This window comes from Adiantum capillus-veneris, chromosome 16 (assembly GCF_014529385.1).
Source record: "Adiantum capillus-veneris isolate H3 chromosome 16, ASM1452938v2, whole genome shotgun sequence".
NCBI classification, from domain to species: Eukaryota; Viridiplantae; Streptophyta; class Polypodiopsida; order Polypodiales; family Pteridaceae; genus Adiantum; species Adiantum capillus-veneris.
Genome location: NC_140946.1, coordinates 57460538 through 57532626, shown reverse-complemented (window position 1 = coordinate 57532626; position 72089 = coordinate 57460538). Strand labels below are relative to the sequence as shown.

The 72089-nt window shown below is 39.0% G+C and overlaps 1 non-coding gene and 2 pseudogenes across 1 annotated transcript; 2 read left to right on the top strand and 1 right to left on the bottom strand.

Moving 5' to 3' along the window:
* Positions 1-28026: 28026 nt before the first annotated feature.
* On the bottom strand, positions 28027-28336 carry LOC147439100 (signal recognition particle RNA). Its single transcript, XR_015184683.1, has one exon.
* A 3793-nt stretch (positions 28337-32129) lies between these two features.
* Positions 32130-33000, top strand: LOC147439099 (uncharacterized; annotated as a pseudogene).
* Positions 33001-45085: 12085 nt separating this feature from the next.
* On the top strand, positions 45086-45856 carry LOC147439098 (uncharacterized; annotated as a pseudogene).
* Positions 45857-72089: the final 26233 nt, after the last annotated feature.

The window sequence follows — 72089 nt, the reverse complement described above, 5'->3', positions numbered from 1 at the left end:
TCCCTCTATTCCCCGCATAAGGAGGAGCATGAGATTCATACACTACTTTCTCACGTAGTGAGTTAATAACACATAGCCTGTTGCCATAGAGAAGATAACCATCTTGTAGGGTAAATGGTTCTTCCTTCTTCCCTAGTGCAAGGGCTGAAATCACATCTTTAAAATTGGGATTGATAGCGTACTCATCTATCATAGAAGATAGATCATTGTGAGTTGCTATGGATACCGCATTCACTCTCCGTCGCCTTGAGAGTGTATTGGCTCCTTGATTATGCTTTCCAGCAATGTGGGCAATATGAAAAGGAATTACGGAATTTTTCCACCTCATTTGTTTTTTGGAGAGCTTGGTCTGCATCATGAAGTATTTAAGGCTTTGGTGATCCGTTCGCAGAATGAAAGGAGTCCCTAATAAATAGTGCTTCCACAAGTCTAGAGCATGTAGAATTGCTAAGATTTCCTTCTCATATGTACCTAGAGCTTGCTCAACAGGGTCGATCCTTCAACTTTCATAGGCTATGGCATGCCCTTCTTGGAGCAAAATAGCTCCAAGGAAATCACCACATGCGTCGCATTGGACATTGAATGGCTTTGAGAGATTCGATAGTGTAAGCACAAGTTGAGAAATAAGCTTCTCTTCAATCTTTTCAAAAGCATTGTTCTCCTTGGTGGACCATATATACCTAACATTTTTCTTTGTTAGGTCATGTAATGGTCCCATGATTTGTGAGAACTCTTCTATGAATCATCTATAGTATGCACACATACCTATAAAGCTTCTTAGTTCATGCAAATTTCTTGGATTATGCCATCCTTTTATTACCTCTAACTTTGATGGATCCATTTGGATACCAATGTGACCTAAATACTGAATCTCTTGTAAGAAAAATTTGTTTTTCTTTTGAATAATATAAAGTTTATTCTCTCGTAAAAATTCAAATATTACCTGGAGGTGTTTCTTGTATTCGTCTAACTGGCCATAGCTCTCAACGGTATCCCCATTAATGGCATAAAACAGGCATGCTTCAAGGATGAAAAATACCTATTCTACTTACTCTTTTGCAATTAATAACACCAACCATTTGTAGCAAGCTTGAGGACCTCTCTTCTTGAGCAAGAAAAGAGAAACCAATAGCTCTGATACCAATGTAACATTTAATGCACTAGTAACTTGTGTGTAGCAAAAAATGATAACATAGTGAGCATTTCATTAAGAACAAGTTCCTAATGAGCATAGAGAGAGTATTTAGTTGAAAAATCAACATAGCAATTACATCTAGCTAGTTTTGCATAGACAATACTTGAAAAGAGAGAGAAATAGAACAATTGACAACAACTGAGGACCGGATTTACATGGAGCCGGTTCCCCTCTCTTATTAGATCAAAGACTTTGTATACGCCTACTTGCATAAGCTTCATGAATCATCTACACATACAGCAGTAAGACCTCACACTTAAAGATAGTGAGCTATAGGGAAGAGGATGATATGTATCATGCTCACATAATCACCCTAGCTTCGCTTAGTAATTAGCATGGCAGAGGATATGAGCATGCCATTAAATCTTGGCTCTTGGTTGGATTTGCATTCCATAGCCAAGAGTTTTGGTGTAGACCACTACTTCTCAATGCTTAGAGAAGAGATGGAGTTCTTGCTCAACAAATAATTTGTTTGTGTGTGTGTGTGTGTGTGTGTGTGTAGCAAAATTGGTTAGTGTAAAATGTCAACCTCTCTCTCTTCTTGGTCGACCCCTCTTCCCAAATGCTCTTGTTGGATTCACATTGGCTCCTGTAGAGCTTATCCAATAACAATTAAGAAGCATATTTGATAGCCTTGTGAAAAGTGTCCCCCTTTCCCCTTTTGCGAGAGATTTAGGTAGTTAAAATAATTTATATAAACTCTCATTGGACCTTTTAGTCTTCTAGCCAATAGGAATCAAGCAAGCCATTGGGCTGCGTTGGATGCTCATTGGACCCCTTGGTAGACTGTTGAATAGTCTTCTAGGGAGCTTACATTCTACTGGTTCTTTTATCAAGCATTTTGAAATTGACTAGATTAATTTTATTCTCATTGGTCCACCTCTAAGGGCATCCAATAGGATTTGAGGGGAGATTGGGGGCATCTGGGTCAGGAGACTGCCATGTGTCCATTATTCCCTTTGTGTAAAGGGGGAGCTTGAGTGAGTGAGTGTGTGTGTGTGTGTGTGTTTCTCTCTCTTCCCCTACCTTTAGGGCTCCCCCCTCCTTCCTAGGGATGTGGGAAGACTTTTTAGTCTTCGCATAACCATCCAATTTTCCCACTTTTGGCCAATAGACTTTTTAATTAATTTTTGGAACCTTAGCCTATGGAAGTCTTAATGGAGCTGAACCTTAGGTCTTTTAAGTTCCATTGATGCACAATGCTCTTTTATAGACTGTCCCCCTTTGGATCCCTACTGAGACCGATCTCGCAGCCTTACCAATATTCTAGCTTTTACTCCCCTAGTACCTCCCCATATTAAATGATTAATTTAACATGAGAAAATCATTTGGGAGAATTAGATATTAGTTTTTATGACAAAAAGAAAAAGGCAACATCCTTATTTCACAAGCATCCCGAGAGTTAGCTCAATAAAAGATGCTATCAATAGTACGTAGTCAATAGAGTGGCATAAGCCATCAAACCGAAATCAGATGCCAGATATCTAACGTCCCTTGGAGCAAGGAGTACCAACAATCGTTACATAATACTGAATCGTTGTCCCTACAGATGCCAAGGGCAAACAACACCAGCCCTCGATCTCACTCCCCTTTTATTAATTAACAAATCGTCAGCACAGTAAATTTCAAACCATTTACATGGTATTATGTCAGAGTACAAAAAAAACCAAAATGATGCAAGCTTTTACAAGAAAAAAAAAAACACCATTAACCCAAAACCTCCCATTATAATTTTCAGTTACCGATTGGTATTCATACCAAAGAGTATCAACACCTAGCAACCTTTAGGCAGTGCAAAATACTGTAAAGAATGCAATAGAAAAAAATAAATCTATTCAGGCTTAGTACCAACTTGTGAAGCCTCCTTATGTTAACCATCTCCATAGCCACACAGTAAGAAAATGTTCAGGCCCTCAAAAAACTCTCTTTCACATACACATACAAAAAACACGAGCCCAGGCTAAGTGAGGGGCATAGAGCAATCCTCGCCTGGTTTTAGATGCCCAGTTGGTAAATTTTTTAAGGAGCCACAATCTTGGCAAATCATCTTAATATGTCATCATCACGAGCTATACGCTCTCCAAAGGCATCCGCCATGGTTAATCCACTAAGGAGGGGGGGGGGGGGGGGGGGGGGGGGGGGGGGGGACTCAATATTAGTTTCATTTCTATACAATAGAGTAAGAATGAGGAATCATTCCCATAATTATATACAAAACTAATCGATTCATGAGGGTTATCTTGGTTGAAAATAGCACTTGTCTTCACGGTCAAAAAACACTACTAAGCTAAACCAATTTGAAGTAAAGATAGCATTCTCACTTGCATCCATATAAACAAGACAACATATTCATCAACCTTGAATATCTATTATAGGTGTCAACAAAACTATCAGTTATTCTTGTCCTACTTAAAATTGTTTTAACTTAAACTACCATCCCAAAAAGTTTATTGGTTCATAGATTTAGAATATATAATGTTGTAAATCATTCAGAAGGCCATCACCCCTTCTGATGCAAGTGGCCATACTTGTCTTTATGATAAATTAACTTTTGTTTACAAATTTTGAACCATTCTTAAGTTTTTTCTTAAAGTTTTGTAGAATCCTCCAAGTGAACCCATATTCTTCAAGAAGTTTCTTCAACTTTTATGCAAAAGAAAATTTCCATTGTTTGTTAAAGTGACTTGAGAATCTATATTATTTACCTAGCCATTTAGTTGTTTTTTTTCAAATTTTGAGCCATAAACTAAGGCCATCCTCTTGCCAAGCCCAAATATTGTAAGTATATAGTGAATTGATTAGGACAAGGTTCCAAAAAGTTTTAGAAATCAAATTCATTGGAATGCCTTGACACTTTTAAAACAATGTCCACCAAATTGTATGAGATAGTTTTTAGGTACCCAAGAAATGATATTACAAAGTTCTTGTTAATTTAATGGTGAAGGTGGTTTTAGATCTGATTTTTTAATCCATCTAGGTTTGTGGGATAATGATATTTTTGAGAATCCATGCATCCTAGCATTATTAAAGGCTATTTTGACAATTTATTTTTAGATGTTTATATGACCAATATCTTCGTCAAGAGGAATATTTTCATAGTATATGAGATCAAGAGTGACTTGAATGAAATTTTTGATAAACCAAAATAGATTGTAGTGAATTTTTGAAAAATCTTTACACATTTTTTTGTTTTTTGGCACACATGAGCTCAAATTCAGTGAAGATTAGATAAAGATAACTGGTTGTGTAAATACCATTGGAGACGTCAAATATCCATCTAAACTTATGCTTGTAAATTTTATAGGTTGGGAATAAGATAGGTAGTTTACTTAAATCCATAGAATAGGCAATGTTATAGTAATGGTCTAAAATATTGGAAGGACTGCATTAGGAGATAAGTTGAGGGGAATGAATTCAGCCCTAGTAAGTAGGATGTGGGTAGCATTTCAAGCTAGCTTTTTACACCTAATTGTAGTACTGTTAGAGTCTTTATCAAGTCCCACAATAAACCATTTGTGTGAAACATTTGGAAGTAGCACCAATTTTTGGGATAATCAAGGAGTTCTCATGGTGGATAACCACTTAGGTGTTAGTAGAGCTATTTTTTGTAAAAAGAAATCTTTACTAGATTGGCTAAGTCCTTTTGAACTAACATCTCCAATTGAGATTATTGACTAAGTCAATCAAATACCCAAGTAAGGTTGAAAGGGCGAGATGTGATTTTTCTCAAAAAATCAAGATGTCGTTTAAACCTCTAACAACTATTTTTTGAACTTTGAGATTTTCTAAGATTTTAAGAGCATAGGTACAAACATGATTACCAAGATTATCAAAGTTTTTATAGAAATTATCCTATTGTGATGAGGAAAAGCATTATGGAATAGTATTATTTTGGAAAAAGTAAGTGTTGTAAATAAGATTTTTGATGGGCTCATGACAGGTTCATCCAATCATAACACTGTTAAGAATACCATGGTGACAAAAAAGGACATCAAAACATTCATAAAAATTAGATTTAGGCAAGAACCAATCCAGGAGTTCATTGTGATAGAGGCAGTGTATATAAAACAAATCCTTCTTTTGCCTCTTCTTGGAAATTGTCTTTTTCCCACACGAGCCAAAACATTCATGCACATTAGTTTAAATTACAAGTCAAGTAGGTGTCAAATAGGGGCATTCCTTCCTCTCCCTCCAACAAAACTTTGAGTTGTTCCTCTAATATGGACAATTAAGGAACCAAGAGTTAGAAAACAAGTAAAGGAGCAATTTGGTGTAGTAAGAGGATTTTTCCTTTTAAGAGAGGGGGTGCTATCTTCTTCAATGCATAGATTAAGCAAAGCACTGGAAATTTTGAATTCTTTATAAGTAGCATAAGTAGTAATATAGGTATCAGGTTCATCTGATTTTAGTTCTTTGAGGATATTGAGCATCATCCCTCTAAAAGCATTAAAAGAAATCTGGGCAATCACAAGGGATTGAGCCTACCCACCAAGCCAAGGGCAAAATAGGGAAGATGAAAATCCACTGGTTTGGCGTGGAAGATATGATCAAGATGATTTAGAGTGTACCAAATGCCATGGTCAAACCACATAATACTAGATTCACAAGTTTCTTTAGGGTCAAGAAATTTGCATGCACACTTTAGGTAAATCCTATTAACATTCCAAATGGACTCAATGTAGAAGTTAGCACTGCTTTTGGCAAACTCCATGATCCCTTTTGTGCAAATGTAAAGTCTTGCATTAGAATCACATTTAGCTTGATCGATCAAAATTGAGGTTGAAGGGGGATTTAATGAGCTCCTCTTTATCCATAAATTTTCCACCCTTCAAAATTTTAAGGTGGAAGTACTCAATAGTAGATGTAGCTAGGTTAGCAAGGTAAAACCAATTATTGCTAAGTAAGGGGGTAGAAAAATCTTTATTAGGTAAATATAAGTTGGTGGTCAACACCAAATTACTTGACTTCAATTTGTTTTATTGGGATAAACGGGAACACCTTAGATACCTTGGGGACCATTTCCAAAAGAGTAAAATTACTGAGAGTGCAAAGATTGTTTTGGAATTCTTTGACAGCTTTTAAAGTGTCTATATCTCAATAGAATAGTTCTCTTAATTCAGGACCTATGGGAGTGTTAGTAGCAAGATAACACGGATACCACAGAGATACCATTTTTTGGAGTTCTCATTGTAAAAAATACTTATTATTTTGATAAAGTGAGAATATTGTAACTCCTATTTTCTCGGATAAACTCTGTAATTAATGAGCCGGGGCTACAAGCTTCCAGACTGTATCAACCTGTCATTACCCATCTTTGGTAGAACTCCGAGATTATTAGTTTCTGACCACCAAAAACCTTGGCTAAGATATAAAAGCCAATTTTTGTAAGTTATTTATAAGTTTTTGGATAATAGAAATGCAGTGTGAGCTAACGGTGCTCACTCCTCTTGTTCTCGCGCTTCCTACTCCCTCCCTGGTTGTCACATTGCAGACGCGTTTGTTGCATTGCAACCGCAGGTAAGAACTCTACGCATTGGCATTAGTAGTTCACAGAAATTCGTAGCTTTTGGCGTCGTCGACCTGCGGTCTAATCTCTTCATAACTAGGAATTTACACTTTCAAATAAAAAACTAAGCATAGGCGGGGTGTTGGGACATCATTGCTAAGCATTTAGATGCATTCTGGGTCGAAAACGACTAGGTCAAAAATCCATTGCTGTTAATAATGGCGATTTTGTAACTTGACCTAAACTGGGGTTTGAGACCATAAGCATGTGTGCTTAGGTCTTATAAACTTGTTTTAGAAGTTTTGTTACGTTTGGATGTCATTTGATGCTGTAACGGATGTGATTTGTTTGTCGATGAGCGGTTGGCTTTTAGTGATTTCAATCACTTGAGTGTAGCTTGAGTTAGATGCGAGTTGTTATTTGTTTTCCAAAAGATTGAAAACCTCTTGTAGCCTCTATGCACTAGTCGAGTTAGCTTCCTCCCATGGATTGACAATTTCATCATGGTTCTCGCTAATACTGCAATAAGATAGGATGGTGAGGTTAGACATGCATCCCACATTTGGCGCCGTTGCCGGGGATCGAAGAGACCTAAACTAGGGAAAAACACGAGCGTCTTGTGAAGTTATCCGTTAAATTCTTCTAGGATCTGCTAGAGTTCAAAACTTTCTTTTAGAAACCGCATACCTTAAGATTGTCGTCTTTTGCTGTGTAGAGGTAGCTTGGAAGTAATCGTAATTGCTGAGTACCTTTAGGATTGCAGAATTAGATAAGGATTTTGAAGATGATTGGTAGACGAGACAAGTGTTAAGATCAAAGCTCAAAAAATCATAAAAGACAAGAAAACGAGTGTTTGTGGATACTTTCCACAACCCCATTGCATGAGAATCTAAGAGTAGAGTAAGTAGGATCCGAGGTGGATTTCAAAACATTACTCTCTCTAAAAAGAATCAAGCGTGAGTTTTTATTGGAAGTTGCAGAATTTCAGGTCTACGGCTAGAAATAGCACGAAAAGACTCGAAACCACTCAATCCGACTGGAGAGTAAGCTTAAAAGTTGTCTGAATCAATTGGTAAGATCAAGGACACTTCGAGGTAAAAGTTGTCCCAAAGTCAGATTATTTACTTTTTCTTGATATTTTGGGCCAAATTAAGTCTTGACTTGATTCATAGGCTTAGCTCATGTAAAGACTGTCTTTGAAAAAATTGCAAAAAAAATGTTCATTTCAAGCCTGAAGTTAATAATCATGATTATTAGCTTTTAGCTCAGATTTGACCAAGGTTCATACCATTGACTCATTGCAGGTGTACAAACAACTTTTGTAAAGGCCCAAAAGATTTGGATCACCAAACTGGGTAAAAACTAAAGTTTGTACTGACTTTTTGAAACTTGTGTGTAAATTGGGAGAAAATTTGTCTAAACTTGATAAAGTTTGATTCATAGGCTTGTATTCATGCGATAAACATGAGTACATGCTCAATTGATGAAAAAGATGCAAAAAGTTACCAGTTGTAAATAATCGTGATTATTTACATATGCCCCATGTTTCGACTTTTTTGACCAAGTCAGCATACCACTAGTTTTACCATGTTGTAATAAGCCCACAAACCAAATTTGGTAAGATTTGGATCACTAGATTGGAAATTGTGACCAAATTTGCAAAGTTAGTTTGCAGATAGAAAGTTGATGACCAAATTTGCAAAGTTAGTTTGCGGATAGAAAGTTGATGACCATTTGACCAAAAATTGTCCAAACTTGATGAAACTTGGCTAGTGATCTTAACATGAGGTGCTTAACAGATCTGTGTCAAACTTGGGACAAAAATTTACAAAAACATAGTTGGAGTAAATAATCGCGATTATTTACATCTGCTTCAAAAATTAGAAATTTTCAAATTTGAATATACCACAAGGTCAAACGTATCAAGTAGACCCCACAAGTCAATTTTGGTGAAATTTGGACCACAAAAGTGAGACCAAAGCCAGATTCTTGGAATGAGAGTCTGCGGACACGAAACAGTTGATAAACTTGAACAGATTTTGTCCAAACTTGTTGAAACTTGCCCAGGGACTCCAACAGAGTGTATACTTGCCAAACCAAGAATTTTTTTAAAATTTTTTGACAAAACTAAATAATCGCGATTATTTACTACTGCTACACAAGGACACCAGTTTTGACTTTTGAACTTGTACAGTGTTAGACCAACATTATATAAAGCCACCGGGCAATTTTGGGTTCAATCGGATCCAAATTGGTACATGTTCACTCAGTTTCCAAGTTGCAGAGTAATCCTTTGATTTTTGCCAAATTCAAATCTGGAAGTCATTTGCTGACTCTCATAACTCAAATTGAAGTGATACACACAGACCAATCACAATAGTTAGCCAAAATTATACAGTCTTTGTGAAAGAATAGCTAACTTGATCAAAATTGTACAGGAATCGGGTTGCAGACGAGGAATAGGCAAAAGTTACAATCAAGTCAAGTGGAAATTAACGACGAGTCAATCCAAAGGTAAGTACTCTATCCAGGGCTTGACCAGTCTTTATGAACCTTAGATGTGGTCGTGTACTAGGTAATCAAGGAATATCTAGAGAAATCTCCAGTAGGGTATCCACTGAAGAAAGCATGAATGAAGGCATTTCCCTGCACACTGTCAGACACTTTCTCAGACTCAACATTTGAAATGTCTTCTTACTCGACTCACTCAGAGAATGGAACGACAGTGCGTTATAAGCATATACTTTTATTTTTATAAAACTAATCGCCATGGATCTTAGATTTACCTGGATACTAACAAAGAGTATGCTATCCGCATTGATGACTATGGTATCGAGTTCGAAGAAGACATTAGGGAAAACAAACAAGGAAAAATGTACATGGACAGAAACGGAACTCAATATTTACAAGTTGAAAACCCTGACATGATAGAAAAATGGGGGTTTGAAGTAAACTCTATAATCCCCGATATGTTAGTGAAAGAGGGACCACCAACTTTAGAATTTGAGCGATACGATCAAGTAGATTTGAAGCCTCTGAAACGGCTTATTACTGATAATCCTAGGATTGGAGTCTACTGTTAGGAGGATCGAAACATAAAAGATCTTTTGTGGACTTTGAATGCCAAATCAAGAAAACTAACGGCCATGAAGATCATTTATATCTTCAAGATCAAGGATAAGGGAGCAGCAGATCTACCAACCTACCTGTTACAACTTTTTTATGATGACTCCTGAGGAGGTAGAACAAACCAAGTACCAGGGGTATTCCATAAGGGATTGGATATTGGGCCAAGGACCAGAAACCATTCCAAGAGACGAACACCGTGAGAGATCTTCTGAGAGTAATGTTAAGAAATCATAAACCACCTCATCATGCAGAAAAATGGGTGACACTAAGGCCAGTCCAGGGCTACATGAGTCACTATTTCCAACAGATTGGTTTGAAGGACTGGGGACAAGACCAACTGCCAGGAGACAGGGAGTTGAACCAAATAGACATATCAGACCAACTGATTTTCAAAAATGGGTCAAAAAATACAGTGGATCAGGGGATTCATACGACCACTTAACAAGCTTTAAGCAAGTGCTAAGAGCAGAACGTATATTCGATTTCCATACTCAATTCAAGGGGTTTGGAATGACATTAGAAGGAAAAGCATTGACATGGTTCCAAAACATTCCACCAAGTTCCATAATGGACTTGAACAAATTAGCTCAAGGATTTGCAGCTGCTTGTTCCAAAACGGGGATCAAACATAATACGATAGCTTAAATCTACAACTTTAAATAGAAACATGGTGAGTCTGTTAGGGATTGTGCTACTCGAATAGAACAATACATTGTTAGATGCCCAAGGCTAGAGATACCTGCAGAAGAACGACTTGTTTCTCTCTTTCTAGAGGGACTGCTAAACAAAGAGCTTCATGCTATACTTTATAGCAAGAAGCATACAACCTTAGAAGAGTGTGTGTCAGATGCTATCGACTTAGGAGACATTTGTGATATTTTCAATCCAGAATATGTCCCTAAGGATAACCAAAGCGAGAAAATAGCGTCCACTAAACCTGCACAAGTAGGAATGGCTACTGCATCACCGCTTTCAACCATAGAAGACATTCTCAAAAGGATGAACAATATGATGAACAACATGCAAAAAGCATCTATGAGGGGACCGGGACAAGGGATGCCTCAACAAGGACACCCTATTAGGACACAAAAATGGTGTGTAATTGAGGGTAAGTGGACCAACCATGAGACCAACGATTGCTACTTCATACCAAAGTATGATGGGAATGTTCAATACGTGCCCATGAGGCTACAAGGACAACCCATGTACAGATATCAGCCTAATATGGCCCAAGCTCAAAGACCACCAACGGGTATGGAAAGACCTCAACCTGTGTTGGGTCAACAACTTCTTTACCCAGGACATAATGCAGTGCCTGTAAAGTATATGCACCCAGAGGGAGTTATAGTTGAACAAGCACTCGTGTATGTTACACCCTATGCTGAGCCTAGTCCATCTACAGTAATGGTAGAAGGAGAATGGTATAATTCAAATCCACCACCAATGGAGGAACATGTGATTTATGCTCCATCAGAGCTCGCACCAATGTATTACGTAGCTAATCAAAGTGTCAGACCTCCTATGGTGAGACCCATGATTTAGCCAAGAATATAAACTGTCATAACTATTCGGCAGATGATCATTGGAAGAATGAATGCCCAGAGCCTGACAAAAACCTCAAACCAAATGAAATTTATTGGATACAATGTTGCAAAAAGGGAGGATACTTCCCGAAGATTGTTCTAAAAATCCTTTAAACAAGGGAAAATGGTAGTCAATGTAGTCCAAGTGATACCTAGTAGCTCATCTGAGAGTGAACCGATTGTTCCAATCAAGGTCAAGGTAGAACACTAGAACTCAGGCTAAGAAAAAGAAACATAACTCCTTAGATGATTCAGATAATACAAAAGCTGCATCTCAAAAGACCAAAAGAAGCAGAAGCAAAAGGTATGAGATGAGAAAACAAAAACGAGCTAAAATTGAGGAGAAAGCAAAAGAGCTATTCCAGGAAAAGGCAAAAGAACCTAAAAGTGAAATCAAAGAAACGACAGTGAAATTTGGAGGATCAATTTTGGTCGATAAAATTTTGGAGCCTATCAATGCAGCCTTGGAAGCTTACCAAGAAGGACAAATGGAAGCAGCTAAGCTTGAAGCTTATCAAAATTTGGTAAGAATCACGCAAGAAATCCTGGAAAAGCAAAAACCCAAGCTTGAAAGTATCTCAAAACCTGAAGAGCTTGTGGTAAGAGACACTAAAGAAAAACCCGATGTGGTGTGGCAGAACCCCACCTTGAAACAAAAGAACCAAAACTTATAGTGCCGGACAACAAAGATGCCTTAGACGGAATTCCATTTGTAGAGGAAGACTGGCCAGGACACTTATGGGAAAAAGTTTGAGAGACCAATGATGGGAGCCTAACTCTAAAGTCAGCTCCTATAGAGCAGATCATTTGTCAAGGATTATTTCAGGAGAAAAACCTAAAGGGGTAGACCTTTAGGTCCACAAAGAACCTAAAGGAAAACCTCGATGGTCGGAAAACATGGTGTCATTGATGACAATAGCACAAGTGGATTCACAAATACCACTTCCTATTACAATCAAATTAATCGAGCAATTGGTTATGTATCAATTACTAACTGGTAGGCTATACAAAAGAAACCGAGATGGAATATTGCTCTTATGCATTAGTCTTGAAGAGAAAAACCAGTATCTAAGTCCAGCACATGTTACCATAGTCGGGACTTCACTTTGCAGAAGACCAAACTATGCAAAGAGTCTTGAGACTTGGAGTATTTTGGCAGATTATGAGGAGTGATGTTTGTTCTTTTATAAAGGATTGTCCTTAATGCCAAAAACAAACACCCATACCTCATATAACGTTTGTTTCAAATGTGATTTTGTTCCTAAGTGGAGTAACTATCTAGCTACTTACTTATCAAGCCGAACATTTCCTGAGGATATGAGTAAACACCGTCAAAGAGCAATGAAAACTGAAGCCAACACGAGTAGATAGCATGCCGTTAAGACCAATGATGGGGACAAGAGCTTTCGCAAAATGGGGTATAGATTTTGTTGGGCCAATACAACCTGCTTATAGAACCCAAGCTCAATACATTATTGTAGATACAGACTATTTGACCAAGTGGGTCGAGGCTAAAGCAACTCAAAATAATGATGTCAAAACCACTACTGCATTCTTATATGAGTATGTATTCACGAGATGTGGATTGCCAATAGAAATTGTTAGCGATCGGGGAACTCATTTCCTCAATGAGGTAATCAAGTATTTGCTTAATGAGTTTATGGTCATCCATAAAAAAATCAGCTCCCTATCACCCACAAGCAAACGGACAAGTTGAGTATACGAATAAAATTCTTAGCTCAGTCTTGAAAAAAGTGGTTAGTTTAGCAAGGACAAACTGGGAAATGAATCTCCATACAAATCTATGGGCTTATCGAGTTTCATTCAAAACAACTTTAAATGCTACACCCTTTAACCTTGTTTATGGTCTTGATGCCATACTGCCAATAGAATTTCTATCATCGACATTAAAGGTAGCTAAAAATATTGAGTGGACTGGACATGAATTGTCAGAAAGACTTGAAGATTTGGAAAAGCTAGATGAGCAAAGGCTAACTGCTGTAGCTCACATCTATGCACAAAAGGAAAACAGAAACAGTTTTTTGATTCCCATCTGATTACAAAAATCTTCAAGAAAGGGGACTTAGTTTTAGTCTATTCCCTTAAGCAACACATTTCCAAGTTTAAGAAAAAGGAAAACGGACCATTTATCATTGAAGATGTATCTCCAAGTGGAGCAGTAAAGTTTTCCACCCTAGATGGTGAACCAATGGCTAATTGGATTAGCGGATGCCGTTTAAAGAAATACAATCTACCACTAACCAATGAGCTGCTAGAAAGAATGCATGCAGCCAAGAAAAGGAGGATCAAACAACAATAGGTTATTGATGAACCCCAAGAGGAATCTCGGCTTCAGGTAATCAAACGGAAAGCTTCTCTCAAGGATCAACAAATACCAATTCCCATCAACACTCTAGAAATAGGTGACCGACAATGGGAATTGCCTAAAGATGCCATATCAACAAATGATGAATGGTTAGACGGAATAGACCTTTGCATCAAAGTACAACTCAACAATCATAGCACAAATGCTTTGGTTGACATAGGAGCTAGAGTTAATGCAGTCAGTTATTCCACGTACAAGAAAGCAACAAATCAAGCATTGACGACGGGAATAGCGACTATCAAAGGATGCAACAAGAACCCAACACCAACTTTAGGAGTAGTCAACTTGAACGTGATAGTACATGGATGTTCATGCCCTCAACAGTTTGTATGCTTACCAGGTGAACACATGAATGAGACGATGATTCTTGGAATTCCCTGGATGTGAACATACAAGGTAGTACCAGATTGGGATACGAATCAGCTCAAGCTATCACCGAAAGATGGACAACTCATTGTTCCAATTGTACCAAGCAAGAAGGAATGGAAAGGGAGTAATCAGTGGAGAAAAACTCAAAGCAATCAATCTTCTCCATTCTCTCAACAAGCACATGCTACAAGTAGCATGCAAGGAGTCAGGCAAATTTGGGTACCAAAAGCATAGCTTAAGGACAAGCCAAATCTGGGTGCCCAAAACTTCATCGACAAAACCAAAGGAGATTCCAAATATCAAAACACAGAGACGAGCATCTTTGGACAAGGAACCTAACATGAAATTGGTTTGGAAGAAAAAAGAGCACTTATCTTCTCCACAAACCCTAAAACCAATACCGCAATAGAGAATTATGTCTCAAAAGACTCCACCACACCATACAGCACCAAGAAAATGAAGCTACCAATGGTGAGAAAAATCTTAAGCAATTAGTGTGTTGAAGCATCCTGATGGCACAATTAAGCAGAGAGCACACAAGTTACAAGATTTGCTCTTTGGCAGAAAGTAACAACAAACCTCGACATCAGAAACCCTTGAGTTAAATACTCAAGACCCACCTCTTGCACAACATATTGGTTTGAACTGCATTGATCTTCAAAGGGTGGTAGAGTCAACCACGGCTATGCATAAGGCACAATTGTTCAACCCATGCAACACAGTCATCCCAGAGTATGCCATCTAAGAGGGGTGGAAGGGCACTAAGTAATTAAGTAATTAAGGGCAATGTTTGAAGAGGGAGGAAAAAGTTTGATATTAACGTGTGATTTCTTTCAAAATTATCTAATAATGCCCTTATAATTCTTCATCAAGGAAAAGTTCACTAATAATATCTTCCCGATGAGTGTAAATAGTGTATATGCTATCAGAAAACCATCAAAAAATAGTCCTTTTTTGGGTATTTTTCATCATTTTATTGATAATGAGACTTAAAAATGGAGAAATCCAACAAAAAACAATAAAATTGTGTTTTTCAATGGATTTTCTCAAGCATTTTGTTATATTCTTTGATTTATTTCAATAAACAGGTCAAAAATTAATAATAAATAGCAAGGAAGCTTATATGGAAAACCGAAAGACATGAAGGTGATAAAAAAGACAAGGAGGACAAGCAAAAAAAAATTCAATAAAATCAGAAGATGGAAGTGGGAAGCCTAAATTAAGCGGTCAGACCTACTTTTGCAAAATTCTTGCAGAATGGGCTACAGGAATCCGATCGGGGAAATTTTTGAGTTCAACATAGATTTCACAACCTAGTAGAGCTAACGAGGGAATCTGGGGAAAAATGGTTTGAGAAGTCCGGGTATAGATATCCCAAGTAGGCCAAAACTGTTAAGTATGGAGCCTGATTTACCCTTGTAATTTTCTGTGGTAAAAGTGCACATTTGTAAGGCCCCCATTATGAGGAGAAGCCATCGTGCATGAAGGAAAATCACCCACCGGAAACCAAAATTTTCACGGACAAGAATCAGGGACAACTTTAAAGGCCTTCCGCCCCCGAGACTTTTTTTCCGCCAGAATATTCTTTTTCACCGGAATATTATAGCCGGACGGCGGCCGGAAAGTGGTCGGAAAACAACCGGTCGGTTGGCCGGTGGCCGAATTCAAAAGCGGACTTGTCTTCTCAAGGACGGCCACACATGGGCGGATTGGAGGGTCCGATTTAGACTTATTCGCACAAGGGCGGCTACACATGGCTGTCTCTCATAAGAGAGAGCAACCCTTTTGGCCTATAAAAGGAGGTCATTTCTACACACATTTCATAGTGTGAAGTTGATGCAACAAGGTGAGCGTGAGGTGGTGAGAGTGAAGCAAGGCGGGAGCTCCATTAAGGGTATAATCCCTTTGTAAACTACTTCTTATTTTGAAGTACTAAAGCCATTGAGTGGCTGCTTTCCCGTGGACGTAGCCCACATTGGGTGAACCACGTATATCGTGTGTACTCTCTCTCTCTCTCTCTCTCTCTCTCTCTCTCTCTCTCTACTCTATAATCTCGTGTATATAAATCTGTCTCTCTCCATTAAGTAATCTACTCAATTATCTATTTAGCTACGTCTTATTTCCTAACAAAAACCACCTCATTTCCACTTGTGGCCTTTGCTTTTCGACCTCTGTCGCGCGTCTTTTTCGGAGTCTACAATTGCCCGCTTTCAACGTCGTCCACCCGAAACATGATGGGTAAGTTCTTTACTCATCAATGATCTATTTTGTACGGCCGGTAGCTAGTCTAAACCCCTAGAAAAAAACCTAGAAACCGAGTAGTGCACGAAGACCTACGACAAAAAACTGACTGTAGCGGCCTGTCAGCTCGACCAAATCAGATGGGATTTGAACTATAGCATTCCCTAACATAATAGAACCTTTCTATATCATCAGTTGACCATTTGGCAAGGGTCGAGGGGTACCCAATAGAAAAGCTAGGTTTTTGGCAAATGCCAGAATTCCGATCTGACTCCACAAACAGTTTGCCTACGAGGTTCATATACAATGTATATGATTGGTTTAGTGAAATCAATCAAGCAAGCCCTCAAAAAGCAGAAAACGGTTGGAAGGCTATAAAGCGTCAAATTTGACATACGGGATCAAACTAACTTCAAATGAGCCAAAGTTGAATGAGTTGCTTCACGACTATGTTGTGGACAGTCCAAAGCCTCGAAAGTGACCGACCAACTCAACCGGCAGTGTAGTCAAAGAAAGTGGTGATTTCAGAGTCGACAAAGCACAAAGTGATGCCGGCAAGACCAAACTTGACCAAATTTAGGACTTGTTTTAAGTGTATAGAATGTGTTTAGGTCAAAAATTTTAAGTTTTACAAAAAATTGTGACTGCTGTAAATAATCGCGATTATTTACTTTTACACTATTTTTGCTTGGAAATTGTATCATCACCTCACCTATCATGTGTACACACCTATTACATGCCAAAAATCAAGTATGAGCCAAAATGAGCACCTATAAGTAGGAAAATTGCCAGAAAACGCAAAGAAATCTTTACAAGCCAATTTTTGGGTTATGGACCACATTTCTTGATCCAAATCACCTTATATCTCATACACAGGCTCTATACAATGCCTAGAATCAAATTGTACCAAAAAATGTTGATTTTGGTAGAAAAGTTAATAATCGCCATTATTTACTTTCTAGCCAAAATGGGAGAATTTTGCTATTTTGCCATCATCCATCCAAAGTACATGATGTGTTAAGCCCACTAGCCAAGTTTGAACCAATTTGGAGCTCAAAATCTCAAATTTCCTTTTATATCTACTGTTTCAAAGACTTAAAGCCAAAATCTGGTACCATTTTCACCCTATGTATCCAAATGAGCCCATATTTCACTCATAGTATGTATTTGGTATATACTTCAAGCCCGTGATGCCAAGTTTGCAAAATGCTGAAAAAAATACTCAACTGTAAATAATCTTGATTATTTACTTTGGTTGCAAAATTTTATTGGGACTTTACAATTTTGTTCCTTGCATGTTTTTATGCATCTATGCTTGTTCAAAAATTCGATTTGAAGTAAATTGGAGCAAATTTGTCAGCATTTCAGACTAAAGGACATTTCAGAGAAAAATCCAACGTCTGCTAACTTTGACACTCTATTCACTGAACAGGAGCCATGCAAGCAGCAGAGAGGGCCAACAAGAAGCTCAACCAGAAAGAAAAGATACTGCCCGCATACCAACTGGATCCAGATTCAGTCAAAGCCGCCAAGGCAGCCTATCTTTCAAAAGAACAGCTAGAAGAGCATCACACCACAGTGCTCACCGACCGGTAGATTCAAGAGTGAGAAGGGACATCAAGTAGAGTTGCAACTCCTACCGAAAGAAGTATATGATGTTGCCGCAAAGCCTGAGACCAAAGAAGTAAACCACAGGCTAGGACTCAGAGATTTCTATGAACAGGAACCGTGCGGTGTGGATTTCCAAAAAGCTTACGAGCTTTTGTCCACTATCAAAGAAGATGGAACTGCACAAATTTCTGACCCTCAAGGTAGCAAAGTTGAAGTGGTGATCACCAAGGAAATAGTGGTAGAAGCACTCAGACTGCCCACAGAAGGAATGACGATGAGGACAAGGGACAAAAAAACGTCAAGTACTTTCACCAAAGACACCGCTGAATCCACCTTTGCATACCTAATTCACAAGCAAGTGGAAGAGCCAGCCAGGTTATACCACTAACACTTCCACTTCCTGGCTAAAAGGCCACCAAGGTATATCACACCAAATCATGCGGTTGCCACCACTTTCATGCAAGTCCTCAAGTCAACAACCAGGCAACCGGTAGACCACGCACAATACGTCTTGACCACCTTGAAGGACACAAAGAAAGAAGGAAAGATCACTTACCTGGGTGCACTAGAGGTATTGACAAGGATTGCATACCATGCCATCGGCATGGCCGACAACCTGCCACCTGTCCTAGACCAAAACACTTGGATACTGGCAGCTCAACCATCTCCTTGAGCTACAAGATCATCCAAGAGATCCTACAGATCTAATGAAGATTTGGCTGAAAGATCGCCAGAAAGACACAGCAGTGAAAGCTCAAATAATGAGGAAAAGAGAGCAGGAAGAGAGGAAATGAAAACAAAAGCCGTGGCAGTACACTAAGAAGAGTCCGTGCAAAAGCAAGCCCGGTTTGAAAGAGAAAAACATGCATACCAACATAGCCGACAAGCACAAGGAAAGGACCCGAAAAAATGGGTGCCTAGTGGACTTAAGGGACCAAGGACAAATCATCATACCAGGAAAGAGGCTGAAGATTCAACAGAATCCTTGGAAAAAATGTATCAAGAAGCAGAAGCCTTGAAGTTGAAAGAAGCCCAAGAAGAGGCAAGGAAAGCAAAAGAGGTGGAGGACCAGAGACAAGCCGAGGAAACGGCAAGGGAAGAGGCACAACACGACCAAGGTCACGAGTCTCTCCGATCCACTTCACCCCCTACGGAACACCAGAATAACCCTATTCCAAGCCCACCACCATCACCAGCAACGAGAGACACAGAATCTGAGCCCACCAAAGAGATAGAAGCTAAATCAAAAGAAGCAAGAGAATCTGCACAAGAGGCTACTGCTACAAAAGAGCAACAAAAAGAGAAAGAACCTGAGCCAGAAAAGGAAACAAGTACTGCACAAGAGGACACCACAAAGTTTAAGCAAACACAGGAACATGGAACAGAGGAAACACCTTCAACACCACATGAAACGGCCAAGGCATCCACAAAGTCTCGGGATAACAAAGCAAAAGAAGGAAAGACACAGTCTCAAGGGAAAGAAGAACCAGCAACCACGATGCAGAAACATCAACCCAGTTGGCACAACATGAAGACTGGCAATTAAATGATGAGGTAATCCTGCAAGTCAACGAATATGCAAAGCAAATGCAGGATATGACGGAAAGACTCCGATCAGCAGCACTTAGCTGTCGCAGCACAAAAGCTAAAGAACTAGAGATGGTGATTGATGCTCTCCAAGGAGAGTTAGAAGACAGATTAAATGTCATCACCGATCTTTAGAGACAAGTGCATGAAATGAAAGCCAAAGCTGAACAACATCAGCTAGCATAAACAACAGAAGGAAATGGAGGAGTTAGGTGACCTACTTACAAAACTGTCAGATGCATGTAAAACAAAAGATGAACAGCTGAAAGAAGTTACAAACGAACTTCTAACGACAACCCTGTCAACTCAGAAGGTTCAAGTGCAGTTGGATATCGCGAACGCTTCTCTACAATACTTAGAAAAAAGAATAAATGATCATGCAATTTTCTTACAACAAACATGAGAGAATCTAGCCGTAGCCTTGATCAAAGGGATAGATGGAGTGTACAAAGCATTATAAAAAAAGAACAAAGACCTCAAGATGGAGCTAAAGCTGGAGTAATTTCAACGCAGAGACATGTCTTTGATGCGGATGAGAGGGAAGAAATAGCCGAGCTTAAAAGAGTTAACGAGCTATGGAGAGAGGGAAAAACGGAGACTCAAGAAGAGGCAGGCACTTCGGAGCAGCCTCAAATAGAAATACCCTCAGTGTCATTTGCTCAACTGGAGACACAGTCCACAGTAGAGCTGAGTGGTGAGGAAGATTTTCAGGTAAACATTACAGAAGAAGACACAGTGCCCGTGCCCATGGTCCAGCTCTCAAAGGCTGAAGAAGATGCACTGAAGGAAAGGATTACACAAGAGGTAGATGAGAAGTGGAAGTCAACGATGGATTGGGAGTTGAGAGTTCTTCACTCCATCAACGTTACACAACTCACTCCCAATCAAATCAATGTGGAATGGCACCAACAGTCCCTGCCATACCCTATGATAAAAGTGGAGTTACTACAAGTGAAAGAAAGGCTTTACGCAGACATGCAAGTCGACGACGCAGATAAAGACCACCCAAAGTGGAGGTTTAGCTGACTGGACAAAAACCCAAGATACTTGATTTTGTTCATGAGAGCACCTGCGGCCCGGCAAAAGGATCCAACCTTCTTTCCTGTACCAAGAGTAAGGACCTGGGTAGCACATGAGGCACTACTCAAGAAGCGGTCAACTTGGCTAAACTACCCCAGATTGCTTGCTCCAGACAAGGGACCAATGACTGAAGAATACATGGTGAAAACCCTAAAGGGCTCCATGTCATTCTTTAAAAGTCTACCTGATTTGTCATGTGCTATGCTATATAAGATCTGCCGAATGCTGCTCACCTACATCGACGTGTTCAATGAGCTAGAGCAAGCAGGCGCCCCTTGGATGTCATTCCTCAAGGGTAATTAAGGTTTGTGCTATGATCTCGGTGGCCAACCTTCCGAAGAAGTCCTCTATGGCTTCTACGTCAGGTGCATGTTTCTACCTTCTCACAACATGCTGGAGTTCGAGGAAGCGTTCTACATAGGACTTTTCACTTGGCGAACGAAGATATTTGCGCCAGCGATCAGCAATTTGACCTCAAGATTTGTAGGCTACTCAACGGTGGAACTAAAGAACATAGTAACTATGCAATTTTTGCAAGTGCCAGACAAAGAAAGGAAGATCAGATACCAAAAGGCACTGAATGCGCTTAAAGACCACCTCGCCAACCGCCGCCAGCCTGAAGACTACTTCAGCCCAAAAGCTATGTCAAGGGAATGTTAGCAGCAAGCTAACACGGATACCAGAGATACCATTTTTTGGAGTTCTCATTATAAAAACACTTATTATTTTGATAAATTGGAAATATTGTAACTCCTATTTTCTTGGTTAGACTCTGTAATTAATGAGCCGAGGCTACAAGCTTCCAGACTGTATCAACCTGTCATTAACCATCATTACCCATATTCCCTTTAGAACTCCCAGATTATTAGTTTTGACCACCAAAAACCTTGGCTGAGGTATAAAAGCTAGTTTTTTTAAGTTATTTAAAAGTTTTTGGATAATAGAAACGCAGCGTGAGCTAATGACGCTCAGTCCTCTCCTTCTCGTGCTTCCTACTCCCTCCCTAGTTGTCACATTGCAGTTGCATTTGTTGCATTGCAACCACAGGTAAGAGCTCTACGCATTGATGTAAGCATCAGTAATTCATAGCTTTTAACGTCGCCAACCCGCGGCATAATTTCTTCATAACTAGGAATTTACACTTTTAAATCAAAACTAAGCATAGGCGGGGTATTGGGGCATCATTGTTAAGCATTTAGATGCATTCTGGGTCGAAAATGACTAGGTAAAAAATCCACTGTTGTTAATAATCGCAATTTTTGAACTTGACCGAAAGTGGGCTTTGAGACCATAAGCATGTGTGCTTCGGTCTTATAAACTTGTCCTAAAAGTTTCGTTACGTTTGGATGTTATTTGATGCTGTAACGGATGTGATTTGTTTGTCGATGAGCGATTGGCTTTTAGTGATTTCAGTCACCTGAGTTAGATGTGAGTTGTTAGTTGTTTTCCGAGAGATTGACAACCTCTTGTAGCCTCTATGCACTAATCGAGTTAGCTTCGTCCCATGGATTGACAATTTAATCGTGGTTCTCGCTAATACTCCAATAAGATAGGATGGTGAGGTTATACATGCGTCCCATAGGAGAGGCAAGAGTGATTACAAAACCTAGATAAACCACAATGATTTTTTAAAGGTCTTGAAAGTTCAACACTAGAAGAAGAAAAATGAGAAAATTCTTGATTATATTGTTGAGCCAAAATAGGGATAAATTTAGAGATCATGGTACATCCATCCTCAGGTTTTTTGTCTAGATTAGTAGGGATTTTCACCCACCAATCATTAAATGACAGCATGTTTAAGATTTTTATTGATAATTGATAAGGAAGAGTCATAAATAAGTTGTGAGGCTTCCAAGTTTCCAATACATCAACGTACAAGAGAGCTAGAATTATGAAGGGGTTTAGAAGGAAGTTCAAATCCTTAGGAGAGGGCTAAGGATTATATAGAAAAGATAAAAGATTATTTGCAAATAGGTGGCTAGTTAGCGTAAATGATCTTTTTGTTTTTGGCTTTTCTATCAAGATAAGGTCTGGTTCTAAGGGGAATGGTTTTATGTGCGGGGTGATCTTTCAAATATTGTAGAATATATTTTATAGTTTTTGCATGTTTCTTAGGGTCGTGGATAACCCTCATACGAATAGTCCATTTAAAGGTAGTATGTTCTTGAAAATACAAGACTTAAATAAATTTAAAAAGGGTGAGTAAGTTTGGATTAACCTACAATCTAGAAGTTCAAAAAACAAATTGATCCAGAAACTAGGCCCATCCTTTTGCCAAGCCCAAATATTGAAAGTACATAGTGAGTTAGTTAGAACAAGGTGTGAAAAAGTCTTAGAAATCAATTTTTTGGTAAAGAATCAATTAATGATCAATATTTAGTTGCTAATTGAAGGACACAAAATGACATAATGGGTAAGTAAGCAAACTTGTATCTTTTTGCCAACAAGTCCCAAGTCACTAAGAGAGAGGGCCAAGAATCCCATCTTGAATCCATACCAAACCATTATACTAAAAATTTTATCATAATTAAACTATATCTTAGTGAATTCCAAAGGACAAGTAAAACCAAAGGCTAGTAAGGATCATGTAGTTAAGTCTGGACCTTTCCATGAAAAAATAGAATGCTAAGGAGCATCTAAGTGAAGGAACATCTACACATCATTTGAGACCCATTAATTTACGTCTAGTGTTCTCAACCAAGATCTAGTAAATAAATCCATATTCTACAAACCATCACTTGCAAAGTCACTTCCTATCAAAGCATTTTATACTTATCTTCAAAAGAGGAATTTCAAACATAGAGCAATCATAAAACCAAGTAGAGCCAAACATGATTGATATAAAGGCAAATCATAAAAGGAATTTGCATAGCAAAAAACATACAATAGTTTAGCTATCCCTAAACACTTCAGTCCCCCCCTTCTCTTTCCGCCCAACCTACATCTTATTTGAAAATTGGAATATCCAACTCTATTCTAAGGTATCCCTACGTCATCATTTTAGATTGGCCACCATGGTTGTTGATTTGTTAGTCCTGAGCTTCTACACTATCGCTACCACGTGGAGATGTCACACTTTTCTCCCAATATCCCCACCTCTTTCTTAAGTTGTCAAGCCTCCCTCCCCTTTTTCCCTTCTGTGCGCCACAACCCCTCCTCACCTTTAAAACTTTGTTGCTCTTGTTGCTCTTGTTACCCATCAATGAGCTCTTTTGATGCTTTGGTAAGCAAGGAGCTCGATTCTTTTGAAGCCCAGTCAATCTTGGGGCATTATTTGAAGCCCTCTATAACTCTGTTTCTCTTGAATCACTCTTTGCATGCTTGCAACTTACCCATGTATGATCTCTTTTGATGCTTTGGAAGGAGAAGCAAGGAGCTCAATGATTTTGAAGCCTTATGGTATTGCAGTTAATTTTGGGACATCATTTGAAGCCTTCTGGTATGTAGTATACCTTTGGAGATCTTTGTACAAGATATTTGCTTCCTTGTGTCTCAAGAGCTTGACACTAATAGTGGCATCCAATTTTGTTGGGGTGGTGCTACAAGCCAGCAATAAAATACAAGGCGGTTGAATTGTCGTACAGTATGGATTGTTTGTCGTCGTTTAGATCGTTGGCAAAGCCGTGTATGGTTGCCTCCAAGAGCTTTGCTTGCTACCAATTGAGTCCTTATGTACCTATTAATTTTAGTATAGACACACCAATCTCCCTTTTTGTCTTTTAACGTAATGGCGATGATATATTTTTGTGTGTTGGTTAATTTACACAGTGCCTTTGGAAACCGCCCTAGCAGAGAGCCTTGTATATAGTTTGAGTAGGGTGTATGGGGTAGGATGAGTTGCACAAAGTCATTGGAAACCCACTAGGACGGAGACCCTGTGATGATAGTTTGAAAGGGGTGTGGGTCTTTTTTATGGAAACATTTTTCTAGTGTATACCAAGGAGATGGTCAAAACCATGGCTACCCACATATGTTTCAATTTTGATATTCCTAAGCTTGCGTCGCACACTGAGAGACATCACTCACAAAAATTGTGACATCTTACATGAGTTCAACATAAGGGGTTTTCTAGCCCCACATTTTACACTTTTCTGACATATAGAGGGGTACCAATAGATGGGGGCTTGCACCAATTGAATAGGAGAAGGGTATACTTTAGTTATGAAAAATCTACATATAAGAAATTTTAAAATTAGGCATTGAATGCACATGATATGAATAGTTTATATAGGTGACCTCTTGAGGTTGCAAACACAATGTTATCATTGAAGATGAATGTGTGATTTGTTATAGGCATGAGTGCCTTCGTGTCATGTCAAATCTTGATTTATTGGGTGCTTTCTCTTGGAAATGCTTATGTTGAAACTACTAACTTCACATGTATCTTTCTTAACAAAACCCATTTGGTTTCTTTACTCATTTTCTCGGATTTTCCTTCGCTCAAAAATTATAGCTCGCCATACGATAAGACTCTCTTTAAATAAAACCAATTATACAATCACGGTAAAATTGTAACCTCAATATGTCCTACCAAGGTATCATCCTTTTTAGCATGGGCCAAGATTCTCAAGTATTTCAAGACATAGTTGAAGTAAAAAAGTTGACTTTTAAAAAATTTAGCATTGTGAGGACCAAAACTTATCTATGGGGGTGGTTTCAAGTTTTATCATTGTGTTACATTTGTTGTAAACCAGAATGATTGAGCAGCCCTCACTCCAGGTTTTTGTTTACTATGAATCAAAACAATTTGAATAAAAAATGCCCTAGGTTTTTACTCACCCAGCTATCAATAAGTTACAAATAATTGAATGTCGCACTACGCTAGCTATCAATAAGTTACAATTATTGCAGACTAGCAAGGCCAAGAGTTAACCATAGAAGGCTTTTTCTTTGTGTTTAAAATACACCAGTATAGCAATTTACAACCAGTAATTAACCCATGATTTGCATACTTGCTCAACTAACTTAAAAAGGGAGTATAACTATTTAAACACTAGTGATGCAACAATTTCCCAAACGACGACAATCACAAAGCTATGAAAGAGCTAGAACACAACAACAAAGATGACAGTTAGTGAAAAAAGAACCTAATAAGCAGTAAGTTTTTCTATAATGTCCATGATGACAAAGTTGTTTATCAACAGAGATAAATTACTGACCCTCACTCAAACACTTTTTAAAAAAAAACAGTAATGCAAGGCTATAGATATCCATATACATATGACCATAGACAAGTTACCTTATGCGACCATATATATATATATATATATATATATATATTGCCAAATTTGTCTTGCACAATTCCGCATCCATTGCTTCATGTCCGTCAATGAAAGAAACCTAGGGCTTTCATGGCTCTCTACCTTGTCGGGGGGACATATCTTGCGACTAGAGCCCTGTGCCTATTTGGCACAAATATCGTGAGATGCCTGCCACATAGGTGATCGTGTGTAGGACAAAGCACTCACTCCGCATTTTCTAGAAGCAACCTAGACCATTACCAAGCACAACACGCCTTGCATCAATGCTCTCTGCCCCGCATCGAAGTCCCATCGTGGATTTGCATTCCTTGGCCAATTTTGCTCCAAACATAGCGCAAAGCATGAGCGTGAAAAGATCATGTTGAGTCTTGTTTTTAAAGGGGGTTGCACGAACAACATGGACGTGCAGGTAGGTTGATTTTGTCAGCCCGAGTGGATGATCGTTCTGCCTCTTGCTACTGCTATTTATGCCATTACCACCTCTCCTGGAGCCATGAGCGGGTAGACGCTAGTGCTACTGCTATTCATGCCATTACCACCTCTCTTGGAGCCATGAGCGGCCAGACAACCTCCTTGCCTAGCATGTATGTGAAATGCTTGAGATTGACTCGTGCTTCTACATTGCTTGGCCAATGTATGTGACATGTTTGCTTTGAATATGAATAGCCCCTGTCATGTGCGCATTGCCTCTCTCTTTCTCTACCCATCTGGAGTTTTGCCATGCGACAAATACGAATGTCAGGGCTTTTTTGCCTTTGCCCATTTGGTGGTTGCCTTACACTGGTGTGCCACCACATGCAGGCACGTCCGATCGCTGCTTCCAACAGAGGTAGTGATGGCATGAGTAGCAGTAGCAATGGCAGAGGCAAGCTTTTCATCGCTCCTCCTCTGTTGTCTCATAGCTGGAGACGAGCTTGAGCCTTGTGACGTTCATGTTTAGCTAGCTAACTGGCAGTTTTCAAGCGTGGCATCGGGTCTTCAAACCTTTCCCAATTTGGATTCTCTAGTAAGCGTGCTTTATATATATTTTCTCTAGTAAGCATGTAGTGTCGTGGCACAGGACTGGTATCCTAGATAAGAGAAGGCCCAACAAATGTAGTTGATATTGATAGATAAAGCTGATCAAAGCATCGGTGACCCGCTTTCTCCTCAGTGTAAGTTTCGCATGAACTGAGCAAAGAAGTCCACATATCTATCGAGGGCTGACACGGGGAACTATTGAGAAACTCGCCTGCCTCTCGTACATGTCCGGATCGAGCATACAGATCATTAAATGCCCAAGTTTCTCTCATCATTTGAAAATTGAAAATGCTCTTGACCCTTGTGTACAAGACTGGCACGGCTGCAAGCCGCAAGCAAACACAAGAATCTGGCTTTACACCCTCTTTTTGCATTTCTTCAAAAGCTTCTACAGGAGAGTTGGTGGTGGTCCATGCCTGGCCTACATACATGTCCACTAAAACATTTCCAGCAAAAGAATTTTCCCTGCTTAATTAGATTTGGGTGCATTTCTCGATTGTACCTGTGTTCGCACAGAAACGAATGTGATGACCTCCGGATGTACGCCATCTACCCACATCTGCTCCAAACACTGCAATGCTTCCATAGTCAGCATGCACCACATTCCTCGCAGGTATCCGCTTCTGGCTTCATGGCTACATAGACACGTTGATGACCTGTTTTTGAAAGCTCAATATGCATATCTTGGGCGGTTTCTGCATCTTTTGAGTAAAGCAAGGATGGTGAAGCTGCAAGGGTTCGAACACCCTTTCCGCCTGTAAATTCGGCCACAAAGCCTTAAGTTAAAGGCATCAGGAAGGCTTCCGCTGCAATCTACAAATGTGCAAATGTGCATGTGTGCCAATGCCTTCATCCGCCAGGTCCCTTCATCTCTGCATTTGCTAAGGAGGCCAGGTTCCCTGCATCTCTGCATTTGCAATAGAGAGGAAGCTCTGCCATGGCCCCTTCCTTGCATCTGCGATTGCTGCGCTCAAGGTATGTAGTTTGAAGAAGAAGAAAGGAAAAGGTGTAGGGGGGCGACGAATACGCGCTTTGTAAAGGAAGGAAAAGGTTGTTTGGAGGGCTGAGGTCTGTAGGAGCGGGGGCGGGAGGTTGATCGGGGGCTACACGAGGGCTGCGTTATCCCTCCACTGCCGGGAGAGGGGAGTCTTCGTCGCTCCGTTGCCGGCCTACACGCGGTCCCCCCCACTTCAAGGAAGGCAGACACCTCCCCCTACGAGGAGAAGCCGTGCCTCCACTCCAAGCTTGGAGACGGGCGCGCCACAGAATGTGCGGAATCCCCGGACCTGTCCGCCGCAGGCTCCTCCATCCGAGGACCCAGCCCAAACCCCTCCACTTCCGTGGATTACAGGCGACATTTCACCCGGGATGATTAGAATGACTGGCCCCTTGCACCCTATGAACCTTAGAGCTATGCAAAGTCGCCTCATATGTGGGATAATCATATGCTCCCAGTTCATCCCGCGTAAATGTGAATATGGTCCCCCCACGAATAAAGAAACCCTCAAGCATGAAGAACATAAAAAAGCATTTGCATTATCTACTCTTCGAAAAACTGGTATGCAAACCCTCGTGACATGCACATGGGGAGCCCCAAGAATTTCACACGCCTTTTGTTGCTCCTTTTGGGTCCTGGCAAGAGTTATCCATTACAAGTTTTCATCACACCATGATATGATATAGACTATTGCTCATCGATTTAGCAAAATCGCATATTTGAAGAAAGCGCCGATTGTACCACAAGATACCATCAAAATTGTGTTTGTTCATCATGGTTTCTTTATAAATGACCACTTTTAAAAGAGAGATTCACGCTTTTGTAATCGACTTTTGGCTAGTTGTTGTCCAACTTAAGCGATGCGAACTCTCGAATTTACTTCTGCTTTCCGTCCTAAAAGGAAGGTCAAAATGCGGCCACACTAATAGCACAACCTTAGACTTCCTTCTATGGTATACGATTGATTGTTAGCAAAATCAGGATAAGCACCTATCTTATTGCACTTTGCTTATAACAACATTCCAAGAGGACGGGCAATTAACACATATTGGAAATCTTGGCCTAGTCCTTGATACCTATAGAATATGTCCATATTATAGCCGACTCCTCTCTAAGGTGACTAAGTCAAGTCAAAGGATGCGAGCACAATACACTAATCGGTTGTATGCGCAATGAGTCCGTACCATCCCAAATAATATATTCGGGGTAAGAGTGCACTTAGAGGCACATAGCACAAACAAGGCACATGCTTGTATATATGTACCATCCCAAATAATATAACCGAGAGGAGGTGGTGGAAGTATAAATACGGGGTCTACCAATGATACAACATGGCCCACTCACAATGGGGGATTTGTCCCATCCAGCTTGTTTTGCATCACATAGGCTCATCTAATAATCTAGAGAAGGAGAAGTAGAAGCTACAAGAACTAGATTCTTTGATTTTAAACCTGGCTCTTTCTGTCCTATTTCTAGTTGCGTGCAATCTATTCAGTATCTCGCCTACTAGTGATTCATAATACGTGTTGGAATTAGGGTTCCAGGAAAACACACATAGCTTGGAGAAGACGGGTAATGCACCTCAATGTGCTTTGTGCCAGCATGAAAAACTGGGTTCCTCGCAATTATTAATATGCTTTGACTGTCAGTGTAGATAGTATTGGCAGTATCCTGTCCAACGCTTATATATCCCATGACACAAAAGACAAGATGCAAAAATTTCATCACCAAAACTGAGATCATGAACTATACATCTGTCATCCACAAATTTGACTATAAGTCCAAGTCTAGCAAGTGCAGATATAGAAAAAAGATTCTTCTTGATCCCAGGTACATAAAGTGCATCAACAAGAGTGAAAGAACTACCATTAGCAGCACTAAGCACAATCTTTCCAACCCCCTGAACAGGATAAGAGGCATTGTTGGCACAAGTGACTGAATTCCCATGAGGGACAGACTCAAGAGGGGTGAATAATTCACGATGTGAGGTAATGTGCTTTTAGCACCACTTTTGAAATACTACACATGTGAATCTGCAACAACTAACATCATGCATGCATGATGGACAACAGTATTGTAAGTGCACTTTGCACTAAAGGCCCATTCTGCATCAACATCAGCATCAGAGTCTCCTTTCACAGAAGACTCAACAATGGTTGCATTTGTAGTGGAACCAACATTTGCAGTGGAACCACCCTCTTTCTTCTTATCCTCTTTGGCCTTGAACTTAGGACACTGCTTTATCAAGTGATCATTACCTTTACAATAATGGCAACACATCTTCTTTTTGCCCTTATCACCAGAATTTCCACACGAATTGCTACCAGTAGAAGCATTAGGAACAGGTGATTTTCCACTCGTAGAAGAACCATAAGAAGTGGTTGCTTTGTTGCTACCACCCTTTCTTTAAGAAGCAATAAAAGCGTGTTCAACTACATGCGATCTACTCCTGCTTTTTTTGAAAATTGACTCTTGAAACAGCGATGTGCACAATGCATCAAACTTGACAACTTCAGAATTTCCTGGGGTCATAAGTCTCCAAGTACTAGCAAAAGTCTGGTAAGAATCTGGTAAGGCATCAAGAATAGTCTGCACAAGGGAATTGTCTGAAATGACTTCACCCGCAAAAATAAGTTTCTCATTGATATCCTTGACACCAGCAAGGAAAGTGTCCACATGCATAATCTTCAACTCCAGATCTTTATGTAGCAATGCACTATTAGCCTCATGGCAACTTGCATAAAGACCAAACAGATATTCCAAGCCTGTTTTGAAAATTTCGTTGAACGAATGTGAGGATTAATAGTGCACTTCACAGACAACGCAATCAATGCATGAGCCTGCACATCCTTTACATCCCAACGAGCTTGTTCTATCGTAGGCAAAACAACTCTTACAGCAAGACCTTCCACAACCTCAATATCGACTACATCCTCAGAACCAAGGCGTACAGCAATGCCCTGCACAATATTCCAAATGGCCCTTTGACACAAGAACATGTTCATCATCTAAGCCCACATAGGGTAATTGTTCCCATCCAATCTGTCCTCAGCAGCAAACATCTTGAACACATCTGTGTTGTTGTCAGCCATGGAAAATTCTTGCACTTGATGTGAAAATTTCCCGAAATGAGGAGAAACTGAGTGAGACCAGCACGTGCTATATAGCACAACCCGCAGTAGGCTATATGGGACAAAATGATAAAATTCCATGTGCAAACCTGACTGTAGTGGAAACGGAGGCTGAAATGAGCCCGAATAAAAAATATGAGCAGACTTAGATTTACGAGCTCTCCCAAAATTTTTGCTGAACTGCGAACGCTCACCAAAGCTCACTGAAATCGGAGAAAGTGAGCAGGCGTATGCTGGAGCTGCTCTGGTGACTAAGCTCGGGAGGACGCAACCTTCTCTAATACCAATTGTTGGAATTAGGGCTGCAAGAAAACACACACAGCTTGGAGAAGACGAAGGAAGCTCAAGGCACACAATAGAGAGTGTATTACTTAGGGTAAGCTAGATAGTCCTAGAGTGATGGGCATATATACAATGCACGAGGGAAAAAACCTCCTAGAGAGGGAAAAAATGCCCCGACGGTCCTAGTGTGTTCACATACAACACTACCACATGTATATGGTAACAATACCTACATATTTTTCATTTTTTCAACTTTTTAACTCAACATGTTTGACCAATTACTTTGCAACACTAGTAAACTAAAACTTGGCATCAATCAACACTAGAGGTGACCACTAGAAACATAGGAGGGGCATGATCCTTTATGATTATGTATCCTGGGGAAGAATTGTGCCACATCCTTGCCATACTTATAGATGATCATTCTCTTATTTTTGCACTTAGGCACTAGTCCAACGAACTCAGTAGCCAATGAGATGATCCATCATGTACATAAGGTAGTGCCCACCATGAAGCCCATTTACGTGCAGAGATATGTACTCTTGTTCGAGAAGAGGTATCGCATGGATTTTTATCCACTCACAATCGCCCGTATAAGCATCGGTATGCACGTCAAAATTTGCATCCGTATAGGCGTTGGTATATGTATCTAAATAATCATCAATATTATAAATTTTGATTTTTTTCAAAAAATTGGGTCTCCCTCAGTTTTAGCAATGCATATACCAATGCCTGCCAACAACATTGGTAATTTGGCATTGGTAATGAATTGATCTCTTATGGTGTTTTGAAAGTAAAAAATAGGTCAAATCAAGTGAATGTTGAAACCCTTTCATGGGGGAAATGACTCTGGACCTCATTTCTAGAAATATTTTGTCTTCTCCAATAATAGCTCTGGAAGCATCTACTTCTATGTGTACAAGACCGAAGCTGTTCGGGATGATGACTCTATGAGGTTGGGATGATGAGATAAATTTGAGGTGCGAGATGAGGATGAGGAGCAATCCACACTTCTTGCTAAAGAGAATGGTAGGTTGGGGGTCATTAAACTTGACAAGGCTGTTGTAGGATTGTTTGTTACTCTAGCAAACAAGCCTGCAACAAAGTCACCTACTGCTCCTATATTAGAGGTGCCTCCTATAGAATGTAAGTCTCAAGTGAAATGTGTTGTGTCCAAGAAGAGCAAGGGTGTAAAGGAGAAGAGTGGAAAGGATGATGAGGAATAGTGATGAGGATGGTGAGAAACACGACAATGATCATCATGATGATGGTGATTTAGATTTTGATGAAGAGTATGAATCTATTGAGAAGTCATCTGAGGAAGAGTAGATTAATCTCACCATGAAGAAGAGGCCTGCTCCCATACACTAATTGCCAATGCAAGCAAGAAAGCCAAGGTGTACACACCAACAAGAAAAGCTGAGCCTAAAACACCATACATTCCCGCTTCTACACCAAAGTAGCAATAGAGTGGCTAGAAGGATCAATCTACTAACAAGACACTTGAGAAGGAAAATATTAACACACATATATCTCCAAAGAAACTTGGTCCGTTTTTTTGCCAGCCATGTAGCACAAATTTCAACTTTGAGAGTGCTCTAATTGTTATGTCTCTATCATAGGAGAGGAAGTCTAGTCTATGACACCGTTGAGATGGATCTCCAGTGTTCGACTGGACGTAGTGTGAATCCTGACCTGTGTCACTGATCTTTTTTATAAAAGGAGGCTAAGGCCTCATTTGTAGTTATCAACCCCCGCTGTTGTGGTAGAGTACCAATGGTTATCCCGTGAGGCTAGGAGTGCATGATGTCACCTTGAGGAGGTGAGACCGGGTGGTATGGGATGCCCGATATTACAAATGCACGCCTATATCCTCAAACGTTGGCCCGCCTACATCCTCAAATGTTGGACCCAACAAGGGGTTTCTATTGGTGGAATTTTAATTCATGCTCCATGATATGAATAAGAGGTGAAAGGCAAATACCTAGTATGGTGTCTTGTTTTTTGATTCTTTTTTATGTTGTTCTCTTTGTATTTTGTGATTATTCAATCAATAATTTTTCTAAATTTATTTTGATTTAATGAATCAAAGTAGTGAAAAAGTGTTGGGAAGATTTCAAGAAACAAACCGTGGTATTGGAGCTTTTAAAAACGCTCCGAACTGTGTGTAGAATCAAAGAAGAGTGCTTCTTGTGGACAAATCAAATAACTTTGGCATGAATACTCTCAAGAAGATCGCTTTTGGAAGGCTCTCTCTTTGCTAAAGATGCAAGAACAACAAGCTTCCTCATCTCAATAGTTTCAATCATAAGAACGAGCAACCTATTTCAAAGAAAAGGATGCAAACAATTGAAGAAGATCAACAAAGACAATTCATGCATCACTCACACTCATAAGGAGCAATCACAAAGTGTTGAAAATCAGCCTCAAAGTCGATCAAAGAGCCTATAATCATCAATGAAACAAGGAATTTATCTCTCAATTGCTTCTATTCATCATTTTGGATTGTTCAAAGGCTTTGCATATTCAATGGAGGTCTCCGTGGAATTGTCTAGTTCATCCAACATACACAGATCTCATCTTATTCATTTTCTTACACTCTTTTTTTTCTTTTTTTGATTTTGACTCTTGCATAAATTTTGGATTTAAATCTATATTTTAACTTTTATTTTTCTTGAGTTAACCAATTATGACCACCCAAAATTCTCTTGTTATTGATCAAATCGTTGATGTGCTTATTGAAGAGCTTGAAAGGGAATGTGTTGCACATACTCTCTTTCAAAAAAATCTCAAGAAGTTACAAAAGCAGAGTTCCCACAAGTGCAATGATGAAAATGACAACAACGATAAGTGGCTTATCAAAGTGATTAATCATACTTTGGATGCTTAAATCAAGACAAAACAAAACAAGATCTCTAAAAAAACATTTACTCTTGTAGATTATGATAGAAGAAAGGATGCTCATGTACTTGTCTCTTGGTTGTCATCCTTGGATGAGTACCAAGAGAAAAGGATGATGGAAGAAAGGATACTCATGTGCTTCTCTCTTATTTTTCATCTTTGGGTGACTACTTTCGAGGAGAAAAGTTCAGTGAACAACACAAAAAGAAAGTGTCTAGCAAACCAAATGACAACACATGCTTCTCTTTGGTTGAATGTGGCTCGCAAAAAACACAAACAACCACAAACTTGGAAGAAATTTCAAAAAGAATGGTAATGAAGTACTTTCTCCCTTCTCAATACAAAAAGAGAGAGCTAGACATACTTGGAATACTCTTCAATATAGGACATGTAAATCTCCCTCACAATACACAGAGAGATTTTGGAAAATGAACAATACGTGAATGAGGTTTTTCCCTTTGAACATTGTAAAAGGTGATTGCTTTTTACTGTTGTCATGATCTTTTTGTCTTTGTTAGAGGGCCCGCTAACAAAGATGTCTTTGAGTTTCATAGATATTTGGATATGTGCATTGCACTTACCTTTTTTATTTCCTCTTTTTAGGATATTATGATGAGTAGTGGAAAGTTTCCTCTAAGGACTTTACTTGATTCATCAACAGATATCGTGTGGAGATCTGCCTTGTCTCCACACAAATTTTGAAGATTCCTAGTTTTTTATATTTTCCACAACTAAGGGTAGTCGTTTCCCTATCATGGTGGACTATTGATCATAATTACTACTTTTGGACATTTTATTAATTTTGCTTATGTTTTATTCTCAAAAGACATTCAAAAGAAGAAGAAGTCTAAATAGAAATCTTCTTCACCTACTATTCTTAGAGTTTAAGTGAAAAGCAACCACTTCTATTTTTGGATACATGTATGACAAGAGAAAGAGAATCCCAAAAAAATTGTGTCTTCGCGCACACCCCACTTTTTCAGTAGGAACCAGCTTCTTGGCTCTTCACGAGAAAGACGGGTGCTCTGAGAGCATCCTAACCAAAGAACATGATGTTTTATCCCCCTTTCAAAGGGCATACACTCTCTTAATTGAATGGTTCTTGCTCTCTTACCTTTCATACATATTTATCGTATTGTAATTCATGCTCCATGAGATGAACAAAGAGGCAGAAGGGAAATACCCAATCATATTGATTGATGGGGATGGTTGGTGCCTACAAAGTTGTGTTGAAAGTGTTGGAAATATTGCAGGAAGCCAACAAATTTTGTTTGTTTTTCAAATCCATTAGGGAAAATCTAGACTCTCAAAGGGGCCCCATAAGGGGCAACCTGGTGAAGTACATAAACGCTTTGTCAAAACCCTATCAACCAACATATCATTGGAAATATCTTAGAGAGTAGGTTCTAAATCCCTAAACCCCGGAAAATTTGGATTGATTTGTATAATCTATGGCCTCCCCACTAAAGATGAAATGTGGGACCCAGATTCCATTTATAAGACGGAGTTGTCACATCAAAAAATAGAATCTTCTAAATTATAAGGAATCTCATGGCATGCTATATATCAATGAATAGATCTCGATGAGTACATTCTAAATTTAAAAGGTCCAACAAGTTTTTATTTCATTTGTAAAAAATTTACCGTACGCCATTTTGGACAAGAGGTAGAAAGTCAAAGTCCCTATAGGCCCCATTTGAGAGTAAAATTCCCTAATGATTGAAACTATTTTTTACACAAAACTCAAAAAAATACCAATTTTTCTCATTGTGTAGTTGCAAGGAGCCCGGTTTTTCATGCTCGCACAAAGCACATTGAGGTGCATTGTCACTATGTCAGTCAGAGAGAGACTCTCAGCAAGAGAGATCAATTTGGCTTGTGTGCTAGCACATGATAACCTTGCAAATCTTTTCACAAAGGCATTGTCCCGTGAAAAATTCGAAGCTTTTTGCAAAGATTTGGGCTGACTCCCCTTTGTGGACTGATCATAACCTCACGGCATGGCACTTCCCTATACTCTATGTGCTAGCTCTTGTTCATCGCATCACTCCCAAGGGGGATTAGTTACTTTACATATGTGGTAGCGATGTGTGTGAACACTCTTAGGACTATGGGGGAATTTTTACCCTCACTAGGAGTTTTTTCCCCCCATGCATTGTATATACACCCATCACTCTAGGGCCAACTTATCTTTCATTGTTGTGAACTAAGAAATCCTACTCTTTGTTGTGTGCCTTGAGCTTCTTTGTCTTGTCCAAGCTGTGTGTGCTTCCTTGCAACCCCATTTCCAATAGGTTCTCACAAAGGGGATTTCCCTGCAAAAATGTTCAATCCAATTTGGCATCAGCATATCCATAATTAAAAACGTTGAAGAGGGAAAAACATGGAAAAAGAGACAAGGCCCTATGGCCTCGCTAACAATGAACGAAAAAAATATTTTTCTCTGATAAATATTCTCAAGTGTGCCTCAGGACATGGAGTGTCTGTCGTAGATGTCAAACTCAAGATTGAAAAAATACGTATGACTAGGCACACACTTTTCACAAATGGATTTCTAGGCAAAAGTTGGTGGGATAAGCGTCATCCTCAATTGGTGTTCAAAGTTTCAAAAGGTCTTGATCATTCAAGGGTGACAAGGTCCTAACAAGAAATAGTAAAATCTCTACATCACAATTTGGCGTAATTGTATGCAGATAACAAATATCCACCTGTGAACATATGAATGTAGAGGAGAGAGTTTGAAGGCTCTCATGATAAAGGCATGAGAAACCTTTCTTGAAAAGGAGCAAAGGTTGTTTACGAAATTACATGTGATTCTATAGAGTGGATGATTGTTCTTTGTTGAGTGAATGCATCATGTCAAGCAATCCCATGTCAATACATCTTCAAAGGCAATAAAATGAAGGACAATTACATTGAAGATTGAGAACTAGGAGAAACCATGGCAATGCAAAGAAAATCATGGATGACAGATGAAATTCTCCAAGCATGGCTAAATCACTTCAAAAGTGCATCCATGTAAGAGATGGGCTTTGAAAATTGACATTTGTTGATATTAGATGGGCTAGTAGTTTATGGAGGACTAGTTTTTGGTCGTGGCAAGGTACATGTGGAGTACACGTGAAGCCTTCTTTCCTATGCAAACATATAAAAAAGGAAGCCCCCATCACAATACCAAAAGTGAATACACAAGTTACAATAGAAAGGAAGAGATTAACCAGCCTTGAAGCGACAAAATCTCCCATCCTAAAGAAGTTCTTATCCAGCCTTGAAGACAAAAAACCTCATGTTCAAAAGGAGAAGTTGTCATTCAAGGAGTACGAGCATTTCCTTCTAGACATTCAAGACAATTGTCCCTTAAAGAAGTAGGTTTCTGATTATTACCCTATTCATTTCAATTCACATGTATTTTCAATCATGTTATCCATCTTTTTTAGATTCTCATCATGTTTATCACCCTTTTTTAAAGATTCATGTGTATGTTCCATCATGTGAATGATCTTTGTAGGAATAGAAACAAGTTTTGGTTATGTAGTCCATCAAGTTCATGTGTAAACCTAATCTAATAGAAGCCATTGAATTCCTATTCACAAGAGAAGATTAGGGAATGAAACTATAAACCCATCTTTGAGCATCGTGAATCGATTGAGGAAACATGAAGCCAAATTCAAGCACAAGGCCCATGAGCACACTTGGGGCCAAAGCTATGATCGTATTCTCAAGCATAGGATTTGCAAGCGAGTTGCGAGCATAACTATGGATGAAAGCATGAATCTTTGCTCAAGGATAGCAACCGTGAGCATATTTGGAGATGAAAACATGAATCCAGCTTCAAGTACAAGACCTGTCACATCTAAAAAATAAGCAGGAATACTTGATCTACTTCATGTTCCAAGTTTGTGTGCACCAACCTCAATGATAAGCAATTGTAGACTACATCAATAGCATGGTTCTCACATTAGCCCAATATGTGGAGAGCATAAAGGCTTAACCTACAAATAAAGAGGATATTGTAAAGGAAAAAGAAGAGTGCAAACTAGAGAAGAAGAAGAAGAGACTCCAAGTTCCCTTGCTGAGAAGGAGTAAAGACAAATAAAAGATTGCAGCACAAGCAAATAAAACACCCTATTTGTGCAAAAACTAGCAAGTTGAGCACTTGTTTTGATACAGAAGATGAGGGTGATCTTATAGCTCTTCTCAATTTCAAAGGAATTTTTATGCCTATACCGATGCCACCTGCAAAACAAACCTACGGGTTTATTTTTGCATTTTTGCCCCATTTTTCTCTTCTCCTCCTTGATCCTCCATCATAAAATCTAATATCAAACCAACACAAATGATTTTCTCATATTAAACTGATCATTTAATGTGTGAGAATAAACGGGAAGAAAAAGGGTTAGAATATGGAAATGTGCTCATGGATCTATCTCAACACAGAGCCAAGGTTCAAGGGGTCCAAATGAGAGATGGTCTGCCAAAGAGCAAGGCTAGCTAATGGAGCTAAAAGACCTTAGGGTTAGCTTCATTAAAGACCTCCAAAGGTTAGTGTTAAAATTACTTTGACCTTAGGCAACCCTCAAGCTAGGGTTGTGCTTGAGGGGAGAACTCGGCCCAAAATTGAGGTGCTTGTCGTGCTTGCTGACTAAGGTGATTGAGGTGCTTAATGACTAAGGTGCTAAGGTTTTCCATGACTAAGGTGCTTAAGGGGTTCAAGGTGTTCCCAAAAATCAAAGAAGCTTCCTACTCAAGGGGGAGCCCTCATTGGAGGAGCATGAGAGAGAACACACACACCCTCACACAAGGCAAGCTTGGTCTAAAGTAGCAACAAGGACTCTTGTTAAGTTCCTATCCATGTTGCCCTCATGGTGTGCCTAAAGCCTATTGGTTGGCCTCTCAAGGAGTCCAATGATAATTTAGCTAATTTAATTAATTGTTTATGCATTTATGAGGTCCTCTCCTTTAAAGGGGAAAGGGGGACACTTGTCCCAAGGCTAGCATGGTTGCTCGATTGAACTAAAGCATGTGATTAACTAAGCTTGTAGGGGTCCAATCAATTTCTCTCATGAGCTAGAAGGGAGGGTTGACCAAGGAAGCTAGGGGCTAGCTTGGGGTGTATACTCTCCCACACACACACACACACTCTCTCTCTCATTGTGTGAGGTGCAAAGTGCAAGAGCTCCATCTCCTTCTCTAAGATTGTTGAGAAGTTGAGAGCCTACACCAACACTCTTGGCTATGGAATGAAAATCCAACCAAGAGCCATGCTTCAATGCTTAAGATTGACATCTTCTCCATCTTCATTACTATGCTACTATGCTATGCTAAGCACGAAGAGTGATGATAAGTGAGGAACTATTTCTTGCTCCTATGAATCCTTCTTCTTCCTCTTCCCTAACCTCATTCCCCGCTAGCTCTCTCCACCTTGGAAGGTGTTTGAGGCCTTGGGAGGACTGAGGCCGAGGATGGTTAATGATTTTACAAGATTATGTTATGTTCGTGATGCATGAAAAGATTTCTATCTTCATTGCATCACCTAGGTCACAAGGAACACAAAGATTGTATTGTACCAAGTCTCTCTTGATGGGAGAATCTATAATACAAAATCCTACTGGAGGGCGGACTGCCGGCTCCACATAAATCCGGTCCTCAACTATTGTTTATGTTCTCTAATTCTCTCTTCTACAAAAGTATTGTTCATGCCAAGTTAATTAAATCTAATGGTTATGTTGCTACCACTAATTAAGTTCACCCTCTATGTTCTCATATTTGTCTCATGAAAATGCTCACTCTAATTCTCTTAATTCCGCTATTCTCAAAGTTCATAGGCCATTTCCATTATAATGGTATCAAAGCTATTGGTTTCTCTTTTCTTGCTTAAGAAGAGAGGTCCTTAAGTTGTCCATGAAAGGTTGGACATGTTCATTGCAATAGGGTAAGTGGGACAAGGATCTATTATCTTGGTTGAGAAGGACTAACTTGGGATACACCATTGGGAACTATAGTCTTAATAATGGAGTCTCTCAGGGCTTGCCTTTGGCTTAACCATTATTGAGCTATGGGCAAGCTCAACAAGAACCATAATCAATCAAGCAATGTTAGACCGTCTCCACTAGTCTTTGCAATCAATAGTGTCTAAACCACGGGTATGGTTGCTTGAGAAATTATTTTCAAAGGTAAAGAAGAGTAGTGAATAAGTTTTATGAGGGTACCAAAGCACACAATAATTTATACATAAGTTTAATTAGCATGGCTGACAATAACCAATAGAGTAGAATGAATATTGATGACTTTGATTTTTCACATGAAGGTGCTAATGATGATGCCCCCATGTTTGTTAATTATCGTTTTAGGTTGCAACAAGCTATGGGCAACCTTGCTTTGCAAGCCGAAGTTACTCAACAATGTCGTGCTTATGGGATTTCCCTTCCTCTCCAAGAGGAGAGAGAGATTAGGAGGACTCTTGAAGAGACCCCCAAAAGAAGATTCTCTCCCATAAGAGAGGAATCAAAAGAACAAGAAATAAGTGAATCCCTAAGTTCCTCTGAAAATGTGGCTCCATGAAGATGAAAGTCTAGATGATCTTTGTTAGAAGCTGGACACACCCCACGGCATCTAACTACTCGGCGGACTATTATTTTTGTAATTATTCATTCATTGAGGAAAACCCGATTTTTCACCTTGTAAATATTGGGACTTACAGAAGTTTCCAGATTGTATCCCAGTTTTGATAGTTAGATTGAGTAGATGGTTGATTTTGGAACTTTAGGGTTTGAGAAGTTGTAAGGTATATATACCACTTTTTGACCTTAATGAAAAAACTCGCGTGCCAGAGCCTTTTTGCTATGCATAACCCTTTGCAACAAGTCGAGCCTTATGGCGATCGATCTCACCATCCGGCTTTCGTTTCAACTTGTAAACCCACTGTGTACCAATGACCTTTTTTCTAGGAGGCAAACCACATAAAGTCCATCTGTCATTTTCCATAAGTGCATCATATTCCGATTGCGTGGCAGCCATCCAATTTTTTGAATTCTGTGCTTCATCAAAAGACAGAGGTTACTCAATAGCATGTAAGCTAGACACAGCCAAGGCATAACAATCTGATGCATAAAATGCAGGGCCAGAGCCTGAACGAGTACGACTAGACAAAGGTGCATCCAATTTACTGTCACGCAATGTATGCACCAGACATTTTGACATACCTCTAGGCTGCTCATTTTCAACCCTTTTCTCATCAAGTACATAATGTATATTTGCATCAGTAATAGGTTGATATGTAACAGTTTTAAAAACCCCCATAGGTTGTACATTTGCCTCATTGGAATTTACATTCAAACTTCCACCACTGAAAAGAGGCAACAAAGTGTCATAAATGTCCTGTGAGCTTACATTATTGTCTCTAGTACATGACAGCAAGGGATGAACAGAATCTTCCACAAACACTACATCCCGTGAAAACAAAATACGCTTTGTTTGCGGATGATATAACCTGTAACCTTTGCTTTCAGCACTATAACCAACAAAAATACATTTGACAGCCTTATCATCCAATTTTCTGTGTTGTGCTTGTGGCACAAAAGCATATGCCAAACAACCAAAAACACGCATGTGCTCAATAGAAGGCTTTCTATGATGCCATGCTTCATATGGAGTAATAGATTGCAAAGCTTTTGTAGGACACCTAATAAGTACATAAGTGGCACACATGATGTCCTCAAGCCAAAAAGAAGGCGGAAAAGCTTGACTTTTGACCATACATCGTGCCATTTCCCTAAGTGACCTGTTTTTCCTCTCAGCAACACCATTTGGATGAGGCGTATAAGGCACTGTACATTGGTGTTTTATTCCACGACTAGCTAGAAATGCATTGAGTTCATGAGACATATACTCCCCCCCTCGATCGGAATGGAGGGTGCCCATAGTACATTTCGAGACATTTTCAGCCATAGCCAGGAATTGTTTGAAGCACATAAAAACTTTGGACTTCGCATTAAGCGGAAATACCCATGCATGCTTGGAGTAATCATCAATGAAAGTCATGAAGTAAAGGTAATTGCCCAAGGGCGGAGTTTGCATGGGCCCACCAACATCACTATGCACAAGCTGCAATCTGCATGTGGCCCTAATTGAACCATCCTTTGGAAACTTCGAACGCTGCATCTTACTCAAAATACAGCCTTCACAAACATGTTTGACAGGTTTCAAGAGGCGGCAAAGAAGGAACCATTTCAGATTTTTGCAAACGCAGCAAACTGACAAAATTCAGATGAAGAAAACATGCATGCCAAAGTTTTGCATCTGAAATAGCCCTTGAATTTGCAACTGCATTTGCAAAATTTTGTCCACACTTGTCATACAAAGTGAGCTTATACAGCCCATGACACAAAAGACCAGAGGCAAAAATTTCATGAACTATACATCCGTCATCCACAAATTTGACTATAAGTCCAAGTCTAGCAAGTGCAGATACAGACAAAAGATTCTTCTTGATCCTAGGTACATAAAGTGCAAGAAAGAACTACCATTAGCAGCAGTAAGCACAATCTTTCCAACCCCCTGAACCGGATAAGAGGCATTGTTGGCACAGGTGACTGAATTCCCATGAGGGACAGACTCGAGAGAGGTAAAAAATTCACGATGTGAGATAATGTACTTTTTGCACCACTTTCGAAATACTACACATGTGAATCTGCAACAACTAACATGCATGCATCATGGACAACAGTATTGTAAGTGCACTTTGTACTAACGGCCCATTCTGCATCAACATCAGCATCACAGTCTCCTTTCATAGAAGAATCAACAATGGTTGCATTTATAGTGGAACCAGCATTTGCAGTGGAACCACCCTCTTTCTTCTTAGCCTCTTTGGCCTTCAACTTAGGACACTGCTTTATCAAGTGATCATTAGCTTTACAATAATGGCAACGCATCTTCTTTTTGCCCTTATCACCAGAATTTCCACACGAATTGCTGCCAATAGAAGCATTAGGAACGGGTGATTTTCCACTCGTAGAAGAACCATTAGAAGTGGTTGCATTGTTGCTACCGCCCTTTCTTTAAGAAGCAATAAAAGCCTGTTCAACTCCACGCTGTCTACTCCTATTTTTTCTGGAAATTAACTCTTGCAACAGCAATGTGCACAATGCATCGAACTTGACAACTTCAGGATTTCCTTGGGTCATAAGTCTCCAAGTACTAGCAAAAGTCTCGTAAGAATCTGGTAAGGCATCAAGAATAGTCTGCACAAGGGAACTGTCTGAAATGACTTCACCTACGGAAATAAGTTGCTCGTTGATATCCTTGAAACCAGCAAGGAAAGTGTCCACATGCAATAATCTTTGACTCCAGCTCTTTACGCATCAATGAAATATTAGCCTCATTGCGACTTGCATAAAGACCAACCAAAATATTCCAAGCATGTTCTAGAAATTTCGTTGAACGAATGTGAGGAGTAATAGTGCATTTCACAGACAACGCAATCAATGCATGAGCCTGCACATCCTTTACATCCCAACGAGCTTGTTCTATCGTAGGCAAAACAACTCTTACAACAGCTATCCTTGCAGCAAGACCTGCCACATCCTAAGAACCAAGGCGTACATCAATTCCTTGCACAATATTTCAAATGGACCTTTGACACAAGGACATGTTCATCATGTAAGCCCACATAGGGTAATTGTTCCCATCCAATCTGTCCTCAACAGCAAACATCTTGAACACATCTGTGTTGTTGTCAGCCATGGAAAATGCCTGCACTTGATGTAAAAATTGCCCGAAATTAGGAGAAACTGAGTGAGACTAGCACATGTTATATAGCACAACCCGCAGTAGACTATATGGGACCTGTTATACAGTATTTGGCACTGACAAAAATTATGCACAAAATGATAAAATTCCCTGTGCAAACCTAACTGTAGTAGAAACGGAGGCTGAAATGAGCCTGAATCAAAAATCTGAGCAGACTTAGCTTTACGAGCTATCCCAAAATTTTTGTGGAATTGTGAACGCTCACCAAAGCTCACTGAAATCGGAGAAAGTGAGCAGGCATATGCTGGAGCCGCTGGCGACTAAGCTCAGGAGGACGCAACCTTCTCTGATACCAATTGTTGAAATTAGGACTGCAGGAAAACACACACAGCTTGGAGAAGACAAAGGAAGCTCAAGGCACACAATAGAGAGTGTATTAGTTAGTGTAAGATAGATAGTCCTAGAGTGATAGGCGTATATACAATGCACGAGGAAAAAAACCTCCTAGAGAGGGAAAAATGCCCCGGCAGTCCTAGTGTGTTCACACACATCACTACCACATGTATATGGTAACAATACCTACATATTTTCCATTTTTGCAACTTTTTAAATCAACATGTTTGACCAATTACTTTGCAACACTAGTAAACTAAAATTTGGCACCAATCAACACTAGAGGTGACCACTAGAAACATAGGAGGGGCGTGATCCTTTATGATTATGTATCTTGGGGAAGAATTGTGCCACATCCTTGCCATACTTATAGATGATCATTCTCTTATTTTTCCACTTAGGCACTAGTCCAATGAACTCAGTAGCCAATGAGATGATCCATCATGTACATAAGGTAGTGCCCACCATGAAGCCCATTTACGTGCAGAGATATGTACTCTTGTTCGAGAAGAGGTATCGCATGGATTTTTATCCACTCAAAATCGTCCGTATAAGCATCGGTATGCACGTCAAAATTTGCATCCGTATAGGCGTTGGTATATGTATCTAAAGAAGCATCAATATTATAAATTTTGAATTTTTTCAAAAAATTGGGTCTCCCTTTTGGACCTCATTTTCTATAAATATTTTGTGTTCTCCCATAATATCTCTGGAAGCATCTACTTCTATGTGTACAAGTCCGAAGCTGTTAGGGATGATGACTCTATGAGGTTCGGATGATGAGTTGAATTTGAGATGCGAGATGAGGATGAGGAGGAATCCACACTTCTTGCTAAAGAGAATGGTAGGTTGGGGGTAAACTTGACAAGGCTGTTGTAGGCTTGTTTGCTACTCTAGCAAACAAGCCTGCAGCAAAATCCCCTACTGCTCCCATATTAGAGGTGCCTCCTATAGAATGTAAGTCTAAAGTGAAATGTGTTGTGTCTAAGAAGAGCAAGGGTGTAAAGGAGAAGAGTAGAGAGGATGATGAGGAATAGTGATGAGGATGGTGAGAAACACAACAATGATGAGCATGATGATGGTGATTTAGATTTTGATGAAGAGTATGACTCTATTGAGGAAGAGTAGATTAACCTCACCATGAAGAAGAGGCCTGCTCCCATACACTTATTGCCAAATCAAGAAAGAAAGCCAAGGTGTACACACCAACAAGAAAGGCTGAGCCTAAAACTCCATACATTCCCGCTTCTACACCAAGGTAGAAATAGAGTGGCTAGAAGGATCAATCTACTAACAAGACACTTGAGAAGGAAAATATTAACACACATATATCTCCAAAGAAACTAGGTCTATTTTTTTGCCAGCCATGTAGAAAAAATTCAAGTTTGAGAGTGCTCTAATTGTTATGTCTCTATCATAGGAGAGGAAGTCTAGTCTATGACACCGTTGAGATGGATCTCCAGTGTCCGACTGGACGTAGTGTGAATCGTGACCTGTGTGACTGAACTTTTTTTATAAAAGGAGGCTAAGGCCTCATTTGTAGTTATCAACCCCCGTTCTTGTGGTAGAGTACCAATGGTTAACCTGTGAGGCTAGGAGTGCATGAGGTCACCTTGAGGGGCTGAGACCGGGTGGTATGGGATGCCCGATATTACAAATGCACGCCTACATCCTCAAACGTTGGCCTACCTACATCCTCAAATGTTGGCCCCAACAAGAGGTTGCTATTGGTGGAATTGTAATTCATGCTCCATGATATGAATAAAGAGGTGAAAGGCAAATACCTAGTATGGTGTCTTGTTTTTTGATTCTTGTTTATATTGTTCTCTTTGTATTTTGTGATTATTCAATCAATAATTTTCCTAAATTTATTTTGATTTAATGAATCAAAGTAGTGAAAAAGTGTTGGGAAAATTTCAAGAAGCAAACAGTGGTCTTGGAGCTTTTAAAAACGCTCTGAACAGTGTGTAGAATCAAAGAAGAGTGCTTCTTGTGGACAAATAAAATAACTATGGCATGAATACTGTCAAGAAGATCACTTTTGGAAGGCTCTCTCTTTGCTAAAGATGCAAGACAACAGTCTTCCTCATCTCAATAGTTTCAATCATAAGTATGAGCAACATATTTCAAAGAAAAGGATGCAAACAATTGAAGAAGATCAACAAAGGCAATTCATGCATCACTCACACTCATAAGGAGCAATCACAAAGTGTTGAAAATCAGCCTCAAAGTCAATCAAAGTGCCTATTATCATCAATGAAACAAGAAAATTCTCTCTCAATTGCTTCTATTCATCATTTTGGATTGTTCAAAGGCTTTGCATATGCAATGGAGGTCTCCTTGGAAATTTTCTAGTTCATCCAACATACACAGATCTCATCTTATTCATTTTCTTATATTCTTTTTTTTCTTCTTGTAATTTTGACTCTTGCATAAATTTTGGATTTAAATCTATATTTTAACTTTTATTTTTCTTGAGTTAACCAATTATGACCACCCAAAATTCTCTTGTTATGGATCAAATCATTGATGTGTTTATTGAAGTGTCTAAAAAGTAATGTGTTGCACATACTCTCTTTCAAAAAAATCTCAAGAAGTTACAAAAGCAGAGTTCCCACAAGTGCAATGATGAAAATTACAACAAAGATAAGTGGCTTATCAAAGTGACCAATCATACTTTGGATGCTCAAATAAAGACAAAATTAACAAAAGAAGATCTCTAAAAAAACATTTACTCTTGTAAATTATGATAGAAGAAAGGATGCTCATTTACTTGTCTCCTAGTTGTCATCCTTGGATGAGTACCAAGAGAAATTATGATAGAAGAAAGGATGCTCATGTACTTGTCTCATGGTTGTCATCCTTGGATGAGTACCAAGAGAAAAGGATGATGGCAGAAAGGATGCTCATGTGCTTCTCTCTTATTTTTCATCCTTGGGTGACTACTTTCAAGGAGAAAAGTTCAGTGAATAACACAAAAATCAAGTGTCTAGCAAACCAAATGACAAAACATGCTTCTCTTTGGTTGAATGTGGCTCGCAAAAAACACAAACAACCACAAACTTGGACGAAATTTCAAAAAGAATGGTAATGAAGTACTTTCTCCCTTCTCAATACAAAAAGAGAGAGCTAGACATACTTAGGATACTCTTCAATATAGGACATGTAAATATCCCTCACAATACACAGAGAGATTTTGGCAAATGAGCAATACTTGAATGAGGTATTGCTCATTCAAGTAAAAGGTGATTGCTTTTCATTGTTGTCATGATCTTTTTGTCTTTGTTAGAGGGCCCGCTAACAAAGATGTCTTTGAGTTTCATAGATATTTGGATATGTGCATTGCACTTACCTTTTTTATTTCCTCTTTTTAGGATATTATGATGAGTAGTGGAAAGTTTCCTCTAAGGACAAGGTCCTAAGAAGAAATAGTAAAATCTCTACATCACAATTTGGCATAATTGTATGCAGATAACAAATATCCACCTTTCAACATATGAATGTAGAGGAGAGAGTTTGAAGGCTCGCATGAGAAACCTTGCATGAAAAGGAGGAAAGGTTGTTTACAAAATTACATGTGATTCTAAAGAGTGGATGATTGTTCTTTGTTGAGTGAATGCATCAGGTCAAGCAATCCCATGTTAATACATCTTCAAAGGCAATAAAATGAAGGACAATTACATTGAAAATTGAGAACTAGGAGAAACCATGGCAATGCAAAGAAAATCATGGATGACAGATGAACTTCTCCAAGCATGGCTAAATCACTTCAAAAGTGCATCCATGTAAGAGATGGGCTTTGAAAAATGACATTTGTTGATATTAGATGGGCTAGTAGTTATAAGTCGCTAGAGGTGGTTGTGAGCGCTTGTGATGTTAGCATCCACATTGTAACTTTGCATGCACACACATCTCATAAGCTCCATCATTTGGATGTATCTATTTTAAAATCCCTAAAGGTACACTTCCACAAAGAAGGGGCATATGGTATCAAAGAATAACACATTCTCAAGCCAATAAGAGTGAGCTAGGCTCCATTGCAACGAAAGCTTTGAAGTCATCTTGAACAAAATCAAAGATGAAATTGTGATTTAAAGCAACTGGAATATGGCCGCACAACCCAGATGTAGTGAAATATGTTTACTGGTATGCCATGCAATCACATTGCAATTGTTGAGGAAGCAAATATTCTGAATGATTTAGGTGTCTCTCTAGAAAACTAGGACACAACCAATTACAATGATGAAGACATATCTCAAGTACCAAATAATCCACCAAAATCGGTTATGGAAGGTGAGACAATTCATGTCTTAACTCAATGGTAGAAACCCAACAAGAAGTTAACAATGCCACCAACAACTTTTCAAAATTTTCAAACAAAGGCAAGAGTATTAGAAAATGGAGGCATTGATTTGAAAGAGTGAAGATTAGGGAATGAAACCATAAACCCATTTGCAAGCATTGTGAACAAATTGAGGAAACATGAACCCAAATTCAAGAAGAATTCCCATGAGTACGTTTGGGGCCAAAACTATGAGCGTATCCTCAAGCATAGGAGTTGCAAGAAAATTTGTGGATGAAAGCATGAATCTTTGCTCAAGGATAGTAAGTATGAGCATATTTTGAGATGAAAACGTGAATCCATCTTCAAGTGCAAGACCTGTCACATGTCAAGAATAAGCAAGAATAATTTGATCTACTTCATGCTCCAATGACACACGTTTGTGTGCGCCAACCTCAATGAGAAGCCCAATATGTGGACAGCATGAAGGCTAAACTTTCAAAGAAAGAGGAGATTGTAAACGCAAAAGAAGAGTTCAAACTAGAGAAGGAGAAGAAGAGACTGCATTCCCTTGTTGAGAAGGAGGAGACAAGATGGCATATCCATGCAAAAACCAACAAGTTGAGCAACTATTGATATTACAACTCTCCTCAATTTCAAAGAAATATTAATTAATGGTAGCTCTAGGCTTAGAAGCTAGTGTGAGTGGGTCAAAATCCATGTGATGCTCTTCTCCAAGAAACATACATTTCTCTGCATGCAAAGGGGCTTCATGGTAGGCACTACCCTATGCACATTGATATGCTTTTGCATCATTATGGAGGACTAATTTTTGGTTGTGGCAAGGTACATGTGGAGTACATGTGAAGCCTTCTTTCCTATGCAAACATCTCAAAAAGGAAGCCCACATCACAATACTAAAAGTGAATACACAAGTTACAATAGAAAGGAAGAGATTAACCAGCCTTGAAGCAAAAAAATCTCCCATCCTAAAGAAGTTCTTATCCAGCCTTGAAGACATAAAACCTCATGTTCAAAAGGAGAAGTTGTCATTCAAGGAGTACGAGCATTTCCTTCTAGACATTCAAGACAATTGTCCCTTAAAGAAGTAGGTTTCTGATTATTACCCTATTCATTTCAATTCACATGTATTTTCAATCATGTTATCCATCTTTTTTAGCTTCGCATAATGTTTATCACCCTTTTTTTAAAGATTCATGTGTATGTTCCATCATGTGAATGATCTTTGTTAGAATAGTAAACAAGTTTTGGTTATGTAGTCCATCAAGTTCATGTGTAAACCTAATCTAATAGAAGCCATTGAATTCCTATTCACAAGAGAAGATTAGGGAATGAAACTATAAACCCATCTTTGAGCATCGTGAATAGATTGAGGAAACATGAACCCAAATTGAAGCACAAGGCCCATGAGCACGTTTGGGGCCAAAACTATGAGGGTATTCTCAAGCATAGGATTTGCAAGCGAGTTGCGAGCATAACTATGGATGAAAGCATGAATCTTTGCTAAAGGATAGCAACCGTGAGCATATTTGGAGATGAAAACATGAATCGAGCTTCAAGTACAAGAGGATATTGTAAAGGCAAAAGAAGAGTGCAAACTAGAGAAGAAGAAGAAGAGACTCCAGGTTCCCTTGCTAAGAAGGAGTAAAGACAAATAAAAGATTGCAACACAAGCAAAGCATACACCCTATTTGTGCAAAAACTAGCAAGTTGAGCGCTTGTTTTGATACAGAATATGAGGGTGATCTTATAGCTCTCCTCAATTTCATAGAAATTTTTATGCCTACACCGATGCCACCTGCAAAACAAACCTACGGGTTTATTTTTGCATTTTTGCTCCATTTCTTCTCTTCTCCTCCTTGATCCTCCGTCATAAAATCTAATCCAACCCAAATAATTTTCTCATATTAAACTGATCATTTAATGTGTGAGAATAAACGGGAAGAACAAGGGTTAGAATATGTAAATGTGCTCATGGATCTATCTCAACACAGGGCCAAGGTTCAAGGGGACCAAATGAGAGATGGTCTGCCAAAGAGCAAGGCTAGCTAATGGAGCTACAAGACCTTAGGGTTAGCTTCATTAAATACCTCCAAAGGTTAGGGTTAAAATTCCTTTGACCTTAGGCAAGCTTGGGTTGTGCTTGAGGGGGGAACTCAGCCCAAAATTGAGGTGCTTGTCGTGCTTGATGACTAAGGTGATTGAGGTGCTTAATGACTAAGGTGCTAAGGTGCTCCATGACTAAGGTGCTTAGGGGTTCAAGGTGTTCTCAAAAGTCAAACAATCTTCCTACTCAAGGGGGGGAGCCCTCATTGTAGGAGCATAAGAGAGAACACACACACTAAAGCATGTGATTAACTAAGCTTGTAGGGGTCCAATCAATTTCTCTCATGAGCTAGAAGGGAGGGTTGACCAAGGAAGCTAGGGGCTAGCTTGGGGTGTATACTCTCCCACACACACACACACACTCTCTCTCTCATTGTGTGAGGTGCAAAGTGCAAGAGCTCCATCTCCTTCTCTAAGATTGTTGAGAAGTTGAGAGCCTACACCAACACTCTTGGCTATGGAATGCAAATCAAACCAAGAGCCATGCTTCAATGCTTAAGATTGACATCTTCTCCATCTTCATTACTATGCTACTATGCTACACTAAGCACGAAGAGTGATGATAAGTGAGGAACTATTTCTTTCTCCTATGAATCCTTCTTCTTCCTCTTCCCTAACCTCATTCCCCGCTAGCTCTCTCCACCTTGGAAGGTGTTTGAGGCCTTCGGAGGACTGAGGCTAAGGATGGTTAATGCTTTTACAAGATTATGTTATGTTCGTGATGCATGAAAATCTTTCTCTCTTCATTGCATCACCTAGGTCACACGGAACACAAAGATTATATTGTACCAAGTCTCTCTTGATGGGAGAATCTATAATACAAAAGCCTATTGGAGGGCGGACTGCCGGCTCCACATAAATCCGGTCCTCAACTGTTGTTTAGTTCTCTAATTCTCTCTCCTATAAAATTATTGTTCATGCCAAGTTAAGTAAATCTAATGGTTATGTTGCTACCACTAATTAAGTTCACCCTCTATGTTCTCATATTAGTCTCATGAAAATGCTCACTCTAATTCTCTTAATTTCGCTATTCTCAAAGTTCATAGGCCATTTCCATTATAATGGTATCAAAGCTATTGGTTTCTCTTTTCTTGCTTAAGAAGAGAGGTCCTTAAGTTGTCCATGAAAGGTTGGACATGTTCATTGCAATAGGGTAAGTGGGACAAGGATCTATTATCTTGGTTGAGAAGGACTAATTTGGGATACACCATTGAGAACTATAGTCTTAATAATGGATTCTCTCAGGGCTTGCCTTTGGCTTATTTGCCTTTGGCTTAACCATTATTGAGCTATGGGCAACAAGCTCAACAAGAACCATAATCAATCAAGCAATGTTAGAACCTCTCCACTAGTATTTGCAATCAATAGTGTCTAAACCACGGGTATGGTTGCTTGAGAAATTATTTTCAAAGGTAAAGAAGAGTAGTGACTAAGTGTTATGAGGGTACCAAAGCACACAATAATTTATACATAAATTTAATTAGCATGGCTAACAATAACCAAGAGAGTAGAATGAATACTGATGACTTTGATTTTTCACATGAAGGTTCTAATGATGATGCCCCCATGTTTGTTAATTATCGTTTTAGGTTGCAACAAGCTATGGGCAACCTTGCTTTGCAAGCTGAAGTTACTCAACAATGTCGTGCTTATGGGATTTCCCTTCCTCTCCAAGAGGAGAGAGAGATTAGGAGGCCTCTTGAAGATACCCCCAAAAGAAGATTCTCTCCCATAAGAGAGGAGGAATCAAAAGAACAAGAAATAAGTGAATCCCTAAGTTCCTTTGAAAATTTGGCTCCACAAAGATGGCAGTCTAGATGATCTTCAACTCCTCCCAAGAGGAAACGGTCAACCCACAGTCCTTCTCCTTGTCACTCAAAAAAGGAAGAGAATAAACAAAGAAAGAAAAGGGCAAGAAAGAGTTCACCCTCTTCTCCTTCTTCTTTACCTTCCGACAAAAGCAGTGAACATTCTCCTAGAGAATACAAGAGGAGAGGACATCACAAATCTTACTTTGCATGGAAAAGGTCCCAAAAGCTCAATAAACTCAAAGAGGGAGGGAAGAGTATCTCTTTTCTTACCTATGATGGTACCTTTGGTGCCACTGATAAAGTGTTGTCCTTCATCCAGCAATTTGATGCGGCCTTTGGAGGCTACTCGATGTAGCTATGCATATCTACTTGTCAATGGTGGGCTAGCCTTCATGGCAACGACAAAGCCCCAAAGACATGGAAAACTCTACTAGTTTCCATCATGAAGCAATTCCTTGCAAGCGATGCAAAGGACAAAGTGATTACTAAATGACAGCGTTTGAAGCTGCTCTCCAAGGAGTTTATCCACAAATTTGTGGAAAAGTTTTGGGATTCACATCTCAAGGCTATTGTTTTTCAAAAGATAGGATTTTTCGAGAAAAAGCAGCAATAATGACCGAGTATGTCAACTCTCAATGGCCTAGTTCTATCACCAAAGTAATTCACCACACTATGGTTTCCAAACAAGGGGTTTGTTGAACCATAAAGTGCACCACTCCCTAGGATTTACACTAAGGTCTATGGGAGCCATGAAGAGTCACCTTGAGGGAAGTGCCAAGAGGCATGAGCAAGTTATAAATGTGGAGCCTTGTTGTAAATGGGGAATGAATCAATCAATCATGTGAATGAATGGAATGAGGAAGTTGAAGTCTATTCTTGTCTCATGTATCTCTCTCTCTCTCTCTCTCTCTCTTTCTCTCGCTCTCGCTCATGCGTCACCTCTCTAACCTCCACCTCTCTATATCTCCCCCATCTACACATGGTGATCCCTGTTGGTATTTCTTCTTGTAGAAATGCGAGCGAATTTAGATAACTGTGGAGGAAATGATGGGGCGGTTACTTTGGAGGTTCGAGAGCGTTCAATGGGCATGGCATCAAATTCCATCAATTTTTGATGGTGAATTGCATAATTTTGATGTTTTAAATGATGATGACGACATGGACTTGTTTTTTGATTATCATGAGATGGATCAAGAAATTAATGATTGAAACTCTAAAAATGAATGCTTTGTTAAAATTTGTGAAGAAACATTGAAGAAAAATGAAGATGAAAATGATCTCTCATTTCTTGTTGATGACAAAAATGATGTCATCGATTCTCTCACATTGGAAGAAGATTTTGGTGGCTTACATGATGCTGAAATAATGACTTACCAAAATGATGTTTTTGTTGATGAAATTTTCAAACATTAAGAACAAATTTTGGTATGTTTGAAGCAACCTATTTCACAAACTCATGCTATGCTAAATGATTGTTTTCTTGAGGCAATGTTGTGTGATGGGATATGTGTATTTATCCACACAATTGGTACCTATAAAAAGCATGATGGGGCATGTATGCTTATCCATGCTAGGAAATGTGATGATGATGTAATTTTAAGCAAACTAATGATTATTTTTGTGCATGATTATGCAAAGATCTTATGGCCTTTTCTCATTGTAAGCCTAGAAGCAGATCATGTTTGGTGTCTTGAAGTCCAAATTTCATCAAGGAATGGAGTTTCTCTTTGCACAAATAACATGGAGCTAATTATGTTTTTGGATTTCAATGTGCTTGTTGAAAGCATAGATTTACAAATTGCAGCTAAAGGTCACAATCTTTTTGAGGAAGTGTTTCTCAAAGCAAATGATTTTTTGTTGAAGAATTGTAATCCTTGTTTGCAAAACAATGAAGCTTATTTTGCAGTGATTGGCTCAAAGATGGAATCTACTCAATGGAGTGGAGATTTTCTCATTACTTTATGGTTCTACAAGTTTGTTTTGTATGAGCTCTTATGGATGTTGATTTACTTGATGAGTTCCCATCCCTGGCATGTTGCCAATAAATGGTGCACTTGTATTCACATTTTTTGGTGAGAAGACACACTATACCTGGTCTGGTGATTGTAATGCAATATATAGCTTTAGGGGGGTAATGTGCTTTATATTTTCTAAATGCTTGGGGGGTAAAAGGGCGGTGTTTCATGGTTTATTGTGGTATATGTGTACCTTGGAGTAGACTCCAGGCACTGCACTTTGCATCATGGTATTCTATGAGCACTGAGATTTTGGAACAAGGGATTTGTGGGTATCGAGTCAAAAGTTTTTGTATTTGAAAAAGCTTTTTACCATCGGCCTGTGCCAGGTGTTGAACAATAAAGTGCACCACTCCCTAGGATTTACACTAAGGTCTATGGGAGCCATGAAGAGTCACCTTGAGGGGAGTGCCAAGAGGCATGAGCAAGTTATAAATGTGGAGCCTTGTTGTAAATGGGTAATGCATCAATCAATCATGTGAATGAATGGAACGAGGAAGTTGAAGTCTATTCTTGTCTCGTGTATCTCTCTCTCTGTTTCTCTCGCTGTCTCTCATGCGTCACCTCTGTAACTGCCACCTCTCTATATCTCCTCCTTCTATAGGGTTAGAAGGAATGCCAAGCCCATGGAAAGCAAAGACAAAAATGATGAAAAGGGAAAAAACAATAAACAAAATTTTTCCTAAGCAATTCCAGCAAAAACAATCGGTCCAAGGAGAAGGGAGTTTACAAAAGTAAAAATAAACTCTCTCCTAAAGAGCTATAAGCTTTTTGTAAGGACAACAAATGCTTCAAGTGTGAGGAGCATGGACATGGCTATCATTCTTGCCCCAAAAGAAATGCCCACAATGAGACTTCTAGAGCTTCCACGATCAAAGCTCCAAACATGGAAGCTCATTGCAAAGGATCACTTCTCTCCTATGCTTGGGTAAAGGTAAGGGAGCATGATGCCTTCAGTCTATTTGACCTTGGCTCTAGTCACAACTTCAGATCAATTGAGTTGGCCACTAAGTTGGGCATTCAGGATTTCAAGATGGGAGATAATGTAACTATTGATGGAGCTTTCAAGGGACAGCAAGCCTCTGTTACTCCCTTGATTGAAAAGTTGAGGCTTCATGTCCAAAGCTATGTCGACAAAGAAGACTCTTTCATCTCTCCTCTCCAACATGAGGATGTTATCCTATGCGCACCATGGTTTAGCCGCATGGATGATTTGTAGACATGTAGTAGTGTTAGTGTGTATACGCGCTTCACCAGGGGCACTTTTCTCCCACTGGGTTTTTCCCCCTGGACATCTGGTGTGAAAGGACACCTTATCTCTTAGGGTTTCATATAAGCTTTGTAGCTCTGAGTTTGTATATACACTATTATTCTAATACACAGAGAGAGACTACAGAGATCTCGTACGCAAGCTCTGTGTCTTCTCCTTCTCCATCTTCTTCCTACTCTGAGTTGCTGTCTTCCTTCTGTTTCCTGTTTCATCATCTTCAACAATTGGTATCAGAGCGAGGTGATTTCCAGAGCCTCTACTTGTGTTTTCGCGTCCGCGCGCGCAATCGCAGTTATCAGGCAGTTTTCGGAAAATTTGCTCGTGGGAGCATCCTCGACGTTCTGGGAGTATTCTAAGTAGGTGACTTGGGGTTTTACCCCCCTTTCGAAGCTGTTCGAGCCCTCAGAATTGTGTTCTGAGCAGCGTAGCAGAAGTTACTTTTCGGAGGCGTTTAGATCAAGAGGGTGTGCTTTTTGACAGATTTTCTTTAGGTAAACAGTTCTTTTGGGAACCAGCTTGTCTTAGCTTTGTGCTGAGATTTTGTGTAGAGTTTTGCTTGCATTGGAGAGGAGATTTGTGAATTTCTTGGAGGTTCTTTTGCTCTCTTGTGTGCATCCATAGTGTGGCTCAATCTACGGAGAAAGAGATTTTTGGTGCGTTTACATCCGAAGACAAATTGGATGGTACCAACTATTCTCTTTGGTTTTTTATGGCCAAAAATGTTTTGGTTGGTAAAGGATTGTGGGATTATGTATCTGGAGATGAAGTTCGTCCAGGTAGCATTGCACCTGCCACGCCTGGTCGTGGTGCAGCTGTTGGTGCAGGACCCTCACAAGTCACTCCAGAGCAAAAGAGATGGGATACTAAAGATGCACAAGCTATGGCTGTGATTTCCTTAACCATAAAGAGGACAATCACACCACATATCAAATCTTGCAGAACTTCTGAGGATGCTTGGAACACTCTGCAAGCTATGTTTGGTGGAAGAAATGCTGCCAGAATAGAGTTTTTGAAGAAACAACTTGACAAAATACAGATGGACGAAGGTGACGATATCGTCGAGCATCTTACAAAAATCAGGGATCTTAAAGAGCAATTGCTTAGCATTGATGAGTGATTCCAGAGAAGGACTTGGTTTACAAAACACTCAATTCACTACCACCATCTTATTTGACTTTTCAGACTTCTTTGACTCTGTCTTTGCGAGCTAATCCTGAGCCTCTTCATTTTGAAGAGTTAGTGGCTTTTTTATTGCAGGAGGATCAATCACGTAAGAACAAGTCTTTACAGGTGGATGGTATGGATCATGCTCTTGTTGTACATAACAAAAACAAGGGTAAAGAGAGTGCTCATCACTCCAAGTCTGGTGCAGAACAGTCTTCAGAGAAGTCTAAAGGTGATTCCGACAAGTCCAAGAAGAAAGGTAAATGTCACTACTGCAAGAAACCTGGTCACTACATTCTGGTGATTCTTCTACAGCTAAAGAAGAGTCTGCAAACTTTGTGCAGGATTCTTATGCTTTCGTAGTATGTTCATATTTTTTTGCTTACAGTGTTGACAAGACAAAAATGATTTGGTACTTTGATAGTGGTGCATCCAGGCATATTACTTCAAGGAAGGATTTGTTTTGTTCATTGGATGCAACTCCAGCAGGAAAGAAGGTGACTTGTGCAAATAATACTTCTTATCCAATCAAAGGCGTTGGTAAGATTTTGATTACCATTTCAGATGGTTCAGATTTATGCTTGCCAGATGTCTTATATGTTCTAGGGATCAAAAAGAATTTGTTGTCTGTATCCTCTCTTGCAAAAAATGGTCTTCGGGTCATTTTTGAGGATGACAGATGTGTTGTACGAGATCGAGAGAATGGTTATTCTCTTATCACTATAGGTACGCTAGAAAATGGACTATTTGTGCTAGATCGTTATGAAAAGCAGATTCAGGTATGTATTGCAGAAACAAAGACTCAGGCAATGCAGGATGCTGAGTTGTGGCATGCTAGATTCGGGCATGTTAGTTATGGCAGTTTGATGACTTTACAACGTCATAATATGGTGCATGATTTGTCTTTATTGGAGATGCCACCAAGACATGTATGTGAAGGTTGCGTTCTTGGAAAGATGCACAGATTTGCATTTTCGCAGGATGGTTCAGTTAGAGCGACACGAAAGTTGCAACTTGTACACAGTGATGTATGTGGTCCTATGAGGACGCCATCTATAGGAAACAACCTTTATTTTGTGACCTTCATTGATGATTTTTCCAGGTTTTGTTGGGTGTATCCACTCAAAGCAAAGTCAGACATGTTTGCAGTTTTTCAACATTATGTCGCCATGGTTGAAAATGAAACAGGTTGCAAAGTACAGACTCTTCGTACCGATCGAGGAGGTGAATACATGTCAGGTGCATTTACGGATTTTTTGGGAAAGAAAGGCATTAAACACCAATGCACTATGCCATACACACCACAACAGAATGGTGTTGCAGAAAGGAAGAACAGGTCTTTAATGGAGACGGCTAGATGTATGCTCAAGGCTAAGAGTTTGCCTCATAAGCTATGGATGGAGGCAGTTGCTTGTGCAGCACATGTTTTGAACAGGTGTCCTACTCGTGCCTTAAAGACCATTACTCCATATGAAGCTTGGTATGACAGAAAACCTTCAGTCAGTTATCTTCGTGTTTTTGGTTGTCTTGCTTGTGCTCACATCCCTCAGCAGTTACGTGGGAAGCTTGATGATAAGGCAATCAAATGTATATTTGTGGGGTACAGTAGTGGAAGTAAAGGTTATAGACTTTACAATCCTGCTACAAAAAAGATTTTTGAAAGTCGTGATGTAATTTTTGCAAAAACTACTGCTCAACCTATGGTTGCTTTTGATGTACCTCATATGCAGACACATGATGTATTTGAAGGTTTGCTTCCTTCTTTTGTGGAGAATCAAGAATCACAACAGGTTGATGATCTTGATCAATCTTTTGATCAGCATGTGACACCTCATGATGTAGAGGAAATTGTGCGTGAAGAGCAAGAAGTTCTCAGGGAAGAAAGAACCTTGCCTAAATGGGTTCAAAAAACTTTGTAGGATAGCAAGTTGGATGCACCGTTGCCACGAAAAACACGTGCTGGTACTACTTTTGGCAGAGAGCAAGTAGATTTGGCTTGCTTTAGCACTCTTTGTGATGCAGATGAGCCTGATTCATTTGAACAAGCTTTAGAGTGTGTTCAGTGGAAAGATGCTATGCAGCAAGAAATTGATTCTATTCATAAGAATCATACATGGGATCTAGTGGACTTGCCTACAGGTAAAAAGCCTATTGGTACAAAGTGGGTTTTTAAGGTAAAAAGGAAACAAGATGGTACTGTTGACAGGTACAAAGCAAGGCTTGTGGCAAAAGGCTATGCGCAACAGAAAGGCATAGATTATGATGAATCCAACTGCTTTTTTGAATGGTGATTTGCAGGAAGAAGTTTATGTAAGTCAACCAAGTGGTTTTGTTGTAAAAGGTCAAGAGCAAAAGGTATGTAGATTGCGTAAATCTTTGTATGGTCTCAAACAGGCTCCAAGAGCATGGTATGAGAAGATACATACTTATTTGATTGGCCAGGGATTTCAGAATAGTCCAACAAAAAGTACTTTGTATGTCAAAAAGAGAGATGGAGTTCTCATTATGCTAACACTTTATGTGGATGATATGCTTCTTACAGGCAATAATGCAAATGAAATTGAAGCCTTTAGAGATGCTTTGAGAAAAACCTTTGAGATGTCTGATCTTGGTTTGCTACATTATTACTTGGGTATTTAGTTTGTGCAATCAGAGGATGGCATATACATGTTGTAGGCAAAATATTTGCATAAAATTTTGGACAAGTTTGGTATGCAAAATTGTAAACCAATCTCTACACCTGTAGAAACTGGATCAAATTTGAGCATGCACGATGCTGAAGAACCTTTTGATGTACATACTTATGCAACAGCGGTTGGTTGCTTGATATATTTGGCAGGAAACACTCGTCCAGACATTCAATTTGGGGTTTCACAAGCAAGCAGATTTATGCACAGCCCAGGTATGCATCATTGGCAGGTTGTGAAGCGCATACTTCGTTACCTTTCAAGTACCCCTAATCTTGCCATGTTCTTTCCAAGGGGGGATATGTATGGAAAGCACAGTTCTATGCAGCTACTTGGTTACAGCGATTCAGATTGGGCTGGTGATTTTGACACACGACATTCCACAAGTGGCAATTGTTTTTTCTTAGGAAATGCATGTATATCTTGGCTAAGCAAGATATACATTCCACAAGTGGCAATTGTTTTTTCTTGGGAAATGCATGTATATCTTGGCTAAGCAAGAAGCAACCCACAGTGGCTACATCAACTTGTGAAGCTGAGTACAGGGAAACTTTCACGGCAACAGTTGATTGTGTATGGATACGCAGGTTATTGGCAGATCTTTGTGAGTGTCAACAGGCACCCACTACCATTTTCACTGACAGTCAGAGTGCTATGGCAGTTGCAAGGAATCCAGTATTTCATGCAAGAACAAAGCACATAGAGGTTCACTACCACTATGTCAGGGAAAGGCTACATGCAGGGGAGATCACACTAACTTACTGTCCTACACAGGATAACATTACAGATCTATTTACGAAGGCGTTATCACGAGAAAAGTTTGAAGCTTTCCGAAAAGCTTTGGGCTTACTCTCATACACATGATGATCTGCTACCTTGTACGGATTCACACTATCACTACAGGGGGGATTTGTAGACATGTAGTAGTGTTAGTGCGTATACGCGCTTCACCAAGGGCACTTTTCTCCCACTGGGTTTTTCCCCCTGGACATCTGGTGTGAAAGGACACCTTATCTCTTAGGGTTTCATATAAGATTTGTAGCTCTGAGTTTGTATATACACTATTATTCTAATACACAAAGAGAGACTACAGAGATCTTGTACCCAACCTCTGTGTCTTCTCCTTCTCCATCTTCTTCCTACTCTGAGTTGATGTCTTCCTTCTGTTTCCTGTTTCATCATCTTCAACAATGGATGCCAACATGAAGTTCCCTGAAAGGAGAATCTACTTCACCTACAGGAAAAAGAGCATGTATATAGATGCTAGTGAGTCCGACCGTACTATACCACTTGTACATTCACCTTATTTTGACAAGTCAATGAAAAGCTTAGTTTTTGCGTACATGATTTTTGTCAAAGAGTCCCTAAAAGGTCCTAATGTTTCATCAACTATAAATGGTATGAATCAAGAAGAGTTAGACCCATCTAGTTTGCTAAATGGATCCAAGATGACTTTTTTCGATGATATCCTTATGGACTTACCTCTAAAAACAAGGGGATGATGACCAATGAATTGAGATCCTACTAGGAAGGTCACCATCTAGCAAGCCTCTTTATCTAGTTTCCCAAGGTCAACAAGAGGAGATCTTGAGGCAAGTACAAGAACTGGTAGACAAAGGGATGGTGAGGCCTAGGTCCTCTCCTTTTTGTTCTCAAGAACCTTTAGTGCAAAAGAAATACATACCACAAGTGTGTGGACTATCCAGTGCTAAACCATATCACTATGAAAAACAAATTTCTCGCTACTACGGGTATATTTTTTTTTTGACAAGCTACAAGGTTTGACCTACTTCAGTAGGATTGACCTCAAAAGTGCCTATCATCAAATAAGGATAGTGAATGAAGATATCGTAAAGACTATGTTTTGTACAATAGTTTGGTTGTTTTTTGGTTTGACTAATGCATTGGACACATTCAACCGTTTGATGGAGAAAATATGTAGATATATTTCTCAATTGCCTTCAAAAATGCAATTATAAACAGTTTAAGCACAAATGATGCAACAATTTCCAAAACGACTAAAAAACCTATGAAAGTATTTACAACAGAATGGTAGGTTATCTTGAAAATCAGCAAAGGTGATAGTTAGTGAAAAAAGAACCTGAGAAGCAGCAAGTTTTTTTATAATTTCCATGGTGATTGAGTTGTTTATCAACAAAGACAACACACCAATTTGGGGGGAGTTATTGCAGCAGATGGGGTGCAAAAAAATTCATTACTTGGTACGTCGGATGGTGAGGGAGTTCTTTTAAAAAAAATAAAAAATCTATTATCCAATGTTAACAAGATGGGTTCCCACTAGAAATGGGGTGATTCTTTGGGGGCGGAGAAGCCAATTGGTAGCCCACAATGTAGCTTTAGCCTTTAACAAGCTAGGTAGGAAGGGGGAGAAATGGGAAAGGGAAGGGGGTTAGTTTCAAAGGAGTATTAGTGACAAGTGTGTGTGTGTGTGTGTGTGTGTGTGTGTGTACCCACCCAATCCCATGCACCATACTCAGTGCGTCGAGAGTAGGACCATATATCATGGGCATATTGCCTCATTAGGTCAATGAGATTAGGGAAGTCTAGTTTAAGTCGAGGCCAATTATTGTGTAAAATGGCTTGGGTGTTGGTATTTTGTAGTTGACATCTTTTAAATCCATTTAGGTAGAATTTATTAACTAGGCAATTGATTTCTTCCCATGCAATAAAAATGTTAGATAAGGAGTACAAGACACGTATAATAAGCTTAGGCGAGTGTTAATGACAATTTTACTTTTCTTTCTAATAAACTCAGCATAGGTGATGTTTAAATTGTCTCTTTTCCAAATAAACCTTAGATCAAAATTTGCTATATAGGGGCTATGTAGGAAAATAGAAAATTTTAGAAATTGTATAGAGGTAGAAAAGAATCCCAAGAGAGTCTCAAACACAAAACCAAGTGTGGGCTCTATTTTTAAGCAAATAGGGTAGATTAAAGAAATTTCAATTGAAAGATTCTATTATTAATGCTAACTAGATCATCCATGTATCTATAAGTATGTGAAAAGAGAGCAAGCTTGTGAATAGTTTGCTTGTCCACCATGGTACTTAAAAACCATTTGTGTAAGATTACGAGGGATTGGCATGTACAACTCTCCACCCAACCTCACTATATAAGTCTGTAGCCCACTACATATAGTATCCCTTGATCTTACATGCATCTTGGCCCTTGGCTTGACATTACTCTCCCCTTGGAGAAGCATTTTTGTCTTAACAAAACAAAAGTGGTTATATCTTCATAAGAACACTAATGTTTTTCATAGTGGCATCCTTCATGGATTCAACTATTTGTTTGACTGGAACATAGTTCAAAAGGAGGTTCAATGATTTCAAGACTAACAGTCTGATTCTCCTCATTGTTTTCCCTTTGTAGTTGTATTTTTTAATTGATCCATGACCAACATAGTGTGTAAACTCCATTTAGACCCCACATGAGCATACTAAACGATTTATCACAACAAAGATGTATCGAAAAGAGTACCTCTTGATTGTCCTCATTGTTTTTCCTTTGTAGTCGTATTGTATAATTGGTCCATAACCAAAATAGTGTGTAAAATCCAATTAGACTCCACATGAGCATAGTAAACGAGTTATCACAACAAAGATTCACCCCAAAGAGTACCTCTTTTCAAATTTCATGAAAGTAACTAGCTAACGTAACTCATTAGCAAAGTATAAGTCCTTGACTTGTTATCTTATCGTATTAGTAAACAACCCCACCATAACTAGTGTTCAATATTGAGAACCTAAGTTAATCATGAAGAGACCAAACCTAGTCTCGCAAACATGCTTTTCCTTATGATAAGCAAACTCCAACTAGAGCAATACATGTTTTCTAATTGGATTGCTTGGAGCTAACGTATGCACTTTGCATATCTTTTACAAAATGATTGGTAAACAAGGATCACAATGTTGTACAACATTGTCTGACAATCAACAATGTCTTGAGTAAGCAGCTTGGCTAACTTGAAAGATCCACAAATACCCAAACCGAGCCATGACCTCTATTGGTAAGTGTTAGATCTATGTCTTGAATGTGCATGCCGCTCCAAATCAATCTTTGCTAAAACACTACGGCCTATAACACCTAGTGTGCATGCATTTATCAAAATAATATCCAAAACTGCATATCCATGATTGTACTTGCCAATACTTATGGCAAATGTGATACTCATAGCACACATAAAAGATGGCTATAAATAGTTCTAAAAAGAAACTAAATACTTTCTACTGCAATCGTTGCAAGCCGTGCAAAGATGTTTGAACTATATTAGACTGTGAAACATAATTCCCTTCTAAGTACAAACAATAAAACATTTACATTCATAATACATAGCCTTGTTGTATGCATAAAAAATGATTCATTAATTTTTCTTAGTAGCACTTGTAATTGGATCAAGTTGTTCTAAGTATCTGATAATTTTTTTCCACTAAAATTTTTCCTGATATTATGTGCTGAAAATGGTTTATAAAATGGATATGACCAAGCATCTAGGGACTTTGGCATCACATATAATTTACGTATAGCGAGCACCAGTATCAGCCCCACAGACTCATATTCACCACATGTGAAATATGGATCAACTAAGGATGTCTAAAAAAAGAACATCCTTTAAGTACGCGATGTACTTGTGTGTGGAGGAAACTGCAAACATGCTACGGCGTGCGTGAAAGGGACCCTCATTAACCTTGCTCCACACTGGCTAAACCAAACTTCTTGAGTTCCTAGACCATGTTGTATCACATGTGGCAACATGTGCCAAAGAAAAAACCATACATGTGGGTCCATAACTGCATAATGCAAAAATGTATTGTGGACACTACGACCCAAAATAATTTCCTCCTACATGAGCTTGTCATGTCTCTTAAATATTGACCATCAATACTTAGTGAATGATTTAGTAATCATGAGTTGGGTTGTACCCCAAAACTATGTTCATATAAACACTCTCAGAGCTAAAGAAACAATAGGAGATCCACTCAATTTGGAATCGTATTCACAACTGGATCTTTTGTGAGCAGTTGTGCTGTCTAAATGATGGCTTCATTTATCCAACTTGGTAGAGATAAGCCTTTACAAGTTTAAGACTTTAAAAAAGCTCAATTTGAACTTCGCACTAGAAGTATGTCGTGCTAAAGTGACACCCAAACCATTTTAATAGATGGGTGGTTAATTGGGTAGGTATGTTTAATCGTGCTAGGAGTCACTGATTGACTACAAATAGATGTCTCTTAGACATTTCCAAATAGATGGATCTTAGCTCTTTGAAAATAAATGGCTCTTAGCCCTTCTTGCTACTATATAAACATACAAAGATTTTAGTAAAATCATGCCGAGTTTCACTTTTTCACATAGAATTAGGAGGAGAGAGAGAGAGAGAGAGAGAGAGAGAGAGAGAGAGAGAGAGAGAGAGAGAGAGAGAGAGAGAGAGCATGCATTCAACACCATGTTGAGCTAAGAAAAATGTCTTATTCTACTGTGTTGTATGCCCCATGTGTATGCCTGTGCATACAATGTCTATCTCGTTATAGATTGACTTAGTTATGGCATTTCATTCGTGAATGAAAAGTGTGTAATTAAATGATTTTAAACATTCAATATCTGCCTGTGTCCTTGACAAAGTAGTTGGTGGTATAAAGAAATCATAAACAACAATTGAGGGGAACAAATTCTACCTTACTAGCATGACATGCATGCTACATAGGAAAAGATAGTAGAATCCCTTAGCTATAATGACAGCCTCAAGAGTTTGAGTTGATACTAGTTCTAAGTGCCTTGCACCATCTACAATGGCATTGATATATCACAAATTTTCATCTTCATAAATAAATTGTGTGCTTATATCCTCACTTCGCCAAATTCTAACAATTGTGTGCCAACATCGTTGATTCGAAGTCAATGGCAAGATATTGGCATAGGTTAGAAGCCTTGATTCTGACAAATGCTGTCAAAGCACGTTGCTTTGGACAATAGGCAATCATTTCCAACTCAAAGGTTAAAATGTAGATAAACAAGAAAATTAACCTGGTTGCACTTTTGTGGAAAATTGTCTTGAGCTTTCAAAATAAAAAACTTGCTTGAATTTGGCTCATAGTGATATCTGTTGTGAGAGAGAGAGTCGTTTCGGTACATAATGTAATAACTTGCAGACGCTTGCCAAGTAGCCCCCCAACTTCGTATGATCATATCATATTCCAAACGTGGGAAGTCTTGTCTTTACATAATACATCTGAGTATCCCCACTTTGGATGCTACCATTGCTCATAATACAAATACTCTCGCTCATAGATAGAGGTCATAGCAAAAGAAAGTAAGCCTTGTCGAGCATTCACAAATAATTGGCCTTGTCAAATTGTACAATGTATTGAAAGGCAAAAAATTACTTGCAAGGTATGTACCTCATACCTGCTTGGCTTGATTACTATTGTGCTTGACCATATACATTTGTCTTGATCGACGGATATGTAAAAATAGTTTGCCAAGAAGCCATGCCCTAAAAATATTCAAAATCAAGAATACAACACAGAGAAACTCATGTCAGCTTATCAAGTTGTAACAAGTGGCCGAGAGACTTTTTCGTCTTCATTGAGGCTTATATCAATTGTGCGTATTATTACGTGATCAATTAGAAAAAACTCGATACTACACCTTGCCATTGGAGTAGTTGCCTCTTCTGGTAGGATAAAGTAGAGCAATAGGCCATGCCGATTGCCTTGTGATGCTAACGTGGCAGTTTGTACTCAAGCTATGCTTGATCTGGGCTTGCAAACTAATCATTGGTCCTTGCCAATAATAAATGCATCAAAATTTTAATGATGATGGTAATGATCACAAGCCGCGTGCTTGTACTTGGAGTGCTTAAAGTGCACTCAACGTATTGCATGATATTATGAATCTTTTTCCAAACAAACTGAAATTCATGCATACCTTATGAAGTCCTTATACTGACTTTTTGTGCCGTTCTAATACTCGAAGATATTTCAATCCATATAAGAATCGGTAAATTCTATGTCGGATACATGTATCTTGTTCATAAGATACATCTACTGGTTGCCCTATTTTTGTCTGCGAAGGGCCTTGCCCAATTTGCAAATCAGTGTTGCAACCCGCATGTCTATTACGATCCACAACCAGCACCATGCCTTGCCGAGTCTATCGCTCCTTGGCAAAATTCTCCAACTTGCCTAATATAACAACTTTGAGAGCTTTATCAATTTAATTAGAATACCAGTCCAATTCTTCGTGTTGCCAAATTTGTTTGGTTGTCGAATCCATTTCTGTGTTATGTTGCTTTTAACATCCAAAATATGAGGAAATTGAAATTCTTTGAATCAATTTGGCCAAAATAATCGATAGGGAACAAATCAATAGAACCATCATGTATGCTATGCAGAGAATTCAACACTTGTATGATGCAAAATATTCAAATGAATTGCTGCTCGTTGTCGATCGCCACCCTTGGCCAAATGGGGGAGGGCGGGGGGGTTAAACTTTCAACAAATTGACCCTTGGCCATTCGGGCACCGCCGAAGGTGTAAACAAAAAAAAGACTCAGGACAATGGAGCTGCAGATAGCTACACGAGAACAAAATCGAGAGGGAGAGAGAGTTGTGTTGGGAATCATGCAGACTTGCAGAGACAAGAACTCCTCAGCATGCATTTGCAACCGCAATAAGCTCAAAATCATCCGATTTGGTGATGGTTGACATTTCCTTCCCCCCTCAATGCTAGCGACTTTGCACGTGTGGTTTTTGATTCTCTTCCCGGCCTCTGTATATCCAAGGGTCCGTGCCCACATTTCTTCCATCACAATCCCTCCATCTCCTGCTTACGGTGCCTTTGTAAATTTCCTCTAATATGGATATTTAAAGAACCAAGAGTTAGAAAAGAAGTAAAGGAGCTATTCGGTGTAGTAATAGAATTTGGCCTTTTAAGAGAGGGAGTGATATCTTCTTCAATGCATGGATCAACAAAACCAGTGAAAATCAACTAATGACCAATATTTAGTTGCTAATTGAAGGACAAAAAGTGACATAATAGGTAACTAAAAAAGCGCGTGTCTTTTTTCCAACAAGTACGAAGTGCTAAGAGAGAGGGCCAAGAATCCCATCTTAAAGACATACCAAACCATTATGCTAAAAAAATTACCATAAGTAAACTATATCTTCGCTAATGCTAGAGGAGAAGTAAAAACCAAAGACAAGTAAGGTTCATGTACTTAAGTGTTAGCCTTTCCATAAAAAAATAGAATGCTAAAACACATCTAAGTGAAGCAACATCAACACATCAATCAATATCTATTCAATCATGTGAGACCCATTAATTTACATCTGATGTTCCTAACCAAGATCCAAAAAATAATTCCATATTCTATAGACCATCACTCAAAAAGTCATTCCCAATAAAAACATTATCTATACTTAGCTTCAAAGCATGGGAATAAAAACGGATATACAATCAAGGCAAAATTGTAATCTCAATATGTCCTACCAAGGTATCATCCTTTTAGACATGGGTCAAGATTCACAAGTATTTCAAGACATAGTTCACGTAAAAAAAGTTAGCATTGTGAGGACAAAAACTTGTCTATGGGGGGGGGGGGGGGGGGGGGGGGGGGTTGTTTCAAGTTTTATCATTGTGTTACATTTATTGTAAAACAAGAATGATTGAGCAGCCCTCACTCTAGGTTTTTGTTAATATGAATCAAAACGACTTGAATAAAAAATACCCTAGGTTTTTACTCACTCGTCTATCAATAAGTTACAATTTTTGTAGACCAGCAAGGCCACGAATTAACCATATTAGGCTTTTACTTCTGTGTTTAAAATAAACCTGTATGGCAATTCACAACCTATAATTAACCCATGATTTTCATACTGCTCAACTAACTTTAAAATGTGAGTACAAACAATTTAAGCATGAGTGATGCAACAACTTCCCAAATGGCGACAATCACAAAACTATGAAAGTAACTAGAACACAATAGTAGGTATCAGTAGAGACGGCATACCAACCCTCACTCAAACACTTATAAAAATAACAGAAATGCAAGGCTGTAGATATCCATATACATACAACCATATAGAAGTTAACATATGGGATCGTCCATACATGTAGATATAGATATAGATGAGATCATATATACAACCATATGTATAGATCAAAGAGATATGACCACATATATACATACATATATATATATATATATATATATATATATATATATATATATATATATATATATATATGTATATATATATATATATATATGTATGTATGTATGTATATATATGTATGTATGTATGTATGTATATATATGTATGTGTATATATATATATATATTATATTATATTTATATATATATATATATATATATTATATATTATTTATATATATATATATGTATGTGTATGTATATGTATGTATGCATATAGTGTAAATACTACCACATAAATATATACATGAAGTGTGTGTGTGTGTGTGTGTGTGTATGTATAGCTTTTTTACTTATATTATAAAACATAAATGTACTTTTAAGTCCAAAAGAAACTTGGCTTTAGACTAGTGACAATGATTAGTACAATAGCTTATCTAAATTGTATGCTCCAAGAAGTGGTAAGAGCCTGGAAGGACAAACATTTGCTTAAAGCCAAAGAGAAAATCCAAGAAAGAATAGTGTAACATTTAATGGCCTAGTAGCTTGTGTGTAGCGGAAAATAACATGAACATAGTGAGAATTTCATTAGAATAGGTTCCTAATGAGCACAACAAGAGTGCTTGGGTGGAGAGATCAACAAAAAGCATCACATCTAGCTAGATAGGCATGAGAAATACTTCAAAAGAGAGAGAAATTCAACTATTCACAATAGTTGAGAACCAGATTTATATGAATCCGGTTCCCCCTCCAAAAGGCTTTGTATTATAGGTAACCCCCATCAAGAGAGACATATTACAATACAATTCTTTGTGTTCCTTCAATAACTAGCTAGTGCAATGAAGATGGAAGATTCAAGCACTAAGAAAAACACTTATAAAACACATCAATTCCCTTACGGTCTCAGACCCAAGACCTCACACACCTTCGAAGATGGTGAGAGCTAGCGGGGTATGAGAGTAGATTGAGAGGAAGAAGGAGTAGTCTTACGAGAAATATTTCTCCCATTGGGACCTTTGATCTACTTCCGTCACATAGGATTTTAGTAGATCAAGAATTGTTAGGTTAGCTGTTTCACTTCATTAGGGCCAAAAAAAACTGAAAAAGGGCTGTTTGTTAATCTAAGGATTAAGGAATAGTCCAATAGTCATTTGACACGTATACAAAAGTATGGCACTCTTGTCTCCTCCATTTTGGGTTTTGGTGGTCCTATTTTGATGGAGAACGGCTAAATGTCTTGATCATAAGGCTGCAACTGCTATATTTAGGTGCTCTCGACGAGTGAGCTCATTAAATTTGCGGCCAAAAGTAATAAAATCTCATCTTTTATTCTATTGTCAAAAGATACGAAATCTATGTCTGAAGGCTCTCAAAACAAGGCCATTAATGACAAATCACCTACGTTTTTCAAACGTATACCTTTTTCACTCTCTCTCTATTTTGTGAGAGTTTAAGTCTTTCCATCTCTATATTTTCTTTCTTCTTCTCTAATCTTTGAGTTTCCATGGCGTCTTCTGCCCGTCGCCCTTCACATAACATAACTTCTTGTGACTTTCAGGTTAGAGAGGATGGTCTTTGGAAGCCCATATCTTTTTGTCTGAATGACTGGGTAACAATGCTTCCTTCATGCAAAGGTGTGCACAGAGTGAAGAGAACTAAATGTGATAAAGTAAAAAACCATTGGAAAGGTCGTGTTCTTGCTTTCAAAGTGGCCGACAATGGTTAGCTAGCCAAGGTTCAACATGTGTACATGGCCAAGGATATGGTGTTAGCCGGGACGAACATCCCACACTCCATTCTTACTGTAAGTTAAAAAAAAACTTCTATTTGATACAATGATTTTTCATTCTCCCATTGTTTTTTCTCACTTTTTAATTCCATTCCAGATATATTTCCTTCAACAGCTGTGGAATGGCAGCCTGTGGAGAGTCTAAGTGGGACATTCAAAACAATGCATAAAGGGATTGCAGATGCTATGTATGCTGACAAGCCACCTTATTTTTACAAAACAATGTATTTGTGTGTCTATTTTGCAAAATACAAGGTTCCTTCATGAGAAGGTGCATATGGAGAACTACATAAGTTACCCGGTCCCACCATAAGTTCACTTGACTGGGAAGCTCTTGATGCATGTACTATATCAATCTTGAAATCCAAGATCAAAGAAGACATCCTTAAAGCTATGTCTCCGGGCAAGATATCAAAAGGATTAAAGTTCAAATGGTTCTTTCCTTTACATGTCTTTGTGGCATGTTTCAAAACAATGGACCTGTAGAGGAAAAAGACGATGTGGCTTAATACAAAACTTTCTATGACTGAACTAGATAATGTAGTTGGAGATGGATGGAGTACCAAAGAAAATTTCCATATTGGCGATAATATTAGTTGTAGAGTAAGCCCAAATTCTATGTCTATCTCATATCAACTATGTCGTCAATCATTAGTTATGGGCTATGACTATAGGAGATGGAGAAGAAAATTAGGTAGCTAGGTTCCTCTCAACTCCAGAGTTTGAACTAAATGTCACAGTCCATCCACACACCGAGTATAGAAGCCTTATAGTAACAACAAATTGGAGACTACATGATGTTAGAGAATCTCTTGAGTTTCTTGATGAAACATGTCCTCAGTATAGATTCAAAGTGGATGGAATTGTGGTGATCACAAGGATGGAGAATTGAACCTCTTGCATCACATGCCTTCCCCCAAAAAGAGTTGTATTTGAGCCACTTGCAAGGACTTGAAAAAACATGTTCAGTATTGTAATCATTGCATTTTGCAAATATATTTGTCTTTTCTCTACTTTATTGTGATCATCATTTATGTTGTTTGAAACTTACGTGACACAATGATACACATGTAAGAATTAAATATTTGGTATTAAGTATTTGAAGTACAAAATTATGAATCACCAAAGGGTATATGTTTATACAGACAAAATGAACAAAAGTGTACATAACTTTTGTGGAGTAATCAATCATGAAACTCCACTTTTCTTTTTGCCTGAGAGGATTATGCATCCTCAGAGACCCTTTTTCTTTTGTGTTCAGGAGGGGGTGAAAGTAGTGGGTGGTGGTGACTTGGGCTCCTTAGGGCTTGGCATGGGGGACTTGGCAAGGGTTGGTGCTTTGGGCT